The sequence below is a fragment of the Meles meles genome, chromosome 8 (genome assembly GCF_922984935.1).
Source record: "Meles meles chromosome 8, mMelMel3.1 paternal haplotype, whole genome shotgun sequence".
Lineage (NCBI taxonomy): Eukaryota > Metazoa > Chordata > Mammalia > Carnivora > Mustelidae > Meles > Meles meles.
Window position 1 is genome coordinate 14,090,303 of NC_060073.1, and position 72,089 is coordinate 14,162,391.

Consider the following 72,089-nt stretch of genomic DNA (forward strand, 5'->3'; position numbering starts at 1 on the left):
AACTGACTATTTTTTAAGAGTGAGGAGTAGAAGTACTGATACTTACTCTGGGATAATAGGCAAAAACAAAATTGTCTTGCACAAGAGGGACAACTGGCCACAGTTAGATTATTCTTCTTCATTCTTACTGCAACCCTGTGAAGGAGGTATAATTGGTACCATTTTGCAGTTGAGAAGAGGGGAGTCCAGCAATTTACAGAAGTGATGATTGATTTGTGACATAAAACAGTGTTTTCTAGGTGTGTTAGTGTACTTTGAAGTATAGGACTGGCATTAGCAAAGGTATACAAGGGGAGAGATTTCATGATATCCTTCATTTCAATATGACTTGAACTTCTGGGAGGTGGGATGTGGAAGGAGATGGCTGGGATGAGGCTGAAAATGTAGAATTTCAGATGTCATGTGTGGATGCCATTTATAGTGTGCATGTTATCATGGACTTCTCCTCTAGTGTCCTATTCTCATTAACACTCAGTCAGAGTTAAACACACAGATCTCAATACAGCAACTTCCAGAGCCCTCAAATGGCTGCACGTTTTTGCAGTGCATGTAGCTGCAAGGAGCATTCAAACAAATAGTTCATCTCACACCTTTCTTTTCATAAGCTTCTGAAGAGTGGGGTTTATTAGTAGTCCAGGAGCTCAGAGAGAGAGCATTTCAAGGAGTGGTATTTGAGTTGGTCCTTGAAAGAAGAGAGAAATTTGGATGGTCTGAGATGTGGAGCTGTGACTATTAAGGAAGCACAGAGTGGAGAGGAGAAGGCATTTAGAAGGATACAGAAGGAGAAAAATGGGAGTGCCACTCAAGAAATAGTTTTTCAGGAGAATCTCTTGAACAAAGAGAACAGGAAGAAATAATTCCAGAGAGGTGATTTAAGGGAGAGGGCCCAGAATGCCAAACAAAGGACTCTGGCAATGTTATAGCTCCTGAGTTAAGGAAGAGGGATAACTATGGGCTAGATAAGGGATCTCAGACCCCAGTTACTCCAGGCATTCTCACTAAGGCAGAGAATGAAGGCAGGCACTTCATTTTGGGTTCCTCTCCTAGGAGATAGAAAGCTAAATATGAGATTTATCCAAGCTCCATTGAGAAGAGCACACCATCTTAGGTCAGTAAACCTGCCTGAAGTTGTCAGAAGCTACTTGAATTTACCAGCCTAAAGTCTATGTGGTTATATTCGTTTCCCCAAAGGTTGCTCTGGGAATGAATAAGGGAAAAAATTTCAAGGAACGAAGAGGAAACTTCTCTTGAATCCACAAGTGATAAACTCCCTACTCCCCAAGCAATAAATTCCCATTTCCTAAATTAGTGTCTGATCTTGACCTATATTCCAGCTTCACCACCAAATCCTTCCAAGGACACCCAGGCAAAATGACCCAGGAAAATGTCCCCTGGCTCCCAATCCCTTTGCCTTTGTTCACTATGTTTTTTCCTTCTGCCAGTTGCTTCCTTCTTTAATTTCTAGGCTCTGCTTCCCAAAATAACTCAAAATCTCCCTTCTCCATAGAAATTCCCTGATATCCCAAGAGGGAATGTTGCCTGTGTGTCTCCACAGCCCATTGTCTGCAATTCTCTTTTGGCAGTTTTTTCCCCAGTAGTACAAGACATTTGCATTTATTTTATCTCCCTATGGATATCAAATCCATGAAGCCAGGATATATATGTAATATATATATATATATATGTGTGTGTGTGTGTGTGTGTGTGTATGCTTAAGACTTGGTACACTATCTAGTGTACCAAGTCTTAAGCATAGATTGTTTAAAAAAAAACCAGCTGAGATCACATAACTTGAAAGTGGAGGGAGAAGAATTTATTGTTATTATTCATTATTTTTTTAAATTATTTTATTTATTTATTTGACAGAGAGAGACAGTGAGAGAGGGAACACAAGCAGGGGAAGCAGGAATGGGAGAAGCCCTCTCTGAAAGGTGCCCCAGAAAGGAAAGAATTTAGTCTCAGCTTTATCTCATTCTGATAGCTCTCCTCTTAATACACTTCTGCATCAATTTTTGCTTTACAAAGCTCCCAGATGAATGAGTAGGAAGTTTTTTTAGTTATAGAAGATGTAATTTTTGGGACACCTGGGTGGCTCAGTTGGTTAAACGTCTGTCTTCTGTTCAGGTCATGATCTCTGGGTTCTGGGATTAAGCCCCGCATCAGTCTTTCTGCTCAGCAGAGAGTCTGCTTCTGTCTCTCTTCCTCTGCCCCTTCCTATCAGTCATTTTTTTTTCTCTCTCTCAAATAAATAAATAAAATTTAAAAAAAGGAAAATGTGATAAGAGACTATGGACTCTGAAAAACAACCTGAGGGTTTTGAAGGGGCGGGGGGTGGGAGGTTGGGGGAACCAGGTGGTGGATAATAGGGAGGGCACGTATTGCATGGAGCACTGGGTGTTGTGCAAAAACAATGAGTACTGTTACGCTGAAAAATAAATAAATAAAAATTAAAAAAAAGGAAAATGTAATATTTGCAGTCTAGTCTAGAGGAATAATATTCACTTATTTGGGCAAACTAATAGGATTGATAAGTTGATACTAGTGCTTTCTTTATTGATGAAGACACTCAGGTTCAGAGACATTAGGGTATTTATCTCATATAATTATCAATGGGAGTGGGATGAAGACTAAGGTGACCCAACTTCTACCCATCTTTTTCTTGCCATTATAAATTTGATATGCAGACCTCCATTACCAGTTACTTGGGAAAAATGAGTTTCCTCACTATATCGCATCACATCAACTGCAGAATCATAAATATTTAAGATATAAGTGAAGCAAAAATAGAAACAACTAATGTTTATTATCTTTTACGTGACATATTCTTTACAGAGATGACATCACATCCTTTGAAAAATGTTAGAAAGTAAGCATTATTCTCATTTAATAGATGAAGAAACTTAGTCTGATAGAGATTCAGCAACTTGCCTATGGGCACAGAACAAGAAAATAGCAGAACCTACATGAGGGCTTCTTTCTAAATAGTCTAAATCCTGAATACTTACCATTATTAGTCAGAGTGGCAAGGGTAGCCCTAGGGCCAGTTTTTAGATTTTATCATTAACTTTGGATACAGCAATTGATTAAGAAAAAAAGATGTCCTCCAGCAGGAGGGTCACTGACTAGAGTTGCAGAAATGGGATACAAAGGTTTTCCTGATTCTAAATCAACTACTCTTTCAATTATAATGTATACTTGGTTTACATTATAGTTGCTAATGTAGTTAATGAGATAGGAAAGCTCTATTTTTAAATTTTTCACACATCATGTAGATTTGCACATTAGATTATTAAAAAAAAAAGACACCAAAGCCTGAATCTCTGAACTATTTCTGGACCATCAGCTCTACATCTGTCCGTTAGTTGCTGTACTTTCTTCATAACGTGACACCAGAAATATGTTTTTAGAAATTCATATTTCTAAATATGAATATTTACATAGGGCTGTACAATTTTGCACCAGATAAATTTCATCACATGTATAATGATATCTATTAGAAAGCCTGGGTCTTTTATCCCTAAAACTCTTTTGTACCTTTCACAATGAATGGGGACACTATATGCTTTAGGATAGTTCTTATGTTTCCTTGACCTTTGACTATATTGCACTGGGAGAAGGAGACAGATAGGAACATTATTGCTCGGAAGTATTTGTAACTGATAGTGTGATGGAATTTTAGCATATCTGAGAAAAACTTAGCTTTCTTCCATCTCAGTCTGCCCACTTTACCTTTTGCTGATCCCTGACACTCTTGTTTTTTAAGTCAAGATTTGTAGCCTTGAGAACATGTAGAGAGGAGTTTGTCTCCTCTGTTGGTCATTGATACCTCAGGGTTAATGAAACTATTCTTGGATAAGGGCCTGGAAATAATGGTGGAAAGCATGAAGAGTCCTGGTGCCCTAGGAAAAAGCTAGGGTTTAACTCTTATTAGAAAAGAGGGAGAGGGGGCACTTGGGTGGTTCAGTCGGTTAAGCATCTGCCTTCCCTCAGGTCATGATCTTAGGGTCCTGGGATCCAGTCCTGTGTCAGGTTCCCTGATCAGTGGGGAGTCTGCTTCTTCCTCTCTCTTAGCCAGTCCTCCTGCTTGTGCTCTCTCTCTCTTTAATAAATAAATAAAATCTTAAAAAATGTAGTATAGAAGTGAGGGTGGTAGGGCATAAGGGATTTAGGATGTGAGGAGTAGGACACTAATCCTACTAATCTTACAGACATTACAATCCAGCTGAAATTGACCTCATGTACTCATCCAAACTGTATCTTTCTTAAGATCCCAGAGTCCCTAGGCTTCCCTGAAGGTTAAAATGATGTCAATATGCAAAGTTAACAAAACCCAGATGCCCATCTCTTTTGGATATTAGGCAAGGGAGACCAAGGAGATCCAGTCATTATTAGGTGAAACCAACCACTAGACAGAAGGGAAAACTGAGGACAGGCAGTGAACAGCAGAACCTAAGTCTGCACCTCTTATTCTTGGCTTTGCACAGCTCATGATTTGGTCATTGGTGGCAGCCATTTCAGAGAGCACAGTAACCGGAAGAACAATGAACTCCTCATTGGCAAATGCATGTCTTAGGTTTGTATCCTCCAGAACCTGGCCCATATTTAGCACTTAGAAGTTTTTGTTGAATATAGGAATATAAATAGCTCAGCTCCTGGGCTAGCTTAGGTCATCTCTCATACAAGTTCCATTCCCTACATATTTAACTATATTTTCTCTGACTTGTTTTTAGAGTAGAGAAACTTTCAACATTTGGATCTGTCATACCTCATGACTCTGAAAAACTATAATTTAGAGTGGCCATTTATTTCCCCTTTCAAGTTTTGTCTCAGTTTCTAAGCAATAGGTGAGCCAAAGTCAAGTAAAATACAAATGCATCTAGCTCAGCATGCTTTTCAAAAACATTCATTCATATTTCTTTCATATCAGAGTGTTAAGGTTATAGAAAACCCTATAGAATTTAAGATTGACATTGCAAGTAGATGGTAGCTGAGTAGTGTTTCTTAGAATGCTACCTGCATTTTCAATCTCCTACCACTGCCCTTTGACCATTACCATTTTTATCGGTGGTCATAAGAAATTTTCATATTTTGTTACTCTTGACATTTTTTTCCAATTAGTTTTTTGAAAGCAGCTTTCACATCCTTGTTCCGTAAACTGTAGATCAAGGGATTCAGCATGGGGATGATAATAGTGTAGAACACAGAGGCCCACTTGTCTTGGTCCAGGGAGTAGCTGGATGTTGGCCTCAGGTACATAAACATGACTGTGCCATAAAAAAGGGTGACACCAGTAAGGTGAGACCCACAGGTGGAGAAAGCCTTGAGGCGGCCTTTGGTGGAGCGCATTCTGATGATTGCGATGAGGATGAAAGCGTAGGAGATGAAGATGATGAGGATGGTGCTGAATTCAATGAAGCCACACAGGCTGAACAGCAAGATCTCGCTGATGTAGGTGTCTGAGCAAGAGAGGGCTAAGAGAGGTGGGATTTCACAGAAGAAGTGGTTGATGATATTGGAACCACAGTAACTCAAACTGAAGGTAAGGGAAGTGTGGGCCACTAAACTCACCAGGCCAGCCAGGTAAGAGCCCAGCATGAGAGCCAAGCAGACTCGCTTGGACATGAGCGTGCTGTAGTGGAGCGGTCGGCAGATGGCCACGAAACGGTCATAGGCCATGGCAGCCAGGACATAGCACTCAGCATCCACAAAACCTACAAAGAAAGCAAACTGGGTGGCACAGCTAGAGAAGGAGATGACTTTGTGCTCTGTTAAGAAGTCAGCCAGCATCCTGGGGGCAATGGCTGAGGAGTAGCCCAGGTCAACAAAAGAGAGGTTGCAGAGGAAGAAGTACATGGGTGTGTGAAGCTGAGAGTCTGTTATGATCAGGATAATCATACCAATGTTCCCTACTACATTGATCAGGTAGACCAAGAGGAAGACTATGAAGAAGATGATCTGTAGCTGAGAGTCTTGAGTGATGCCCATAAAGATGAACTCCGTCACCACTGAGTGGTTTTCTTTATCCATCTTTTCAATTTGTGTGTGCCTGGATTTGATTTGTTGTCTGAAATGATTTTTAAAAATCTTCCCAGAAATCAGATTCTGTGACCCATAGGGTAACTCAAATGACTTTAGTGAAAGTGATGAGAGTGTCCTCTCTAGGTGCCCAGTCAAAATAGAAGACGTTAGGATTGTGGGGATGGCAAATTCTGCTTCTCCATAGACCTTGATTTTCTGAGGCAATTTATCACATGCTACCAAGTGTTTGATGTTATCTGTGCAATTACCTGCCTTATTAATTAGTAAAGAACTGTTTTGAGCATTCCTTCCTTCTTTCTAAAACAAAGCAAATATGGACACAAATCATGAATAAACATTAATTCTCTTTGCAGGTAGGCAAAAAATGAAAACGGAAAATCCCTCAAATCTCAAATTATAGCATATGACACACACACATATGCACACAAACATACACACACATGGAGAAATTAAAATACTTGGAGCAAAAGGTGAGCAATATTGGAAAAGGTAGTGGGTAATAATAATTAAAAAAACAAAACAAAACAAAACAGGATTTACTGAGTGTTAACTCTTTGCCAGACCTTTGCTTCTACACTTTACGTAATTTCATCCTCACAACTCCGTGAAATAGGTACCACACTTGTCTCTATCTTATACCTGAAAAGAATAAGGCTAGACATTAAGAAATGTCAACAACATCAAGAGCCAGTAAGCAGCAGAGCTAGGTCTGTCTGAACTCTAGGGCTCACTTCACTTTATTGTCTTCTGTGTATATGTGGTTTAATGAAGGTTATACCTCTTTATTTTTGCACCTGCATTTTGTATTCCTGTCTTGTCTATCAGGCATGGACACAGAATTAGTCCTTTCATTTCCCTAATACTTAGAAGCATCCAGGGATTTGGTGTGGGGCATAATCAGGATGAAAAAACAGCTGCGTCTTTGGACAATTCTATGGCTTAGCCAACAGGTTGTTCCATAGCTTAGTTCGGAGTTAAGATTCAGGATTCCTCACTCAGAGGGGATAGAGAAAGCATTATCCAACTCTGTGGTCAGACAGCAGCATATATTAGCTTTTTCCTTTGTGGTTGGATGAATATCCAGTCCACTGAAGAGTTGTAACAAGAAAGTGGGCAAAACTACACTGCACCAAACCAAATCAGGCCAGAACATGCAGTACTTTAGAAATAAGTAGCATTCTCTATTAAATGAGGGAGAAGTCAGCTGTATCTCCTCTATCTGGTTTACTGCTTAAGAAAGACAGGAAATCAGAGTAGTCTAATGTGTCTTTCAGGGGGGTGTGGACATTTATAACAGACTATCTGAAATCCTAGCATGGATGAAAGTAGTGCTCCCATCTTTCAGTTTCTGCATAGAATATAATCAACTGCAACGAAGAAGAGGTCTAATAGTGGATAATCAATGCCATGTATTTGCCTGAGAGTGTATATAGTTTATAAAATACTTTCAGACTCATTCTTAATATATTGTGAATGTATGCATCATTTCAAACATCAGGTCAATTAGGAAAGAGAATAAAAAGAGAAATCTTGGAGAAATTATCTGAAAAATACATTTCTCATAATGAATTTGTACCTATACTATGGAAGGAACTTTAAAACTCATTAATGAGAAAACAAACAACCCAAAAGGAATGGGCCAGACTTGGACAGATGCTTCACCAAAGAAGATATATGGATAGCAAATAAATGCATGAAAAATGCTCAACTCTTTTGTATCAGGGACACATGAATTAAAACCACAGTGGGATATTACTACACATTTATTAGAATGGTTAAAATTTAAAAAGATGAACCATACCAAGTGTTGACCCGGGAGTGGAGGAACTGGAAATTGCATCACTGTTGATAGGAATATGAAATACTGCAACCACTTTGGAAAACATCGTGGGAGTACATCATCTAAACACACACATATCTACTATATGATCCAGCCATTTCCCCCACAAAACACCAAACCTGGGAACAACCCAAAGGACTATCCATAAGTAATAAGATAAATTTTAGTATGTCCATAAAATAGAATACTACACAACAATTAAATGAAAAAAAGAACGATTGATACATGCAATATGATGGACGAATCTCAAAATAACTAGGTTGAGAGAAGAGAGCTAGATAAGAGAGTAGACCTCATGTTATCCCATTTCTAAAAATCTAGCAACTGCAAGCTAGATAGTGACAGTCAATCAGCGATTGCCTGGGTGGAGGTGTGTGTGGGAGGAACAGTGTATTTCAGCTATAGCTCAACAAAACTGTTAAAACAAAACAAAACAAAACAAAAACAGCAGCAAAGTACTTGCCCCTACTTCAGGTCCTCTTGTTGTCACTCTACGTGGATGGGTATATCACTTCACATGTTATATTAATGAGGAGACCTGTGAAATCACACAGTGAGTTGGGAGCAGAACTGGCAATTGAGTCTGGGACTAGAGATTTCATACACAGCACTGTGTTCATTTTTTCTCTCACTGCTTAACCTAGAAATAGGGAAATAACCCATCATGAGAAGGCTATAAGGGGTCTACCTCAGTCTTTCCACTTCTCAGCTTGTTCTTTCCATTCAGCAAAAGGGAAAATATTGCTATTATCGCAGTTGGGAGGACTCATTCTGTCTAACCTCAATTTTATAGAGGAGGAGACAGACCCAAGCATCCAGCTTGAAAGTGCAGGGGGATGCCAGGCTGCAGCCATTTTAGGAGTAAGAGACTCCTGGTTAGGACGCAGCACGGGGCTCAGGGCTGATCTGGAGGGGAGCATGTGCCTACTAATTCATTTCAGTCAATTGGAAAATGGGATCAGAAAGTCATTCTTTCCTCCCTTACAAATTCAAGTTCCAGTTTAAAGAAGACATGTATGAGCAGGGGTTTCACCAGTCAGAAAGCACCCTGCCCGTTCTTGTTTATAGCAGACAGACAAATTCAGGCTTTGCCACTTACTACTTTTGAATTCTAGCACACTACGTATCTATTTAGAGTCTCAGCTTTTCACCTATGGATGAGATTAATGTCTTACTTAGTAACTTTCTTCAAAAAAGTTGGTTAGAGTATGTATGTATATTCTATCATCTGTCTACCATCGATCAATCAGTCAATCAATAATCCATCAATCATCTGGTGGTAAATTCAGTGATTGTCATGTGCTAAATGCTTAATTCACTTGGTAGTTGTGTCAGTGCAACTGTAACTGTGTAAGATTTAACTCAGTAGATGATTGTGTGCTCACAGCTTCCAGGAAAAAAAAAAGTTCCCGTGCTTATTCCATACATGTGAGGTATCATGGATTGCTTTAGGCTTTAGCGAAGGTGTGATTTTAATTTCACAGCACTCTTATTAAATGACAAAACAAGTAGAGATGAGGCTATCAAATTCAAAATCAGAGTTAAAAGAAAATCTTTATATGTAGATTTTTAGTTTCGTGTAGCTAAACGTCAACAGGCCTGACTCTTGAAGAAATAGTAGAATAGTGAATAAATAAGTATATTCCAAAGTTGTTAAACTCTAACATTAAAAAAAAGACCGACAAAAGTATTGTCTTATAGAAGCAAATACAGGACATAGATATTTTAGATTTCTATGCATCACCTGCTTTTGCATGTTTCTATGCAAAGAATTCTGGAGTAAAAATCTGGTATCCTGGTTGTTGTCCTATTTTTCCACTGAGTAGTGTTTGAGCTGATGAATTGCTGCATGAGATGCAACTTACTTATCTGTGAAATGAATGGGGTGAAGAATTCAAACTCTGTGTAACTTTCCAATTCTAGCCTTTTCTGAGTTCATACTCATTATGAGGTACCTAAAAGCCAGACCCATAGTCCATGTCTCCTCTTGAAATTTTGGAACTGCATGGACCTGAAGTCAGGCAAAGCCATGCTCAGAGGAGCAGGGATAGGGTCATGCTCCAGTCCTAAGAGGTCATCTCTCTCTCTGTGTTCCAGTGCTGACCTGTGCTGTGACCTGTTTTCTACCTGATAGTGAGAGGTTGACGGTCTCCTCTTCACCTGATGAGTTACAGTGAACACATATTCTGAGAAGGATCCGAAGACAGTGACCCACTCAGGTAGCTGTGCCTGAGCTCCTTGCTCACCCACCTTTGCTCCTGTGTGCAGGAGCTTTATTGTTTCAGAGTCCCACGTTATTGCCAGAGGAAAAGAGATGACATGGTTTCTGCTGTCACGGGAGACTGGAAGAGCTGATGAATGGTTACCCCTGAGGAATTCACTCCCTGGGCCTTGAACCTTAATGTGAAAGAGGGAAACACAAAGGAATTCTTTCTCACTGCTCCAGGGAGCGGTGGTGATTGAGAAGAAGAGCAGCACAGCACTGTTTTTCTGGCCCCTAAAAGCATCCTTCTGGGTGTGATTTTGATGGTAATTTAGAAAGGCCTGTTGGTGATGCCTGAAAGTCCTTTCACAGAGGGTGATACCTCTCATGTTGTATGGAATAGCCATCTTTATTATTTATTTATTTATTTAAAAATCCCATTTATTTATTAAATGGGAGATGGATAATTAATTAATTAATTTGTCAGAGAGAGAGAGAGTATAAGCAGGGGGGAACAGAAGAGGCAGAGGGAGAAACAGACTCTCCACTTAGCAGGGAGCCCAATGTGGGACTTGAACCCAGGACCCTGTGATCATGACCTGTGCTGAAGGCAGAAGCTCAAATGACTGACCCACCCTGGTGCCCCTGGATTAGCCATGTTTAAAGCAGACTTTTCTCTGAGAGAATCTGGCATAAGGGTGGTATACTAGTACATGAAATGCATATGAGATGACACATGAATCGGTTTACCTTCCCATTACATGAAGAAAAAGGGAAATGAGCAGTGCTAAGATTCTACTGCCTACATGGTATTTTTTTTTAAAGGTGCTTTTTTGTTGTTTTGTTTTTATAAAGATTTTATTTATTTATTTGACAGACAGAGATCACAAGTATGCAGAGAGGCAGGTAGAGAGAGAGGAAGGGAAGCAGGCTCCCTGCTGAGCAGAGAGCCAGATGCGATGCGGGGTTCCATCCCAGGACCCTGGGATCATGACCTGAACCAAAGGCAGAGGCTTCAACCCACCGAGCCACCCAGGCGCCCCTAAAAATAGGTGCTTAATTTGGAAATGCTATTTGACTTGTGATAAAATTTCATCCTAAAAGAAGAGATTCAAGAATAAAATAAAAAAATGCTAAATAAAAAAAAAAACCTTTTGTGATATGTTTTCCTATTCTTTCACTTTTCAATCCTTAATCCTGAGGTGAGCTCTTATAGGGAGAAGATGGTGGATCTTGTTTTTTTCATCTGACTTTTTAATCTGTATTCTTAAATCTTATTTTAGGATGAAAAGTTAATGCCTAATACCATTGACATATTCACTTATAATATTTATTGTCAAGTCAGACTTTTTTCCAACTGCATAATAATCTAATGTGTGGAGGTACCATTGTCTATCAAGTATCCTGTTGATAGACATTTGAGTTGGTTCTAATTTTTTGCTATAAGAAGAAAAAAATGCAGGGACACCTAGATGACTCAGCCGGTTAAGTGTCTGCCTTCAGCTCAGGTCATGATCTCAGGGTCCTGGGATCCAGACTCTTGTGGGGCTCCCTGCTCAGTGGGGAGTCTGCTTCTTCCTCTCCCTCTGCCCCTCCCCCTGCTCATGCTCTCTTTCTCTCTCTGGAGCACCTATGTGCTTTCTCTCTCGGTCTTTCAAATAAATAAATAAATAAATAAATAAATAAATAAATAAAATCTTAAAAAAATGCAGCAATAAATAACATTGGCCTTACCCAGCTGTCAATGATCATTTCCCTACTGTTTTGAATTGAATTTTCATTTCATTTCACATTGTCTATATATGTATTGTTCTATTCTGTTCCCTTGTTCTTTCACCATTTCACACAATTCATTCATCAATAATTTTTTCAATTATAAGTGCCCTTAAACATCGGTATAATCTAGTCCTCATCTCCATTTGTTCTCTTTTGTTTTATTCCAGGGCTTTCATGGCTATAATGGAATATTGTTTTTAATCTTTTTTTAAAAAGATTTTTATTTATTTATTTGACAGATAGAGATCACAAGTAGGCAGAGAGGCAGGTAGAAAGAGAGGGGAAGGGAAGCAGGCTCCCCGCTGAGAGAGATACAGGGCTCTGTCCCAGGACCCTGGGATCCTGACCTGAGCTGAAGGCAGAGGCTTTAACCCACTGAGTCATCCAGGCGTCCCTGTTTTTAATCTTTTATGTAAACTTTATAGTCAACTTATTCGGGAAACAAATCTGAGGATATTATTATTGGGACTACATTACACTTATAAATTAACTGAGGGAGAATTACCACACTTATGCCATCAGGTCTTGCTGTCAGATAGCGTGCATGTCTTCGTACTGTTCAAGTCTACTTCTCTATCTTTTACTCCTTTTCTTCACAGAAGTTTTGACTATTTCTTACTTGGTTTACACTTAGATCTTTTATGTTTGGCAATCAAAAATGAGGATCTTCTCTTCCACATACATTTTTCTAACTGGAGATTTGTTTGTCTATATGAAGTTATTAGGTTAATTTTACATTTTATTAATTCAGTAAATTTTCCCTTTTTTAATATTCATAGTGCAGTAGTAGTCGAAGTAGCATGTTTATGTATGGTGTGTTATAAGGTAGTTGCATCTTCTGTCCAAATAAATCTTTAGTTAAAATGAAATGAGCCTCCAAAGCTTAACAAGAGAATTCTCATCTCAGTTTTGCCAGATTATGTAAAATCTGTTTGGATGAAACTCTTGGTGGCTAGTGAATGGGTATGTAACTATTCCCTGGGACAGTGGACATGTATTCTTTCAGAAATGAAATGACAGTTTTATAGCAAATAGTTTATGCTGTTCCTCTATGTCCCTGAAATGGCATTCATAGATGGTTTACCTGCACACATAATTTAAAGAGGAGAAATAAACAGAAAATAATTTATAATACAATACTTTAGTATTGATTGATTGATTGATTTTTTGTTTTATACTTGAGATATACTTGCATTCTGTGGGGCACGAAGAGTTCTTTGTTGTTAGGGAATGTACTGCACTCTTGCCCGTTACCCACCAGATTCTATAGTGTAGCCCCTTCACTGTGATGACCATCAATTTCCATAATGTCCTCTGGAGGAAAAACACCACCTCCACGGAGATTTTTTTGAAACACTAGGCATCTGTTATTAAATAGTAGTTCTCAATTAAGGAGTGTTATAGTTTACTAAGTTAGACATCTAGCTGTCCCACCTTTCCACTCTTAATATCTCTACTAATATTTAGATGCATTCTTTTCTTATCAACCAGCACCACCAAGATTTCTATATTAGTCAGAATTCCCCAGAGAAGCAGACCCAGTGGGAGACGGATATGCAGATCTGGATAGGCCCTCAAAGGAGTGGATCATGCCCACCCACACTGATGAGGGCGATCTTTACTTTGCTGATGCACATGCTAATGTCTTCCTGGGGCACTCTCACAGACACATACAAAAACAGTGTTTTATTAGCTCTCTGGGCATCCCTTAGCTCAGTCAAGTTCGCATGTAAAATTACCCATCACGAGTACCATAGATATTCCTCCCAATTAATCAGTCTTGTCCAGAGGACATCAGAGAAATCATTAGTCATTATTGTGGTTGATGTGTTCTTTGTATTTAACAGAGGGATGTTTTTCACAAACTCTTTGGTATTTTTGGACTGCGGTAACACAAAATGGTCAGCAGTGCTCATTCTGGAGTGAGAAAAAAATCATGTTCGAGTCCCAGGTCGAGTGTATTAGCTATTTGGACAAGTGACTTCTCAAGGCCCTAGTTTACTTATCTTTGGTGAAGGTGCTTAATAGCAATCTGAAAATGCATGTGTTTAGGAGGACATGCAGCAAATAGTACACACTCAGTTAATCTATTAGTTGCTATTATTGCTTAGCCCTACTCTCTTCTAATTATGACCTGGGAGATGACCAGCTGGTTGTAATTCATATTAATTAATATACAAGCTCTTCTAAAGGGAGGTCCCATCTTTACAAGTTAGTGTGGTATCTATTAGTTGATCGTTAATGCTTGTTGCCTGTCTCCTTGGGCTTTATAGTCCCATGGTTCTTTTTTTTTTTTTAAGATTTCTTTCTTTATTTATTTGACACAGAGAGAGAGAGATCACAAGTAGGCAGAGAGGCAGGCAGAGAGAGGGAGAAGCAGGCTCCCCGCTGAGCAGAGAGCCCGATGTAGGGCTTGATCCCAGGACCCTGGGATCATGACCTGAGCCACCCAGGCAGCCCCTAGAGTCCCATAGTTCTTCACAAAAGTTCATTGCAAACTGTCAGTGAGTTATCTTTTATGACACCAAGTTTATATTCCAGTATCTGGTGTGAATTCTCAGTGCTCCATGAAGATCACATGGCACCCCAATTTCTGATGGTCCCCATCTTGGTGGCAGGGAGATAGAGCATCATCGGGTACCTCCTTCAATGACACTCAAGCTAGGATTTGAAATGAGTTCTCTTCTTATTCTGAAGACAGTTGAGATTTCCCTCTCTATAGCTACCTCTGTGCATTTCTTCCAATCAGACCCCCCACCATGATCCAGGAAGCATAATTTCTTAGGTGTATACAAAGTCCTTCCAGAAGGTGGAGATAGAGCTAACTTGCTATTTTGTGGATTCTTTCAATGCTCTTAAGGGAATCAGACCACCAGCTATTAGGGGAAACCTAAGAGGGATGTTTAGTGAGGGCTAGAAATATGGAACTGGAAATTCATTTTCCACCGGTGTCCCTAGGGCAAAGGAGAGAAATGTGAAGAGGATGTAAGATTTCCTTAGGTTCAGGAGGAAAAACAAGTAGATTAAAATGAGATGACATGAGGGATGCAGTCCCCAGACACTAACGAACAAGAAATATATCCTATTTAAGACACTTCAGAATGCTTACTCCAGAGTCTGATCCAGAGACTCTACAATCGGAAATAATTGCAAACAATATTGCAGCTGCACTGTGGTGATGTATTCCATATTTTAAAATGTATTATACTCTGGTATAACAAATTAGGACTTTTATTTTCAAGGAGAAGTAAGAAAGAAGGCAAAGTCATTCTCTTTTGACAGGGAAGGTGTAAAATGTTTTAGGTGTCTTATCTCTGAAACGCGGGATGCCTTAAATCCATTCCAGTATCTACTTCTTGATGTGGGAGAATTGATGAATGCCTTCTCTGAGAAGAAAGTTTGATTTGTGTGCTTTGTTTTGTTTTCTGGTGAGTTTAAGCATTGGACAGAAACGAGCAAAAGTACCAAAAAGAAGTCAAGCAGTCAAGAAAGGTTCTGCCCAAGTAACTTGACCTGAAGAAAAATCCACAAGGCTGCACCTTTCTCCAACTACCTACATACCCAAAGCACCAAGAGCACTGAGAGGCTAAGAAGGTATGTTAAATAAGTTCTATTTTTCTTGCAATAATATTTGTAAGTCATTAAGAGAAATATAAGCAGCAATAAATAATATGTTTTGAAGGCCTTTTTAAATGCTATAAGTTCTCAGATCTCACTATTGTTTTCAGAAACTCCTAGGAATTGAAAACCTTTGTTAATAATCTCTGGACTAATGACCGCAAAAAATCTCAGCAAGGGGGTTATGGGGAGGGTATATTTTCCAGGGGAGAGTAGAGATGGTAGCATGCAATTCGTAGCAGCAGGTGCAAAACAAGTTGTATTTTGCTAATAATGCAAATATTGAATGCAAGTTCTAAGAAAGACAATTGTCAGCTAATGCAACTAAATTTTCTCTCTAGGAGATATACAGTTTTTTTTTCTTTCTGTAACTAAATGTATTCTACTATATTAATGAAGCCCTAATAATTATAATAGCAATTATTCTATGTATTAGTGCTCACATTTGTTATTGATGGGGCCATTCTTAATAATCTTGAATGCTAAGAGAATGAGAATTGCATTAGTTGGGTATAAATTAGATTCCATTAGGTTAATTCTGTAACCCTGGGAGAGTCACAGATCTTTTGTAGCTCCAATTTCTCATGTGCAAAATGAGGATTAAAATACTGCCTGGCTCACAGGATTTAAATAAAATATTGCAGGAAAACTTCTTAACACAGTGCCTGTATAGCACAGGGAATGCGCAACATACTTTAGTACTTAATTCATCATTACCTTTCTTTGTGTCTCTAGCACGCATGCACACACGCGCGCACACAATGTGTACTGTATTTCATTTATTTATTTTTCACTATTGCTGATAGAATAGCCCTCTCTCAGGGAAAGTTTCTGATTGAAGATGAGAGAAAAAGATCCATTCCTTCTTTTTATTTCCTTCTGGAGATGCTCTTCTTTGAAATTCAGACAACAAGGTTATACCAAGGCTGTACATCTGTCCTATGAAACAGGGAGAGGAGCAATGCAGTGTTGAGGAACCACCATAATTTGGCATCAAACCCAGGATTGTTCTAGTCCCAAATTCACCATTCTTGACTAATAGAAATAGCCGTGAAAACCCTACTCTTTACTGACCTCATCTAACAAAAGATCATCTTATTAACATTTTTAGGGTAATAGCTGCTTATCTCCTGCACTAATTTGCCGTGCAGCCTAGGGTAAGATAATGGGTGCACTGATAATTTGAAAGCATTACAGTACTGTATAACAATGGCGGGTCTGATCATTCGTGAGGATATTGAGTCCCTATCCCAGTGGAAATCAGCTGGAGCAGAGCATGGATAGGCACTTCTGAGAATGGCAGTGTCTATGAGAATGGAATGAATCAGTTCCTTACCGCTCTTCTCCCCAACTGGGCTCAAGAGATCCATGATCTCCAGAGTTAGCACAGAGTAACATCGGGTTACTTTGCTTCCATGTTTTAATTTTAGACAGTTTTAAATAACTTCCTGTTTTGAATGTTAAAGGATTTAACACTTTGAGCTACGACTGGACAGCTAACCTAGGACAGTATTATCTACTGTTCAATAATCTGAGGTTGTGGAGGGGGTAGGGGATTGGGTTTGAAGTGGGGAAGAATTCCACTGGAGCTGTTGCCTAAACTTTTACTTGGAAGCTCTATGCTGGGTTTTCTTTTTTCCTTCCCCTCCCTCTCCCTCCCTCCCTTCCTTCCTTTCTTATTTTTGTCCTGTATTTGGCTTTTTTACACTTTGCGTGGGGTGACTCTAATTTTCACCTGGCAGTGCGTTATTTCCCCAGTTCAGCCTCATGACTGGTATATGCCATGTGCTTCTGCTGCCGTTTTCTGGGTCTGATGTGATCCTGTGAATCTGAGTGTTAAGTAGAGGCTCTCATTGCTGTGGCTTATTCTATTCCTTTCACCTCATTCCTGCAATCACATTCTCTAAATATTGGAGGGAATTATTCAACGTTCTCAATATTTAACCAACAATTTTTCCCTTCCTGTAGATGCTGATACTGGGAAATTCCAACAAGGTTGCAATTGAGCTAGTTGCATGCGAATTTCCTCTGTTTCTTTCCTTGGAATATCAATTTTTAAAGATCCCCCCATCCCCAGAAGATTCAACTCTTTTCTTCTTGTTTGGTACTTTTGACTAATTTTACTAACTTTTGCTATTTTTTATTTATTCCATTAATACTGTGAAGGAACAGGCAGAGGTTTGAATTCATTTGCCATCTATCTCCAGAATATATATATATATATATATATATATATATATATATATACACACACACACACATACATACATACCCACCCCCAGAGGGTATATATTAATATATCAACTAATATGCTAATATATATATCAACTAATTTATTTGTCATAAATGGTGAAGTGAGATACATCTTAAAGATAAGTTCCTGTAATTATCCAATAAATGATTAATGCTAGAAGTGCTCTTACTTAATGGATATATGAAGTCACTTATCTCAAGGTTATTAGTTAGTGGACAGTACACCTAGAACTTAGCACAGTCTTTTGATGTCTTTTAACTTGACATCTTGTCCAAAATGCTTGGAGAATTTCTACGTATATATGTCAATAAAAGGTGTTTATGGCTCTATCATGTATTAATCTGACCAAATTGCCATGTTCCCCCTTCTTTCTTATTGCAGCTGAAATGATAAGATACACGAAGGAGGTCCAAGGCAAAAATCAAACAGAAGTGACAGAATTTATCCTCTTAGGACTCTCGGACAATTCAGATCTACAAATTGTCCTCTTCGGATTGTTTCTGTTAATCTATATGGCGACTATGGTGGGTAATTTGGGGATGATTGTGTTAATTAAGATTGATCCCTGTCTCCACACCCCCATGTACTTCTTTCTCAGCAGCCTGTCTTTTGTTGATGCCTCTTACTCTTCTTCCGTCACTCCTAAGATGCTGGTGAACCTTTTGGCTGAGAATAAAGCCATTTCTTTTAATGGATGTGCTGCCCAGTTCTACTTCTTCGGCTCCTTCTTGGGGACTGAATGCTTTCTGTTGGCCATGATGGCATACGACCGTTATGCAGCCATTTGGAACCCTCTGCTATATTCGGTTCTCATGTCTGGGAAAATTTGCGTTTTGCTAGTAGCTACCTCTTTCCTAGCAGGCTTTGGGAATGCAGCCATACACACAGGAATGACTTTCAGATTGTCCTTTTGTGGCTCTAACAGGATCAACCATTTCTACTGTGACACCCCACCCCTGCTCAAACTCTCTTGCTCTGACACTCGCCTCAATGGCATTGTGATCATGGCTTTCTCCAGTTTTAATGTCATCAGTTGTGTTATGATTGTTCTCATTTCCTACCTGTGTATCCTCATTGCCATTTTGAGGATGCCCTCTTTAGAAGGCAGGCACAAAGCCTTCTCCACCTGTGCCTCCCACCTCACTGCTGTCACCATATTCTTTGGGACAATACTCTTCATGTATTTGCGCCCTACATCTAGCTATTCAATGGAACAGGACAAGATTGTATCTGTCTTTTATACAGTGGTGATCCCTATGCTAAACCCCCTCATCTACAGTTTGAAAAATAAGGATGTGCAAGGTGCCTTAAAGAAGATCTTACAGAAACACATACTGTAAAGCCATGCTACATATCATCCTGTTATGCAGAAGAAAATATGCTTTCATATTAATTTTATTGTCTGGTTGCTTAAGCTGTGTGTGTGTGTGTGTGTGTGTGTGTGTGTGTGTGTGTGTGTGTTATGTATGTATGTTAAAGTAGATTGCTTAAAATGGGGTATACTTCTAAATCTTCTGGTGTCTTAAATGTGTATCCATGGGCCTACATGATGAATAAACATAATGGGGAGGTTGGTGGTTGGTGAAGTATCAAAATTCTTGGTTTTGGCTGACCTGGTTTAAGTTCTAATTTCAATATTTAGCTTTTCTTGAACAAAATATATAGTCTTTGGGATCTGAGCAAACAGATTCTGAGACAGATATCTGTATGCATGCAGGAAATGTAGTGGAGAACATTCCTAGGAATAATACCTAGAAGGCTAGAAGGGAATGAGGGAAGCAGGGCTGAGTTGATAGATATTGAACAGTGATGAAGTTGCAATTGAGTAGTCATCCAATTCCATTTGGAGCTCTGTGGCCAAGATGATCCTTCAGAGATACCCCAAATTGTGGGAAAAAATATAAGGTGTTTGACCAGTTTTGGAAGTGGCTCACTCCCTTGGGCATGGTAATTTCTTTCAGCAAAAGCAATTCCCAGAGTGGAACTCAACTGTGAAAGGTCAGTTGCCATTGCACTCGGAAGTTGAGAAAATAAATGTTTCAATCCTGAAAGGCAAATCTGGGTGGTATGCCACAGCATCCATCATAAATAATAACACTACTCACATGGATGCCAAGAATACCAAACAAGATACAAGAAGGAGCCTTATCAGGGGCTTTAATATGGGTACCACAGCAATAATGTGTGTTTTACTGATTTTGTAAATTAACTGGAATATTATGAGGGTAGTGGTCAATGTACTTTAAGTTTTAATCTTTCACATAATTTTCAGAGTTTCACATAATTTTCAATAAACATTTACTGAAAATATATTATCTATCTATTGCTCGCTGTAGTGGGACAGGGAGTTGTCAATGTGGGAGGAATGGGGAAACCATGTTCTTCAGTGAGATGGCATGTCAAAGGAGGTCTGATGATTTGGAATCAGGTAAGTGTCTACTCCCTCTATTCTTTCCATCCCTCTATCCACTACAGACCTTGAGGAAGAATACCAGTGCTTCTCGTGCTCCATATAAGAACACCTCTTCCCCCCACCAAATTGGTTAGAGACCACAAAGGATGTCTTAACTCATATTTTCCGCTTTGAATATTTCCATCACCTTATAACTTCCACTTTCAACTGTTTTCTTTTTTAAGATTTTTCTTAAATATTATTTATTTATTTGAGAGAGATAGAGGTCAGGGGAGAGCAGAGAAGGAGTGTGAGAGGGAGGAGCAAACACTCCCCTGAGCAGAGAGCCAGACCTGGGGCTCAATCCCAGGACCCTGTGATCATGACCTGAGTCAGAAACACATGCTTAACTAACTGAACCACGCAGGCGCTGCTCCACTTTCGACTGTTAGTCAAGGTTCCCCTCAAAGACATTCAAAATTGTATCATGCTTGGTATCTTTCTTCATGTTCCTTTTTATTCTAACTCATAGGCTATAGTATCTGTCCTTTTGCTGCTTCTTATTCACAAACCCAAGAAAGGTGGTAGTTGATCAATATTCATCACTAACTCATTGCCCAGCTAAAATTCCGTGATCCATCAAATAATGACTCATTCTAAATCGCCCGCAATTCTATGGTTCTACTTTCTCTCCATTCTGCTCATCTGATTAAATTCCAACTTAGGGAAACTTAATTGTTTCTTTGTTCTGTCCTACACTGAAGCTGCTTAGTACAATTAGAGAAAAGCTCTCAGCATGCCACTATCTGTTGCTGATCTTGTGTCACACTTCTTCCTCCAAAATAAAAACAATTAAATAAGATTATCCCCATCTTACCATCTATAGTCTTCATACACATGCTTTTGTTCCCATTTATCAAATGGATAATGTGTCCCTTGCTTCTTTCATACCTCTGGAGCTCTCCACGAATTTTAGTTCTGAAATCATATCTCTACTCTCCCCAAGCACCAGTTTCTCAAACTTTACTGCAGTATTCTCATTTGTAAATAAACTTCATCTAATATCACCCTTCTTAATAATTTCTTTGGCTAAAAGTCCCATCCAGTCATTGACTTATTTCTCTGCTCTATTTACAATGAATCTTTCAAAAGAACTACCTCTGATCTTGGTCCTTATTTCCTCAAATCCCATTACATGTTCCAGTTGTATTTTGGTGCCACTTCTCCATTGAACCCAATCTTGTCATGGACACATGAGAGCTTAACATTATTGTCTCTAAAGATTGCTCTTCTAGGGCCGCTTGGGTGGCTCAGTGGGTTAAAGCCTCTGCCTTCGGCTCGGGTCATGATCTCAGGGTCCTGGGATCGAGCCCCACATCGGGCTCCCTGCTCCGCAGGGAGCCTGCTTCCTCCTTTCTCTCTGCCTGCCTCTCTGCCTACTTGTGATTTCTCTCTGTCAAATAAATAAAATATTAAAAAAAAAAAAGATTGCTCTTCTATCATACTTGTACTTGGTATCTCAAGAGGATTTCCCATCATTAATTTCTTCAACTACCCCCCAAAACACACATTTTAAGATTTCTATGTCACTTCAGTCTTCTGATTTTCCTTCTCCTTCGGCTGCCACTTTTCCCAGTAACTGTGATAGCTTTTCCTCCTCCTCCTCCTCCTCAGGCTATTCTCCAAATCTTGGAGCCAAAGGCTTAATCCTATATATTAGTTCATGGTACTTTGGTTCTCCATCTGTACCCACTCTTAGATGATCTGAGAGGTCTGCAATGATCCCAAAATCCACATGTCTAACCTGACTTCTTCCTTGGGTTCCAGATTCATACATTGAATTGACAACCTGGTATCTAGGGACTCTGAACACATGAAAGATTACAAAATTAGCTTCTTCCACTTAGTTATCACACTCAGACATCTATAGAATGATCACACCATTTGTACTATGAGGACAGTCTGTATCCTAGCATCTCACCTATGTGTTATTGACCTTAAAATATCACCTTGTGTTATAAATTGTATCTTTTGCCATATACCCCAGTTCGTGTTACAATAAGAAAATAGACACCCTTTATATCTTTACTCATCATCCATTCAAAGATTATTCATACATTTAATGTCTATAATTGTTGCATTTGGACATACAAATACTTCAATAAAACTGGTGAACTATTAATGGAAAAACTAGCATATAATCTGTACTGGAGATTTAGCAGGTAGAAAATTAAAATTTCTGATCTCCTGAAACTTCTTCCCATCTCCTTATAGTTGAGTGAAGACTTTATCATCTATACCAAATATGCTTGTGTGTGTATAGAGCTGTTAGATGTGTGTGTGTGTGTGTGTGTGTGTGTGTGTGTTTGTGTGTGTGTTTGGCATGGGAAAGAGTGGTGTTTTGAAGAATGGAAAAACAGGCAATAGAATACGGAATGGTGGCATCAGACACAGGCTTTCTGTGGAAATGACCTTTGAGAAGGACTAACTAAAGATAATATAATCTGAATGTCTGTGGAAGTGCTTTCCAAGTATAGTCATAGTAAATATAAAGGCCCTGAGGTAAGGTCTTCCCTGGTTTGTTAAAAGAATAGTAAGGAGACAACATATATGTGGGTTGACATGTACAAATGAAAGAAGGAAAGGAATTGCAATCAAGGTGTTTGGGAAGGAGTGACTAATCAAATAAGTCTGGTAGTTCATGAATAGGCTTTGGACTTTACTTTTCCCTATCATCCTGCAACAGCCATCCAACCACAACTCCAGAATGCAAACTGCATGAAGTAATAAACAAGATCAAATATTTTGGCTACTCGACCAGTACCAAGGATAGTTGTATGCTCCATAACACAAGTCTAGTAAATCATTTGTTGAATTAATCGGTTAATGCACCGAGAGCCATATTCTAGTAGAAATGAATAGGGATCATATTTTAATGGAATTCTGAAGTTTGGAAGCAGGATCTCATCAATCTCATACATTTAATTCAATGTTATGCTCAATGGAGTCTCAAGACCATGAAATAGTTTTTGTACTTCCCGAAATGCCTGTTACTCTCCAGGGTAAAAGTGGTTCACTAGGGAGAAAATAGTTCAATTACCTCAGTGGAAAATAAATGCATGTTTTAATTTTGGATTAACACATTTCAAGTTTTAGATTTTTAGTGTTTTGCAGAGACAAAATCTCAGGAGGATCATCACAGACTTAATAAGGCTGACTGCTTCAGATTCAGAAGCAGCATTTGCTACTCTTTGTTGAATTAATTAACCATGTCTTAATTCTGTCATAGTTGGATCTCTTCTACCACTTCCATTTTCGTTGCATTGTAAGACAGAAATCTTGTGTTCTTCCAAAAGCAATAAAACAAAACTAAACTAAATAACCACTACAGGTGAATATTAAGAACAAAGGTAAGAAGATTTAATTGATCTCAAAGTGCTCATATATAGAAAGTTTCCAAGAGGTCTAAAAAAGTATAAAGTAACTAAAGATCTCCATTAGGATATGTCTGAAACACTAAATGTAAGGTTCCCAACTAAACTAATTAGGATTTTTGCCTTTATATGACAGGGATTTAGGATCACTAATAACAAATGAGAATTTTATAGAATATTCAGCATATACAGACACATACCTACATGAATGTATATATACACATGTATATCTATGTGTGTATATATGTGTATACATACACACATATACATATACACATATGTGTCTGTGTGCAAAACAGGGAAATTTAGTGAACTTTTTGTAGCAAGAATGCCATATATAATACAAGTACGTTTGTATATATATGCATAAAGTAGAGCTCTACAAAATTTTAAAATTGGTTATTTTATAGGGTAAGGTTTTAGCTAATTTTGAAGATAGATCCATTAAAAGACTATTGCGGTAATCTAGGTGAAAGATAATGTTGGCTTGATTTTTGGTAGGAGTGGAGGTGGTAGGACATGGTTGATACAGATATTTTGAAGGTAGAGCCAACATAATTATCTGATAGACTGGTTATATAGTGTATGAGAAAGAGAAGAGATCAAATTCTTCAATATTTATCTATTTAATTTCATCTGGGCAAATGAAAGTATGAAGTTGTAATTAACTTGAGATAAAGAATGCTATGTTTGGTGCAAATTAGGGTCGTGCATGAGGAATTCAGCTTTGGGTCATGCTGAACTGTTGTTTGGTATTAATATGAAGATGTGAGTAAGGGGTTGAATTTTAAGTCTGGAATTTGTAAAAAAAGGTCAGGGTGGGAGATATAAATTTAGGAGTTTCAGGTATATAAATGGTAATTCAATTTACAAAATCAAATAATCACTAAGATAGAGTGTAAAGAGGAAAAGGAGAAAGATTAAGGACTGAGCTACTCTAACTTTAATAGAGAGAAGAGGAGGAGTAAGCAGAGACTGAGAAGGAGGGACCTACATGGTAGGAGGAAAACTCAGAGTCTGGTTTCCTGGAAGATAAGAAAATCTTTCAAGGAAGAGTAAGAAATCAACTCTGTCAATTGTTACTGATAGATAAAAAGATGAGGCATGAGAACAAACCCCGGGATTTGGCAATGTTAAGATTCCTGATGCCTTAGACGAGAGACATTTTGTGGAATGACATGTTGCAAACCTGATCAGAGTGGCCTTGAGAGAAAACAGACAGAGCAGAACTGCACACAGCAAGGATATTCAACTCTATTGTATGTTTAATTGCCAAGAAGAGTGCGAGGAATTGGATTGTAGGAAGTGAAGGCAGTAGGACAAAGGGAGGAGGAGAGAAAAGTTGGGAGGTCAGATAAGATATAGACAAATAGGGTCAATCATCAAAGATTTCACACCCATATACACACACATATATTAATTTTAAATAAAATGGGTTACTGAGTTTGCTTAAGGAATTTCTTTCCACCACCATAAGAAAATAAAGAGCTTTAATACACACATTCTCAAGGCATTCATAGAGCTAATCTTACTTAGAGCAGAGAATAAACTATCTTACTTTCCTGGTATTTTTTTCTTTGTCCAATTTATTCCTTTGGTTTCTTTCTTATCCTAGCAAAAGAATCATCCATTCTGAGACAAAGATATGAACAACCATACAACAGTGACTGAATTTATTCTTGTGGGATTTGGGGATCATCCAGAACTACAGTGCCTTCTTTTTATGGTGTTTCTAGTCATCTATGTGATCACCGTGTTTGGAAATCTTGGCATGATCTTATTAATCAAGATCGACACACGCCTCCACACTCCAATGTACTTTTTCCTCAGTAACTTGTCCCTTGTTGACTTCTGTTATTCTTCTGTCATTACCCCTAATATGCTAGTGAATTTCTGGATGGAGAACCCAGTCATTTCATTTAACAGATGTGCCACTCAATTCTTCTTTTTTGGTTCCTTTGCTGGCATTGAGGGCTTCCTGTTGGCTGTGATGGCCTATGACCGTTATGTGGCCATCTGCAAGCCTCTTCTTTACACAGTTACTATGTCCCCTCATCTTAATGTCCTTCTGGTGTTGTTCACATATCTTGCAGGCTTTCTGAATGCTGCCATTCACACTGGCTTCACCTTTCAGTTGTCTTTCTGCCACTCAAATGTCATCAACCACTTTTTCTGTGACACTCCACCCCTCCTGAAACTCTCTTGTTCCAATACACATGTTAATGAAGTAGTAATTTTTGCTTTTGCCAGTTTTAATGAACTGAGTTGCCTCCTGATTATTCTCATTTCTTATCTGTACATTCTTGTTGCCATCTTGAGGATCCATTCTGCTGAAGGAAGGCACAAAGCCTTCTCTACCTGCGCTTCACACCTGATGGTGGTCACTATCTTCTTTGGCACAATTCTGTTTATGTATCTGCGCCCCAGCACCAGCTATGCAATGGATCAAGACAAAGTGGTGTCCGTGTTTTATACAGTGATTATCCCCATGTTAAATCCTCTCATCTATAGTCTGAGAAACAAGGAGGTCAAAACTTCCTTAGGTAAAATTTTTAAAACAACCTCTTTTTACTTCTGTGCTTAGAATTAGGAAAGAATGGGATTTTAGGACTCTGGGGGAAACATAGAAATGACCAAACCCACCTCCATTCACCCTGGGTCTATTTCACTGTGTCATGAGTTTTGTTATTGTTGTTTTTGATAGTGGAGATGGACCAAGCATCTTGGCATCGTGAGGAATGTGGTGACTCTGTATAAATCCCACTAATTCCACAGCACATATATGCTTGAAAATAATCGAAGATCGCATTTCAACTCCCTGTTCAGAGGCATAAGACACAGTATAAAAAGTGGATGAGATAGAGAAAGACTGAATACAGGAGGGATGACTCCATCTTTTTCTCCATTTGATGGCTCCATGATTGAATGGTGGTGTATGAAAACTGCTAGAGGACAGGTGATAAGGAGTAGGCTGACCCAGAACTTGTCCAGAGGACCCAAATAGGGCTTAGAGATGGCTTCTTATCCTCAGTGAACCAGAAAAAAAATCAGAACTTAATCCTGACAGAGGTGCTGAAGTTAAGCATTTTTCTTTCTTTCTTTTAAAAGATTTATTTATTTATTTTTAAAGAGTGAGATAGATAGAGAAAGAGAGAGCATGAGCAGGAGGGACAGAGGGAGAAGAGAGAATCTCAAGCAGACTCCATGCTGAGCATAGAGCCAACATGGGGCTCAATTTCATGACCCTAAGATCATGACCTGAGTTGAAACCAAGAGTGGGACACTTAACTGACTGCACCATCTAGGTGCCCCCATGTTAACCATATGAAGCATTTCTAACCTGGAAAAGTAATCTGGATCCCTGAGGGATCATAGAACGAGAACACCAAGGATCTGTATAGCAGAGGTTTCTGAACTTAGAAAGGTGGTATTCCTTATAAATCCTATAGGTAAAATGTCATGCTGTTTGATTTTTGAGTGGGTAAGCAGTTTAATCTTAAAGAGCTTGAGAAAGATAGACTTTGCCTAGTGCCTTAGCAAATGATCATACATATCTGTTTTAACACAGGCAGCAATTTCTTTGGGATATATTTAAAGCTTTATGTTGGTTTGACTGGTATTTTCTTCCTTGGGATATCTCCACAGTAGGACTGGATTTTCTTTATAGTTATGACTGACATGTAAGCAGGAAGTATTTCAAACTGTTTGGAACTGGGTAAAATATACTAAGTGTGACCCTGTTGTATCAATTTGCCATGGAAAGACTGTTATCATAAGAGAAAAACAGGCACTTAAGACGAAAAAATAATTTTTGCTTTCAATATAGCATAGGGTTTTGTTAAGAAACTGAATCCAAATCTTATCCTTTTATCTTCCTTTATTCTTTATTTCAGACATTGAATAACAAAAACACATTTTCTATCTCATCATTCTTTTTCTGGAGAGCTCTTCATAGTTCAAGACATAGCACCAATATTACCTCCTTTACGATTGCCCTGACCCTTCGTCATCCTTCCCAAGGTAGACACTTACCATGCCCATTCTTGTGATTCTGTAGATCTTGCAGCTCTAATCAAGTTCTTGGTTAGAGAAACAAATTGCAAAAATACAGTGTAATATATAGAGACTAGGGGCACCTGGGTGACTCAGTAGGCTAAGTGTCTGACTCCTGGTTTTAGCTCAACTTGTGATCTTAGGACTGTGAGATTGAGCCAGATATCAGGCTCCATGCTCATTGGAGAGTCTGCTTAAAGATTCTCTCTCTCTCTCTCTCTCTCTCTCTCTCTGTCTGGCTCTCCCTTTGTCCCTGTTCTCACTCACTCTCACTCTCAAATAAATAAATAAATCTTAAAAAAAGACACATAGACTAAGAGGTCCTTAAGAAGCAAAAGCTCTTTATATCAACCTACATATCTCCATGCCTTCATAAGCAAGCCATCAGGAAAAGTTTAAAAAATTAAGAAAGAGATAATTCCAACTGAAGACACAGGGTGATGGAAGACAAAATGTCTTCTGGCATCTGGAACTAAAAGTCATCTAGAACCACCACTTTAGAAAGTCAGTGTTAGAAAAGTTCCCTGGTAGCTGGTTGGATGAAGTATTGGGTATCGTTTCATTCTTTTTGAAACAAATTGTCTTGTCTTCTTTAAATTTAATAATTTTAATAAGCATTTTAATAAACATGATATTTCAGCATCCTATATCTTTCATATTATGTAAAATAAATGTGATTTCAGTACAGCAATAGAACATTCAGGACTTTTTCAATGGAGGAACACAAAGCTAATTCAAACTAACCCAGGCCTAGAGTTCTCAGTGCTATGAGGTCTCTGTGTTTTTTTCTATCTCTCCTTCTGTCTTTCTGTCTGTTGTTTCCTCTCTCTTACTAGGAATTCACTCATTGTCTTGCACAGACTTTTCACATGGTGGTCTCCGTTTTACATACTTTCAGGACAATTGCACTACAGGCAAGGCTGTGTCTCTTTAGAAAGGATAGCATTGCCCGAAATGGCCAGATATTCGTCATGTGCATACAAGTTGGGTATGTACATATTTGTGTATGTGTGTGTACGTTGGCAGTAAGGGTAGAATTATGAAATACCAGAAGAAATCTTGCTTTATAATAGCTACTGCAGTCCACTGTACATTTGCTCAGTATAATTAAATTCCTTGCCTTCTTACTGCTCATTTACGGACTCCTAATTTAGGAAATGACACTTTATGTTGCTTACACGTCAACAGGAATGTTAAAACTAGTGTTAAATTTAATAGTAGATGGGTCAGATATTTTCCCATGTGATGCCATTTGTGGATTCCTGCATATTTTCTACTGTGCCTATCACAACACATAGAAATCTGCTTGTAGAAAAATACAAGTATGTGCAGTGTTTTTAAAAGTACACTGGGTTGCAATGATGAGTAATATTATTATACTGAAAATGATTGATTTGAGCTTACTTTTCACATAATGAAATGATCAGGGTCCTCTCAACTAAGAGTATTAAAGTTTACTACATTCTGGCTTACTTAGCCTGCTGAATGCTACTTATTCTAATATATTTAACAACAAGTCAGACGCTTCTTAGTATGTTTGTGATAGTTACACACGAATGTTTGGATTAGACTAGCAGCCAGGCTCTCCTTATGGGGTACAGGATCAGGGGAAAAAAAATCAGGCCACAAGGCAGTACAGAAACAGGACCTTTAGGGCAAAACTTGTAAAATGCAGCTTTTGCTGCATTTGGTTTTTCTATAGTTTCTAGATTTGAGAATTTTATGTGCTTTCCCTTTCCTGCTTTTGTCAGATTGTCTAACATATAAACATCATCCTTTACTATACTGATCATTCAGTGTACTTGATTCTCTAAGAATATGCAATTTGTGATGATGGGATTTCAAAAAGTAAATGGTCCCAGCAGGCTGGGTAGAAACTCTTTTGGCTCCTGTTGCATAGAGAAAGCGCAAAAGTGGTCACCTTGACAACGCTTATTCACTACTAAGAATTCTTCATTTAACCACTTCTCTTCCTTCTGTCTTTTTCTTTCCCCACACTGCTTTTCCTCCCAGGCTTCAGTGACAATAGAAACAAAGACAAGAGAAGAACTAATACATAAGCCAGATAGCTTTCTGGGTTCCATGTTGATATAACTGTTTAAAAAATTTCTACTAAAGAATGAGTTTGAGGATAACCTTAGCTCTCAGTGCTTAAACTTTTGCTCTGCATGTTAATCTATGGCATATAATTTCAGTATAAAATAACTCTTATAACATTGTACCCCAGAATTAACAGTAAATAATTTGAGCTGCTGGACTCTGAAGAAGGCATAATTTAAAATGTAGAAATTTTAAATGTAAAGCCCAGTGCAGTCTGACCCACATGTACAGCCAGGGAGTCCTAATTCCAGTTTTCAAGGCTCCTATAAAACTGGGGAAAGTGTGTGGGAATAGAGCAAGTAGAAACTGCCACAAACCTCACCCTCACAAACAGGATTCTCTGCCATTTTCCTGGGATTGCTGCAAGCCTTTGGTTAATTCCCAGAGTTCTGAAAAAGTTGACTTTTGCCAGTGTTCTTTTTTCTTTTATGGAGGAGATTTACTCTAACATCCAGAAAGTTGATCCCACACCCCCTCAGACCCCTATCTAAAATGTTTCTGAGATTCATTTACATGTATGAGTAGTATGTTCATTTTTATTTCTGTGCAGTGTTCCACTATATGGACATATATATCTCTGCATCTGCCAATACACATTTGAGCTTCTTTGAGGGCGTATGTTCTCTTTTGTCTTGGATACATAGTTGAGAGTGGAATTGCTGGGTCATAGTTTTGTAAGAAGGTATAACTTTCTAAGAAATTTTATAAGAAATAACCAGTTTTCTAAAGTAGTTAAAATTATGTTACATTCCATCAAGTGGTATATTATTGAGTAAGGAAAGGATTAAGGTATAGACAGGGAGAGGTAGAGGGCCCCTGACCAGGCTCTGAAACCCTGGCAGGCAAAAGAGCTAAGCCAGAGTGAACAAGAGATAAGGGAATGGACCAGACCACTTGGCCCCGGATGTTAGGGATTATACCACGGTGTAATCACAGGAATGACCAGACCTGAAAGAAGTAAGTCATTAAGGGTGTTGTCAATAGTCCTTGCTCAAACCAAGATGGCAGAAGAATCTCAAGGCCACAAGTTCTCTGGTCTTGTTTTTAATAAAGGACCTGCCCTGGAAACCCTCAGTGGCAACCCATTCAGGGACCCCTCTCACTCTAGAGAGCGTTATCTGTCCTTTCTGCTCTCACTTTCACTGAATAAACTTTCATTTCACGTCACCCTTTTGTGTCCCCAAGATTCATTCTTTGAAACCATGAGACAAGAACCATGTAATCCTATAACATTATGAGAGTTCTAGTTGCTGCTGCTGCTGCTGCTTCTTCTTTTTTTTTTTTTTTGTTTTTTTGTTTTACAATTGGTTCAATTCTTGCTGTGGAGGTTGGATGTGAAGTGTTACATGTTGTAGTTATGGTTTACCCATCTTTGACAATTACAGGTACTGAAATTATTTTCATATGGTTTTTGACCATTCATGTATTCCTTTATGAAGTATCTGTTACCTTTTGTTGTTGCATTTTGATCAGTGAGCTTTGGAGGATCTTCATCTATTCTGAATATAAGTCTTTGTCAGAATAACCCCATATGAATTTTTTTTTCTACTCTGTGGCTCACCTTTTCATTATCTTAACATTATTTTTGAAAAGCGCATGTTTTGAAATTGATGACATAAAATTTATGTCTTTGTTTCACAATGAATGATTTTTCTGTCCTTTCTAGGAAACCTTTGGTTACTTTAAAGTCATGAAGACATTCTTTTATTTTTGTCCCTAGAGGACTCGTAGATTTTGTGTTTATATTTATTCCTGTGATCCCAACACATTAATATTGGAGTTTTGGAGCATGATGTTGTAGAGAGCAAAATGGAGTCTCTCATGTCAAGCAGAAGCCTGTGTCTGACGATGACACAAGCAGCTAAATGTACTGGCTCTAGGAGATATCACCGGGACCAGCATCAGCAGACACCCCAGAACTGATAAGGAGCAGAACCAGAGGAGGTCTGTGCAGACCTGAAGCCAATTAAATTCCTTTAAAAAGGGGAAGAATTTGGCAGCAACTGTCAGACTCTTCAGACATGACCCCTCTATGTCTGAACACTTAAAAAAGGTAGCCGCTGCCAAAGGTTCTGCCTAACTGATCTCTGAGCAGAACTGAGATCCTCCACTGCTTCCTCTAAAATGGAGTTGGGAGGTTTCCACAGGGAGAGATCTCATGTCCTAATTCTCTAGTTGGTTGCAGACCCAACAAGAAGGGATGGACTTCACCATGGGCTTGACCTAGCACATGGACACTACTCTACTACTATAGCCTGAGGAAGAGACACTGTCCTCTTCAGCAGCTCCTTTTATACCTACCCCAGCAAAAGCCCCATTAATGAAGAGCCATACACTCTACTCCAACTTTCCTCCAATGGACTTTTAGTTCTAACACTCTTTCCAACGTACCTCTTTTCTCCTTAAGATGTGCTCTTCTCCTTTGTTCCTTGGATTTGCCCAAAATTTTACCTGTTTGTCCTGGATTGTAATTCTCTTTTATTCCCAAATAAACTCTTTTGTTTTCCTTGCTGGTAAAATAACTAGCAGTGTCCATTTTTAAGGTTTACACCACCATTTAGAGATCTAACAAAATCAGATGGCTCTCTTGTCTGGGACAGCCTACATTTTGATTCCTTGGATTGTATTGACCTGGAACTATCCATGCCCTAGAAGATACAGACCAGAGAATATATTTCTAGATTATTTTATTCTCTACCAAGTGCAGTGCCAATGTTCGAACATTTTTTATTCTACTTTCAACCCTCCTTTTAAATCACCAGTATTATGAATGAGCCATTTTATGAATGATCATGTCTTCTATTCTCATATTCGATTTTTAGCATGTTGATGAAGTTAACCAATGGGGCAGATTGGTTCCAGTATAAATAATGGTGTCAGCTCTTTAAAGGGTCCTCACACCTGACCTACTTCTTGTTCCTTTACTTTCTTACATTCATTGGTTACTTTACTTACTTTCATTGGTTGCATTGCTCTTCTGCTTTCTACATTCTTTCTGCTCCTCAAATCTCTCACTCCACCTTTCTTCATTAGATAACCTAACCTTAGTATCTACAGAGAAACACTGAAGCCTTTCTGATGAGAATTCTCTCACCTTTACTACACAAAATATAAAAACAACTTATATATTCATATTTTTCTTCTTCCATGGTAATTAAAGGTGATGGCTAATTATACTATCTGTGCTTAGGATCTCATGCATTTGGTACCAAGCATGTACTTAGATATTAGATGGAGATTTTGGCCTCAAAGGAGAATCGAGGATCTCAAGGCACCAAATTAAGTTTGTACCCTTGAGGAACAAAGACTATTTTGATTAGTCATTCAGAAATTTTTCTAAAATACTCTAGAGAATGTTCCTGAGAAATACATTATAAATGTTTTCACCATGTTTTTACAAAATATGGTAAGTCAACTTTTACAGGTAGGTCATTTTCTATATTTCTTCACTAAGAATAGGTTTGTTCTTTTGTATGAAGATGAATATCCCACCAATGTGGACAAAATTAATTTCATCAACTGTACTTGATTTTTCTATTCATATGTTAATAATTTATAGCATCTCTAAAAATCAATTATGTCCAAGCCCTTCTGATGTATATGTGAAAACTAAATAAAAATAGCTTTAGGCACAGCTTTTGAGGCACGTTGTTTTCCAGTCATACTTATTTTCATGAAGCATCGAGAGAGTGGCTCCAGCTGAAAGCTAAGACCACATTTAAACATCATCTGTGCTTTTCAAAACAAATATGTTCATATATGTGTTAGTTGCTTAGAAAATGGGAAAAAATCTCCATATTCTTCTCCAGATACTTAGATTATGTATTTATGGTTTAAGTGATACTTTCTTGGAAGAGTCTTCTCTGAATGTTTACCTGAAAGCATCCTACCTTCATTTTTCTTCATAGTGCTTGCTTCTGGCATCACATTCTATAGCTTTGTCTATGTGGGAATATCTGTTACTTCTCCTACAACATACAATTCATGAGGATGGGGAATTTGTTCAAAGCTATAAACCCAGACTTACAACAGAAACAAATATTTTCAGCAAACACTTACATGTGTATGTAAATGAGTGAGTAGATTCACAAAGCACAGAGAATAATTCTTCATTCAGTACCTTCTTAGTCATGTATCAAGAGATAAATTTACTAATTCAATGCCTTCTGAATAAAATTAAGAAAGACCACTATGGGTTTCAGGTGAAAATTCTGTAAAAATTATTTCTTTCATTTTGTTTTGCTGTTGTTGTTGTTTTTTAAGATTTTAGTTATTTATTTGAGATAGAGAGTGCAAGGGAAAGCATGAGCCGGGGTGGGGGGCCCGGGGAAGGAGAGGGAGGAGCAGACTCTGCATTCAGCAGGGAGCACAAAGAGGGGTTCCATACCAGGACCCTGAGATTATGGCCTGAGCTGAAGGCAGACACTTGACCAATGAACCACCCAGGTGCCCCTATTTCTTCTACTTTGTATCTGAAATACAGGGTATCAGATCTAAAGAGACCCTGGAAATCTAACCACCTTTATCTTCCCATTTGAATGATACCAATAACCCCCTGATTTTCATACCTGTTTTTAATTCCTATACTTTTCTTTTTATGAAATTTGAAAAAAAAAACACATATGGAGTTCTCTAAGAAGGCAAGTATAAATGTGATTTTGTATACACACACATGCACACACAAGTGAAAGCAAGAGCAAGAACAAGAGAGAGAGATAAAGAGAAAGAGGTAACAGAGACACAGGACAAAAATACCTATATAGACATTCTGAAGTATTTCATAAAACAGAAGAGAAATTTCCTAGTAATTCATTGATGAATAAATGATAAAATGGATGGAATAAATGAATAATCCTCACTTTCTCTGCTACTCTCTGTTTTCAAGGAATAAGAAAATGTCTTCTCATAACCATACTACAGTGACAGAATTCATTCTCTTGGGACTCACAGATGACCCAGTATTAGAGAAGATCCTGTTTGCAGTGTTTCTGGTGATCTACCTAGTCACACTGGCAGGGAATCTGTGTATGATTGTGTTGATCAGGGCCAACTCCCACCTCCAGACACCCATGTATTTCTTCCTGAGCCACCTCTCCTTTGTAGACATTTGCTATTCCTCCAATATCACTCCCAATATGCTGCACGATTTCCTCTCAGACCAGAAAACCATCTCCTATGCCGGATGCTTCACACAGTGTCTTCTCTTCATTGCCCTGGTGATCACTGAGTTTTACATCCTTGCTTCAATGGCATTGGATCGCTATGTGGCCATCTGTAGCCCTTTGCATTACAGCACCAGAATGTCTAAGAACATCTGCATCTGTCTAGTCACGGTCTCTTATACTTGTGGTTACCTTAACGGACTCTCCCAGACTCTGCTGACTTTTCACTTGTCCTTCTGTGGCTCCCTTGAAATCAACCATTTCTACTGTGCAGATCCTCCTCTTCTACTGTTGGCCTGCTCTGACACCTATGTCAAGAAGATGGCGATGCTGGTAGTTGCCGGTTTGACTCTGTCAAGCTCTCTCTTCATCATTGTGCTATCGTACCTGTTCATTATTGCAGCCATCTTGAGGATCCGTTCGGCTGAAGGCAGGCGCAAAGCCTTTTCTACTTGTGGCTCCCACTTGACAACAGTCACCCTATTTTATGGAACCCTCTTCTGCATGTACTTAAGGAGTCCATCTGAGAAGTCTGTAGAGGAGTCCAAAATATTTGCAGTCTTTTATGCTTTTTTGAGCCCAATGTTGAACCCACTGATTTATAGTCTAAGGAACAGGGATGTGATCCATGCTCTGCAGAGAGTGATTAAGGAAAATATCTTTTATAAAATTGAAATTTGAATCTTTGTTCATTTAAAATGACAAATTGCCTATGATAATACGGTGATTAGAAATAAATAACAGAGAGGTGCTACCTGTTATATAGTTTATGTTCCAATTTATTTTTGAGAATTTTCATCATTTAGTTCATTCCCTTAACTTATAATAAACTTTCTTTCTTTTTGCTAAGCAAGGAGTTGCATTCCCATTTTAGCAATCAAAATGTGCTAATATTCAGATTTAGAAATGTAACTGAAAAATGTATTTGATAATCATTATACAAGTGCTTTATATTTTGTCTAAATAATCATATGCTTCCTTTTATTTTTTAATTCCGAGAACCACTGTGGCTTTCAAGAACCAATCTTTAAACTTAATCTTGACAAGTCTTTTAAACCAAGTGGTTGACCTCTTTGTAGTCTTTCTTTATATTCTATTTATTTACTTCTATTTGTGATCTAATTTTTTCCATTGTATAACTCTTTGGATCAAGGTCACCTCAGAATCTTTAGAGATATGATACAACAAAAGTCGATGTGCACAAAAATAAACATGTCACTCTATAGTGAATGCTCACTTTTATATAACTGCTTATTATTTATTTATTTATTTTTTTATTTCTAGAGAGAGAGAGCATGAACAGAAGGGAAAAGCAGAGAGAGAGGCAGAGAGAGACTCTTAAGGCTCCATACTCACCATGAAGCCCAATGTGTGGCTAAGTCCCACGACCCTGAGATCATGACCTGAGCCAAAATCAGGAGTCAGGCACTTAACAAAGAACCCCTGCATGCCCCATCATTATTTATTTTGACCCTCAAAATTATTATCTCTATTTATAACATTTGGAGTCTTAGGCACAGAGGGATCAAATGACTTTCTACAGTCATTCAGCTACTAAATATCAAGAAGGCAAATCTTTTGTTTCCAAATTCTCTCTTTCCAATTTACTATGGCTAAATTCAGCATGCTGCAGTGCTGAGGGGATGGGGATAATGAAGGGATGAGGTTACTGCTCCACATGAAATCTTGGTTCTTGTGATGAGGGTGTAATAGCGACTGTGTAATTCCTCTGACATTTCAGGTAAACATGATAGTTTGTGTGCAAAGTAGAACTATCTTACTGTTTCATGTAAAGCAAATAATTTTGATATATGATAGATATATTTAGACTGTGTTTTATGAATATGTTTTCCAGATTATAAAAGCACAAATATTCACTAGAAACAACTAGAAAATACAGACAGATATGAAGGAATAACTTGTATCAGTAATGTCTTAACCAATGGACAATCTACATTTATATTTTTCCATATTTCTTCTCAGTGATTTTATATGCATGTATATTATGATTGTTCATAAAACAAAACTATCATCATATGCCAAATACAAATATGAATATTGATTTTCACCTAATAATGTAATGTTCACACTCAATACAGACTAAATACTTTTAGTGAACACAATTTTTAATGGGCCGTAATAGTTTATATTAAATTATCCTTGAACTTAATTATGAAAATAAGATGTTGATTGTAGAAAAGCAAGTTGAAAAATTCTTAAGTATCTGGGGTGCCTGGGTGGCACAGTTGGTTAAGTGTCTAACTCTTCGTTTAGGCTCAGGCCATGACCTCAGGGTTGTGAGACTGAGCCCTATGTTAGGCTCCAGGCTCAATGAGGAGTCTGCTTGAGATTCTTTTTCTCCCTCTCTTTCTGTGTCTCCTGCCCATGCTCATTCTCCATCCCTTTGTCTAAAATAAATAAGTAAATAAATACATAAACAAGCTGAAATGTCTATAAAAGCAAAATTTACCTCTGCAATCTTATCTAAAGTCAGCTGGTTTCAACATTTTGGTGTATTTTCTTTCATTTGGTTTATCTTACAAACCATTATATTATCTTATCTATGCATCCTATTATTTTTAAGATTGACCCATATCTTTATGTACATATTTTTCTGATTGTTTCTTTAGGATCAGTCTTAAAAGTGCAATTGTTAAATTAAATGTTTTGAACATTTTGAAAGCTCTTGCTAAATTGTTTTATGGATAATTTTTTTTTCTCCAGAAAGCATCAGCCATTTACATGTATGACTAGTCATGTTTGAGAGTAAGCATTTCACTATATTGTTATTAAGATTAGGAAATACCCTTTAAGATAAGGAAATATCCTCCTCGGGGCCAGAGACTGGGAGGCCGCCATTTTCATTCCCATCCTCTGGAACTCTACGGAAAGCATTCAGGGAACAGAAGCTCCCAAAAGCGAACCAGAGCGGATTACGTAGTCTGGCCCCTGGTAAGGGCAGTGCAATTCCGCCTTGGGCAAGAGTTGTAGTGACCCTCAAGTCACTACAACAGGCCCCTCCCCCAGAAGATCAACAAAATATCCAGCCAGAATGAAGTTCATCTATCAAGGAAAGCAGGTTCAATACCTAGGACAGCAGCGGAATTCCAGAGGAGGAGAAAGCAAAGCACGGAACTCATGGCTTTCTCCCCATGATTCTTTAGTCTTGCCATTAATTCAATTTTTTTTTCAATTTTTTTTCTTTCTTTTTTCTTCTTCTGCTAAATTTTTTATAACTTTTACCCTTTTCTTTTTTAACATTTTTCGACTAGTTTATCTAAAATATATATTTTTCTTTCTTTTTTATATTTTTTCTTTATTTGTTTTATTTTTAATTTTTTTCTTTTTTTTTTCGGAACCTCTTTTTATCCCCTTTCTCCCCCCCTCCCCCACAATTTGGGGTCTCTTCTGATTTGGTTACAGCACATTTTTCTGGGGTCTTTGCCACCCTTTTAGTATATTATTTGATCCTTCATATCCTCTTATCTGGACAAAATGACAAGGCGGAAAAAATCACCACAAACAAAAGAACAAGAGGAAGTACCGAAGGCTAGGGACCTAATCAACACAGACATTGGTAATATGTCAGATCAAGAGTTCAGAATGATGATTCTGAAGGTTCTAGCCAGGCTCAAAAAAGGCATGGAAGATATTAGATAAACCCTCTCTGGAGATATAAAAGCCCTTTCTGGAGAAATTAAAGAACTAAAATCTAACCAAGTTGAAATCAAAAAAGCTATTAATGAGGTGCAATCAAAAATGGAGGCTCTCACTGCTAGGATAAATGAGGCAGAAGAAAGAATTAGTGATATAGAAGACCAAATGACAGAAAATAAAGAAGCTGAGCAAAAGAGGGACAAACAGCTACTGGACCACGAGGGGAAAATTTGAGAGATAAGTGACACCATAAGATGAAACAACATTAGAATAATTGGGATTCCAGAAAAAGAAGAAAGAGAGAGGGGAGCAGAAGGTCTATTGGAGAGAATTATTGGAGAGAATTTCCCTAATATGGCAAAGGGAACAAGCATCAAAATCCAGGAGGTGCAGAGAACCCCCCTCAAAATCAACAAGAATAGGTCCACACCCCGTCAACTAATAGTAAAATTTACAAGTCTTAGTGACAAAGAGAAAATCCTGAAAGCAGCCCGGGAAAAGAAGTCTTTAACATACAATGGTAAAAATATTAGATTGACAGCAGACTTATCCACAGAGACCTGGCAGGCCAAAAAGAGCTGGCATGATAGATCCAGAGCACTAAATGAGAAAAACGTGCAGACAAGAATACTATACCAGCTAGGCTATCATTGAAAATACAAGGAGAGATAAAAAGCTTCCAGGACAAACAAAAAGTGAAAGAATTTGCAAACACCAAACCAGCTCTACAGGAAATATTGAAAGGGGTCCTCTAAGCAAAGAGAGAGCCTAAAAGTAGTAGATCAGAAAGGTACAGAGACAATATACAGTAACAGTCACCTTACAGGCTAATAATGGCACTAAATTCATATCTCTCAATAGTTACCCTGAATGTTAATGGGCTAAATGCCCCAATCAAAAGACACAGGGTATCAGAATGGATAAAAAAAAATAAAACCCATCAATATGTTGCCTACAAGAAACTCATTTTAGACGCGAAGACACCTCCGGATTTAAAGTAAGGGGGTGGAAAACAATTTACCATGCTAATGGACATCAGAAGAAAGCTAGGGTAGCAATCCTTATATCAGATCAATTAGATTTTAAGCCAAAGACTACAATAAGAGATGAGGAAGGACACTATATCCTACTCAAAGGGTCTGTCCAACAAGAAGATCTAACAATTTTAAATATCTATGCCCCTAATGTGGGAGCAGCCAACTATATCAACCAATTAATAACAAAATCAAAGAAACACATCAATAATAACTTTAACTTTAACTTTAACACTAACAAATTAACTTTAACTTTAACACTCCCCTCACTGAAATGGACAGATCGTCCAAGCAAAAGATCAACAAAGAAATAAAGGCCTTAAGTGAAACACTGGACCAGATGGACATCACAGATATATTCAGAACATTTCATCCCAAAGCAACAGAATACACATTCTTCTCTAGTGCACATGGAACATTCTCCAGAACAGATCACACCGTGAGTCCTAAATCAGGTCTCAACTGGTATCAAAAGATTAGGATCATTCCCTGCATATTTTCAGACCACAATGCTCTGAAGCTAGAACTCAATCACAAGAGGAAAGCTGGAAAGAACCCAAATACATGGAGACTAAACAGCATCCTTCTAAAGAATGAATGGGTCAACCAGGAAATTAAAGAAGAATTGAAAAAATTCATGGAAACAAATGATAATGAAAACACAAGGGTACAAAATCTGTGGGACACAGCAAAGGCAGTCCTGAGAGGAAAATATATAGTGGTACAAGCTTTTCTCAAGAAACAAAAAAAGGTCTCAAGTACACAACCTAACCCTACACGTAAAGGAGCTGGAGAAAGAACAAGAAAGAAACCCTAAACCCAGCAGGAGAAGAGAAATCATAAAGATCAGAGCAGAATGAATGAAATAGACACCAAAAAAACAATAGAACAAATCAGTGAAACTAGGAGCTGGTTCTTTGAAAGAATCAATAAGATTGATAAACCGCTGGCCAGACTTATCGAAAAGAAAAGAGAAAGGACCCAAATAAATAAAATCATGAATAAAAGAGGAGAGATCACAACTAACACCAAAGCAATGCAGACAATTATAAGAACACACTATGAGCAACACCACACCAAAAAATTTGACAATCTGGAAGAAATGGATGCATTCCTAGAGACATATAAACTACCACAACTGAACCAGGAAGAAATAGAAAACCTGAACAGACCCATAACCAGTAAGGAGATTGAAACAGTCATCAAATATCTCCAAACAAACAAAAGCCCAGGGCCAGACTGCTTCCCAGGGGAATTCTACCAAACATTTAAAGAAGAACTAATTCCTATTCTCCTGAAACTGTTCCAAAAAATAGAAATGGAAGGAAAACTTCCAAACTCATTTTATGAGGCCAGCATCACCTTGATCCCAAAACCAGACAAGGATCCCACCAAAAAAGAGAACTAAAGACCAATATCCTTGATGAACACAGATGCAAAAATTCTCACCAAAACACTAGCCAATAGGATTCAACAGTACATTCAAAGGATTATTCACCATGACCAAGTGGGATTTATTCCAGGGCTGCAGGGTTGGTTCAACATCCTCAAATCAATCCATGTGATACAACACATTAATAAAAGGAAGAACAAGAACCATATGATACTCTCAATAGATGCTGAAAAAGCATTTGACAAAGTACAGCATCCCTTCCTGATCAAAACTCTTCAAAGTGTAGGGATAGAGGGCACATACCTCAATATTATCAAAGTCATCTATGAAAAACCCACCACAAATATCATTCTCAATGCAGAAAAACTGAAAGCTTTTCTGTTAAGGTCAGGAACATGGCAGGGATGTCCACTATCACCACTGCTATTCAACATAGTACTAGAAGTCCTAGCCTGAGCAATCAGACAACAAAAAGAAATTAAAGGCATCCAAATCGGCAAAGTAGAAGTCAAACTATCACTCTTCGCAGATGATATGATACTGTATGTGGAAAACCCAAAAGACTCCACTCCAAAACTGCTAGAACTTCTACAGGAATTCAGTAAAGTGTCAGGATATAAAATCAATGCACAGAAATCAGTTGCATTTCTGTACACTAACAACAAGACTGAAGAAAGAGAAATTAAGGAGTCAATCCCATTTACAATTGCACCCAACACTATAAGATACCTAGGAATAAACCTAACCAAAGGGGCTAAGAATCTACATGCAGAAAACTATAAAGTACTCATAAAAGAAATTGAGGAAGACACAAAGAAATGGAAAAATGTTCCATGCTCCTGGATTGGAAGAATAAATATTGTGAAAATGTCTATGCTACCTAAAGCAATCTACACATTTAATGCAATCCCTATCAAAATACCATCCATTTTTTTCAAAGAAATGGAACAAATATTCCTAAAGTTTATATGGAACCAGAAAAGACCTCAAATTGACAAAGGAATATTGAAAAAGAAAGCCAAAGTAGGTGGCATCACAATTTCGGACTTCAAGCTCTATTACAAAGCTGTCATCACCAAGACAGCATGGTACTGGCACAAAAACAGACACATAGATCAATGGAACAGAAGAGAGAGCCCAGAAATAGACCCTCAGCTCTGGTCAACTAATCTTCGACAAAGCAGGAAAGAATGTCCATGGAAAAAAGAGAGCCTCTTCAATAAATGGTGCTGGGAAAATTGGATAGCCACATGCAGGAAAATGAAATTGGAACACTTCCTTACACCACACATGAAAATAGACTCAAAATAGATGAAGGACCTCAATGTGAGAAAGGAATCCATCAAAATCCTTGAGGAGAATGCAGGCAGCAACCTCTTCGACCTCAGCCACAGCGACATCTTCCTAGGAACATCAACAAAGGCAACAGAAGCAAGGGCAAAAATGAACTACTGGGATTTCACCAAGATCAAAAGCTTTTGCACAGCAAAGGAAACAGTTAACAAAACCAAAAGACAACTGACAGAATGGGAGAAGATATTTGCAAATGACATATCAGATAAAGGGCTAGTGTCCACAATCTATAAGGAACTTAGCAAACTCAACACCCAAAGAACAAAAAACCTAATCAAGAAATGGGCAGAGGACATGAACAGACATTTCTGCAAAGAAGACATCCAGATGGCCAATAGACACATGAGAAAGTGCTCCACATCACTCAGCATCAGGGAAATACAAATCAAAACCACAATGAGATATCACCTCACACTAGTCAGAATGGCTAAAATTAACAAGTCAGGAAATGAGAGATGCTGGAGAGTATGCAGAGATAGGAGAACCCTCCTACACTGTTGGTGGGAATGCAAGATGGTGCAACCACTCTGGAAAACAGCATGGAGGTTCCTCAAAATGTTGAAAATAGAACTACCGTACAACCCAACAATTGCTCTACTGGGTATTTACCCTAAAGATACAAACACAGTGATCTGAAGGGGCACGTGTACCCAAATGTTTATAGCAGCAATGTCTACAATAGCCAAACTATGGAAAGAACCTAGATGTCCATCAATAGATGAATGGATAAAGAAGATGGGGTATATATGCACAATGGAATACTATGCAGCCATCAAAAGAAATGAAATCTTGCCATTTGCGACGACGTGGATGGAACTAGAGGGTATCATGCTTAGTGAAATAAGTCAATCGGAGAAAGACAACTATCATATGATCTCCTTGAAATGAGGACGTGGAGATGCAACATGGGGGGTTAGGGGGATAGGAGAAGAATAAATGAAACACGATGGGATTGGGAGGGATACAAGCCATAAGTGACTCTTAATCTCACAAAACAAACTGTGGGTTGCTGGGGGGAGGTGGGTTTGGGAGAGGGGGAGTGGGGTATGGACATTGAGGAGAGTATGTGCTATGGTGAGTGCTGTGAAGTGTGTAAACCTGGCGATTCACAGACCTGTACCCCTGGGGGTAAAAATACATTATATCTTTATAGAAAAAAATAAGAAATAAATAAAAAATTTAAATAGGAAAAAAAAAGATATGATTCAAAGCATTAAAACACCATGAATATTTAGGTTATGTGTAGAAAATTGAAAGAAGTATTTTATCAATAAGAAGATTGATAAAAGTATAAATACATCAGGGCACCTGTGTGGCTCAGTTGGTTAAGCCTCTACCTTCAGCTCAGGTCCCAGGGTCCTGGGATCAAGCCCCACATTGGGATCTCTGCTCAGCAGGGAGCCTGCTTCTCTGTTTCTCCCCCGCCTCTCTGCCTACTTGTGAACTCTCTCTATCAAATAAATAAAATTAAATCTTAAAAAAAGGAATGATATGTAAAAAAAACTACAAATATGCTAAAATTAATGAGTAAAAATAGTAATAACTAAAAATATGAAATAAATGCTCCAGTTGCCAACTTGACAACTTCATACCTGAAATGCAATAATATGTTAAGATACTGGAACTGGGCTTTATCTTTTTCATAGGAACTCCCTCTCCAGCATTCAAATAACGTGGTAATTAGAGAATTTACCAGTTTAGTTTAGATAGGGTTTTCTTTAAGGATGAATTTCAGCTGACTCCATTGAGCCAATTCTTAAATATTCAGGTTTGCAAGCCAGTTGTTAAAGGGATTGTCTTGAAATTGGCCAGTGTGGCAGTATTTATAACAATGAAAATGGAAAATGCTACCCATCAGGGCTCCTTCTAGGTTACTATTATGCCACTGGTTTATCCTTCCAGTAATTATCAGACTAATCTTGAGTAGTGTGTAATTCAAGGGATCTTGGTCCTAAGTGTCCATAAATAAACCTAAGGCAAAAAACAATCACCACTAAGTAAATAGAGATAATTTCAACAAACAAACAAACAAAAAAACCACCTTTGAAATTAGAGACTTTTGTGTATTTATATTTGAGTTCCAAAAGACTGGTACATTCTACATCATGGATGTCAAGAAAACAATAATATATAGTTTTTCTGGAAATCAATTTAACAGGATGTTTTCAGGAGTCTTAAAAATGTTTTTATAACTTTAATCAGCTCTTCCAATTTTAAGAATGTGCCAAAGCATAATAAAACATGTGGGTGAAGATTTTTCATTGTGATCTTTGTTTTATAATTGAGAAAAAAGAAATGAATGATCTATGATGTACAGGCTGCCCTCAATTTGCATGGTACTGTGTTAACTGAAACTTATGCTGAATTCCAGTGTGTCTGCTTTGCCTGAATCTGTTATGGCTGCTGCCTGCCTTTTGTAGCAGACACAAGCAGATGCTCCTAGGAACCAGAGCCGGAGCTAACAGAGCCTCTGCAAGGGAGTGTTGGCTTAGGTCAAAAAGAAGAGTGAGTGTGAATATCATGGAACTGATTTTTTAAATTAGAATTTCTGCCGATATTAAAATGAAGAAGTTACCAGTTAAGGACAGGGCAAATGATTTTGTATAGACTTTTATGAAAAAAGAAGGATGCATTGATACATACATTATGATAATTGTATTGTGGTGGGATTAAGGAAAAGTAAATCTTGTTCTTTGTATCTATGTATCAGTTTTCCATAATGAACAGTTATCTCTTTTATAAACAAGAAAACAAGCAAACAAAAAACCTGCATATTTCCAGTGTAATTAAGATCCCAAGATGTAAAATTAAGGGATTGGGTTTATTAATAGTTAGAATGTAGAAGTAAAAGTAGGAAAAGGCAGGGGTCAAACTGTTATATGTCATTGAACTGGATGGTCATCTAGGTTCCTTCTAATTCAAGTCTTATTATTTTTCCCCTTAAAAATGTTGTGCTTCTGAATATATTGAGATTCTGCAGTGGCAAATAGAACAATGCTTATTTGTTTGTTAGGAGGGGGGTTGTAGCAAGTCAATATCAGTATCGACAATGTTTTAATATGGAAACAGAAGTTTTATTTCCTTCTGATGTTTACTTCTTAAAAGACAGTTCCTTTAAATAAAGGATTTTTTTTCTTCTTCTTGTGCTGTAACATCATCATACTGTGACATTGAGATGAAATGAAACAAATTTCAGTTCCAAAAAAATCATATCTGATCATTCAATATTTTTAATGATACCTTTATATCTACTTTATTCGCACATACACAATTAAATGAACACTCCTAGTGCCATTGGGGATGAAGGAAAACTTGGTTATCCATTCACTGATGGCTACCGTACACATTAGTACACCCAACAGGCAAGAAATTTTAAAAAGTAGGAATAAAATTGTGAAATTCTATATTAATAACTGGTCAGAAGCTGTAACTTAAAAGATTTTCTTCAAGATAAAAAATAAAAACCAAAAAAATATTAGAAAGGAAGAGATGTTTTGTGGAAAGGGAGGTGGGTGGGGGGATGGGGTAACTCAGTAATGGACAATAAGGAGGACATGTGATATGAACACTCGTGTTATACACAAATATTGAATCCTTGAACACTACATCAAAAACTACAGAGGTACTATATGTTGGTTAATTGAATTTAAATAAAAAAAAGAAAAAAGGGAAAAGATATATTAAATATGTCGTACCAATATCTAGCTACATTATGCACCTAAGTAAAGACCAATTTCACAAAGTATCAAGCAATCTGGAATAATCCTATGCTACAATTTAGTTGTAAAATATTAAAACCAAATTTTCATGATTATTAGCTATTATTTTAAAATAGATTGTAGAAAGACAAGACCTGAAAGGTAAAAATGTAGAATTATAGAACAAATTATGGTCAACATCATAGGGACAGAATGATAAAAATCTCTTATGTAAGCAACAAAAATTCTAAATCTGGAAATGAGTATTGTTTCCATTAGAACCCACTTAGTCTATTTCAGCTACTTCATTATTAGTATATAGAAATGCAATTGATATCTGTGTATTGATTTTTATTCTGTGGCCTTACTGAATTTGCCTATCAGTTCTACTGGCTTTTTGGTGGAGTCTTTATTGTTTTCTATATATAGTGTCATGTTATCTGCAAATAGTGAAAGTTCTTCCTTACCAATTTGGATGTCTTTTATTTCTTATTCTTGTCTGATTGTTGTGGCTAGGATTTCCAGTACTATGTTGAATAAAAGTGGTGAGAATGGACATCCTTGTCTTTTTCCTGATCTCAGGGGAAAATCTCTCAGTTTTTCAGAATTAAAAAGGATGTTAGGGGACGCCTGGGTGGCTCAGTTGGTTAAGCAGCTGCCTTCGGCTCAGGTCATGACCCCAGCGTCCTGGGATTGAGTCCCACATCAGGCTCCTTGCTTGGCAGGGAGCCTGCTTTCCCCTCTGCCTCTGCCTGCCACTCTGCCTGTGCTCACTCGCTCTCTCCCTCTCTCTCTCTGACAAATAAATAAATAAAATCTTAAAAAGGATGTTAGGGTGGGGTTTTCATATATGACCTTTATTATGCTGAGAGTGTGTTCCCTCCAAACCTTCTTTATTCAGGGTTTTTATTATGAATGGATGTTGTACTTTGTCAAATAATTTTTCTGCATCTATTGAAATGATTATATGGTTTTTATCCTTTCTCTTGCTGATGTGATTTATTACATTGATTGATTTGCAAGAATTGACCTACCCTTGCACTCAGGAATAAATCCCACTTGATCAAGGTGAATGATGTTTTTTAAATGTATTGTTGGATTTAGTTTGCTAATATTTTGTTGCGGATTTTTGCATTTATGTTTATCAGAGATATTGTCCTGCAGTTCTCTTTTTTTGTAGTGTGTTTATCAGGTTTTGGTATCAGGGTAATGCTGACCTCATAGAATGAATCTGGAAACTTTCCTTCCTCTCTTTTTTTGTGGGGGGGTAGTTTGAGGAGACTAGGTATTAACTCTTTTTATATGTTTGGTAGAATTCACCTGTAAAAGCATCTGCTCCTGGACTTCAGTTTGTTGAAAGTTTATGGTTACTCATTCAACTTAATTGCTGGTAATTGGTCTTTTCAAATTTTCTATCTCTTCCTGATTCAGTTTGGGGAGGTTACATGTTTCTAGGAATTTATCTATTTCTTCTGGGTTGTCCATTTTGCTGGTATATAATTTTTCATAACTGGCAGCATCACGTTACCTGATTTCAAGCTTTACTACAAAGCTGTGATCACCAAGACAGTGTGGTACTGGCATAAAAACAGACACATAGATCAGTGGAACAGAGTAGAGAGCCCACATATGGACCCTCAGCTCTATGGTCAAATAATCTTCAAAAAACAGGAAAAAATGTACAATGGAAAAAAGACAGTCTCTTCAATAAATGGTGCTGGGAAAACTGGACAGCTATATGTAGAAGAATGAAACTCGACCATTCTCTTACACCGTCCACAAAGATAAACTCGAAATGGATAAAAGACCTCGACGTGAGACAGGAATCCATCAGAATCCTAGAGGAGAACATAGGCAGTAACCTCTTCAATATCAGCCACAGCAACTTCTTTCAAGATATGTCTCCATAGGCAAAGGAAACAAAAGCGAAAATGAACTTTTGGGACTTCATCAAGATCAAAAGTTTCTGCACAGCAAAGGAAACAGTCAACAAAACAAAGAGGCAACCCATGGAATGGGAGAAGATATTTGCAAATGACAGTACAGACAAAAGGTTGATATCCAGGATCTATAAAGAACTCCTCAAACTCAACACACACAAAACAGATAATCATATCAAAAAATGGGCAGAAGATATGAACAGACACTTCTCCAATGAAGACATACAAATGGCTATCAGACACATGAAAAAATGTTCATCATCACTAGCCATCAGGGAGATTCAAATTAAAACCACATTGAGATATCACCTTACACCAGTTAGAATGGCCAAAATTAGCAAGACAGAAAACAACGTGTGTTGGAGAGGATGTGGAGGAAGGGGAACCCTCTTACACTCTTGGTGGGAATGCAAGTTAGTGCAGCCACTTTGGAGAACAGTGTGGAGATTCCTCAAGAAATTAAAAATAGAGCTTCCCTATGACCCTGAAATTGCACTACTGGGTATTTACCCCAAAGATACAGATGTGGTGAAAAGAAGAGCCATCTGTACCCCAATGTTTATAGCAGCAATGGCCACGGTCGCCAAACTGTGGTAAGAACCAAGATGCCCTTCAATGGACGAATGGATAAGGAAGATGTGGTCCATATAAATGATGGAGTATTATGCCTCCATCAGAAAGGATGAATATCCTTTGTATTTCTATGGTGTCATTATTTCTCCTCTTTCATTTCTGATTTTATTTGAGTTCTCTCTCTCTCTTTGGATGAGTCTGGCTAAAGGTTTGTTCGTTTTGTTGATCTTTCCAAAGAACCCTCTCATGGTTTCATTGATCTGTTCTATTTTTTTTTTTTTTTTTGAGTTTCTATATAATTTATTTCTGCTTTGATCTTTACTATTTCCTTTCTACTACTGGCTTTGGGTTTTGTTTGTTCTTCTTTTTCTAGTTCCTTTAGATACAAGATTAAGTCATTTATTTGAGATTTTTCTTGCTTCTTGAGATAGGCCTGTATTGCTATAAATTTCCTTCGGGACAGCATTTGCTGCATCTCAGAGATTTTGGACTGTTGTGTTTTCATTTTCATTTGTCTCCATGTATTTTTTGATTTCCCTCTGATTTCTTGGTTGACCCGTTCACCATGTAGTAGCATGTTGGCTAGTTTCATCGTGTTCTTACCAGATTTTTTTCTTGTGGTTGATTCCTAGTTTCATAAAGTTGTGGTCAGAAAAGACACATGATAGGACTAAAGTGTTCTACTATTATTGTATTACTATTGATTCCTTCCTTTATGTTTGTTACTAGTTGCTTTATGTACTTGGGTAGCACCAAACTGTGGAGCATTTTCCATGTTGTCCATGTCCCTCTATCCTGTGTCCAGTCCAACAGGTCTATTTGGCTCTGGACTGCATTTTCCACCCCTCCTACCCTCTCCAGTGTGGTCTCTTCTCCACATTTAGCTGTGGAGAGTCTATTCTGGCAGTCTTTGGATCATTTTCTGGGTTATTTACACTGATGAGGTTGTTTTCTAGGTGTGTCCATGGGCTGAGGAGATCCTAGGACCCTCCTATGTATCATCTTCCTTGAAAGTCACTGCTGGTCTTTTAATTCCTGGCACTGAGGTGGTGTGAAGTGGTATCCAGCTGTAGTCATAATTTGCATTTTCTTGACAATTATAGATGTTGACATTCTTTTCCTGTCTTTATTAACTGCTCATCTATCTTTTATGAAGTGTCTGTTCAATTCCTATTTCTTTGTTAATTGAACTGCTTATATTTTCATCCCTGAGTTGGGGAGGATGTGCACATATTCTAAATACCCAGGTCCTTTGTCAGAATTACTTGATGTGAATATTTTTTCCTGGTCTGTGGTGTGTTTTGTCTTTGTCCTCTTCAGATCTCTCATGTACTCTACTTTCCTCTTCTGGACCATCATGACATGATGCCCCCTTAGTGTTTACAAGGAAAAACAGGCTTTCTAATTGGAATTCCCACTTTACTGTATCAAAAAAGCAAAACTTATCTACCTTTATTTTACTCCTTCCATAGTATTAAAACAGATGGCTAAATTTTTTAATCATGCTAAAGCTTTCACAGACACAACTAAGTCGTGAATGTGTAGGTTAGGTAGGGATACTGGGATCACAGGAGAATCCAGTTCCCAGAGCATCAAATTAAGGTTATGCCCATGAGGAGCAAAGACTCTTTTAATTGTTTTCTTAGAATTATTTTTTAAATACTCTATGGAATATACTTAAGAATACATTATAAATCTTCCCACTTTGTTTTTACAAAACATGGTAAATCAGCTATTTACAGGTAGGTCACTTTCTACATTTGTTCACCAAAATATGTTATGTTCTTTTGTGTGGACATTAGTATCCCAACAATATGGGAAAAAATGCATCTAAATGCAACCCCTCTTCATTTTTTCTTCATAGCACTTGTTTCTAACCACATAATGATATATTTTTTTGTCTATGTGTTTAAATATGTTCCTTCTCCTACTCTGTATGCTCCATGAGGCTGGTAGTTGCCATAACCACAGACACTAGAACAGAAGAAAAATCAGTTTTTACAGTGTAAATGAATAAATGAATGTGTGAATTGACAAAACGGAAAGAATTCTTTATTTTGTAATCTCTTAGTTAAATATCGAGATAAATTATTATTTATTTAAATTATTTCACTAAATAAATGTTTCTGAATGAATTTAATCCAGATAGCTAGAGTTTTTTCAAGTAAAATGCTGTATTGAAGATTTATCTACTACAAAATTTCTGAAACAACAGTGTATCATAGTTGGTGGGACCCTAGATACACAAATTCCCTTTTTGCCCACTTGAATGATGGCAATTACTAGTGGGTTTCATATCTGAATTTTGTTCCCTTGGTTTTTATTTCTCAAGGGTGAAAAAAACCCATTAAATATGGACTTCCTCAAGAAGACAGGTATAAATGTGTGAATATGTATACACATAAAATATGCACTACTATTACATTATTACACTTAATATAAGGTGTGTATATATATGAATATATTTACACAAAAATGTGAATATGTTTGCGTATTTGTGTATTTGAGATACAAAAGAAAGAGATAATATAAGAGAATAAAAATATGTAGATATTCTGATTTTTTAAAAGATATTATCTATTTATTTGACAGAGAGAGAGAGATCATAAGCAGCAGAAAGGCAGGCAGAGGGGGGAGGGGAAGCAGGCCCTCTGCTGAGCAGAGAGTCTGATGCGGGGCTTGATCCCAGGACCCTGAGATCATGACCTGAGCTGAAGGCAGAGGCTTAACCCATTGAGCCACCCAGGCGCCCCACTGATAAGTTTTTTGAATAGGGAAATATCCCAGTGGCTGAGTATATCATTAAGTAAACGATAAAATGGATGGAATAAATGCAGAATCTCAATCAGACAGGATTCCTCATTTCTCTGCCACTCTCCGTTTTCAAGGAATAAGAAAATGTCTTCTCATAACCATACTACAGTGACGGAATTCATTCTCTTGGGACTCACAGATGACCCAGTATTAGAGAAGATCCTGTTTGCAGTGTTTCTGGTGATCTACCTAGTCACACTGGCAGGGAATCTGTGTATGATTGTGTTGATCAGGGCCAACTCCCACCTCCAGACACCCATGTATTTCTTCCTGAGTCACCTCTCCTTTGTAGACATTTGCTATTCCTCCAATATCACTCCCAATATGCTGCACGATTTCCTCTCAGACCAGAAAACCATCTCCTATGCCGGATGCTTCACACAGTGTCTTCTCTTCATTGCCCTGGTGATCACTGAGTTTTACATCCTTGCTTCAATGGCATTGGATCGCTATGTGGCCATCTGTAGCCCTTTGCATTACAGCACCAGAATGTCTAAGAACATCTGCATCTGTCTAGTCACGGTCTCTTATACTTGTGGTTACCTTAACGGACTCTCCCAGACTCTGCTGACTTTTCACTTGTCCTTCTGTGGCTCCCTTGAAATCAACCAATTCTACTGTGCAGATCCTCCTCTTCTACTGTTGGCCTGCTCTGACACCTATGTCAAGAAGATGGCGATGCTGGTAGTTGCCGGTTTGACTCTGTCAAGCTCTCTCTTCATCATTGTGCTATCGTACCTGTTCATTATTGCAGCCATCTTGAGGATCCGTTCGGCTGAAGGCACGCGCAAAGCCTTTTCTACTTGTGGCTCCCACTTGACAACAGTCACCCTATTCTATGGAACCCTCTTCTGCATGTACTTAAGGAGTCCATCTGAGAAGTCTGTAGAGGAGGCCAAAATATTTGCAGTCTTTTATACTTTTTTGAGCCCAATGTTGAACCCACTGATTTATAGTCTAAGGAATAGGGATGTGATCCATGCTGTGCAGCAAATCATTAAGGGAAATCTCTTTTATAAAACTGTAGTGTAGGCATCTGTTCATTGTAATTACAAAATGTTTGTAATAACGTAATAAATCTCTTCACAGAGCAAACACACCACTCTATGGTCATGATATAGTCTCTTCATAAACTCATGAAAATAGCAAATTCCTCTCTAAATTAATAGCTCCAAGACAAATTGTTTTATTAAAAACTGTCTCACTGAAGTTAAACAATATTTTATTTGGAAAAAAAAATCTCAGAATATAAATTAGTGGTGTCCAATGATTTCATAAGACACTTTAGTGTCTTTACTTACTTGGGAGTAAGTATTAGAATTAATTCAGTCAATAAGAACACCAGAAATCCATTTTTCTGAATATGTGGTCTACAGAGTTATAGTGAGTTTCAAAATAGGGTGAACAAGATGGGATTGGGAGGGAGACGAACCATAAATGACTCTTAATCTCACAAAACAAACTGGGGGTTGCTGGGGGGAGGTGGGATTGGGAGAGGGGGAGCGGGCTATGGACATTGGGGAGGGGAGGCGAACCATAAGAGACTGTGGACTCTGAGAAACAACCTGAGGGTTTAGGAGGATCAGGGGTGGGAGGTTGGGGGAACAGGTGGTGGGTAATGGGGAGGGCACGTTTTGCATGGAGCACTGGGTGTTGTGCAAAAAGAATGAATACTGTTACGCTGAAAAAATAAATAAAATGGAAAAAAAATAGGGTGATCAATTTTATACTTTAAAATATTATGAAATAACCTATTCTCCAATGAATAATACAGAATGATGGTTCTGGTGCCTGAGTAATCACTGAAATCATGTTAGGGAAATTTGAATATATAGAACCGTCCTAGGTTTAGGCACTCAGTAAATTTTTCCCAACCAATATTGCAGACATCCTGAGAGAGCTTTTGTCTTATTGTAAACATTATTTATGTTCTTCGATTTTAAAAATAAACTGTCAACACCTGCTTATAAATTTAGTGTAATAGCAATCTAGGTATATTTTTCAGGTACTAGTTCTGACTTAGATCTAATTTATTCAGAGTTAATAGAGTCTATCAATTCGCTCTGTAGACCTAAGAATGCACTGAAATGGTATACAAATAAGAGTAGCTTCTGTATCTTTCTGGAGGAAAACATCCAATATTTACTTTGGTTCATAAAAGTGTGACTCATTATTTTGCAGATAAGACTGTTACAGTAGTTCTCAAATTTCTATTGTGTAAATTATAGTAAATAAGATTATATGAAGAGATGCGTAATTCATCCACATTAACCTATCTATGTGTTGTTAGTCAAGTAGATAGCTGCATATTGAAATATATACTAAATTTGTTTAAGTTGCCTTAAATGTTTTGTATTCTAATATTGTGTATATTTTTAAAAGATTTTATTTATTTCTTGGAGAGAGAGAGAGACAGAGATAGTGAGAGAGAGCAGGAGCAGGGAGAAGAGAAAGAAGCAGTCTCTCCTCTGAGCAGGGGCCCTGACAGGAACTTGATCCCAGGAACCTGTGGTCATGACCTCAGTTGAAGACACATGCTTAAGGTTAACCAACTGAGCCACCCAGGTGTCCCTAATATTGTGTGCTCTACTAAACACCGATGAACAGAGAGCCCAGTGTGGGACTTGATGCCAGGACCCTGGGATCATGACCTGAGCTCAAAACAGAGGCTTAACTCACTGAGCCACCCAGGTGCTCCTAGGCTCCATTCTTATATCTCAGTCAATTGAATAAGGCTGATTCTGTCAAACATGTTCACTACACATACATAAAAATATAAACGTACTGCATGGAGCACTGGGTGTGATGCCAAAACAATGAACACTGTTATGCTGTAAACAAACAAACAAAAAAAAATAAACAGAAGTGAGGGAGTGACATTGGTGATATGTTCTAAACCAATGGGCAACTGCTGTTCATATTTTGTTATATTTTACTCAATTGATATGTATGCATATTCTTATAACTCATGAAACAAAATGGGAATCATTTGCCATTTATAAGTTTAAACATTGATATCCACTTGATCGTAAAATGTTTCTATGTTCACACAGACTATTTTTAATGAACATCACTTTTAAAGTAGTATTATACACAAAATTAAGTCATACTTGAACTTAGTTACAAAAATATTACATATCAGTTGTAGAAAACCAAATTGAAATACACTAAAGAGTGTTTCAGTTTTGGAATAAGAACAAAAGTTACTTGTAACCTTTTATTAAAAATGCATTTGGTGCACTTTATTTTTACATACTTTGTCTTGCAAGCCATCATTCTGTCATATCTTTGTATCCATTATTGTTATGATTGACTCATATTTCTATCAACATATCTAATTGTTTCTTTAGGATGGAGAATTGCTGAATTAAATGCTCTGAACAATTTTAAAGCTTTGGTTAACTTTTTCTAGGGGTAAAGTTTCTCCAGGAAGTAGCAGCCATTTGCACTTAGGGCTGGTTGTGTTTGAAAGTAACCATTGCACTGTACCTTTATTCATATTAGAACATATCATTTAAGATCGTTTGCTTCTTTGTGGTATCAACTGAGAGTCTTAGGAAAGGAATATGCTTTATTTATTTTTTAAATTAACTTATTTATTTGAGAGAGAATGTGAGCGGGAGGGAGTAGGGAACAGGGAGAGAGAGAATCTTAAACAGTCTCCATGCTGAGCACAGAGCCCAATACAGGACTTGATCTCATGACCCTGAGATCATGATATGAGCTGAAATGAAGAGTCAGACACTTAACTGACAGAGCCACCCAGTCACCCCTAGAGAAGCTCTTATTTTAAAATAGTTTGTGGGTAGACAAAAATTGAATGGTAATATGTAGAAGTATAGAGCAAATAATTGTCAATATCGTGGGAACAAAATAATAAAAACCCCGTATGTAAGCAATGAAAATTCTATATCCAGAATGGGTATCTCCCTCTTACATAGGTATCTGTTTTGATTAGGGGAAACTAATGAAACAAATCATTTGGGTAATTAAAGTGTAAAAAATTTGGTTGTTTTTGAAAATAATAAGACACAGATGGTTTTCAATTTAGGCTCAGTCTACATAACAATGCACCAAAAGTGTACTGAGAACAAACATCTGAAATTAGAACTTTAAGCTTTTTTTGAGATGATATTCAGCTTTCATTTAAAGGAAACTATGTAATATATCATATGGATGTAAATCATTTTCATATTCAGAAAACCTATTGCAAAGCACCTCACCTTGCTAATAAGAATAGCTCAGTGATGGTCAATATTGTTGATGTATGAACTGAAAGGAAGAACTTCTCTGCCTACAGATCAAGTGTAAGTGAGTTCTTGAGTGAGACTGAACATAGGTCCTGCTTAATTGTAAACAGCTGATTTCTGGTGATGTGTTTCCCAACAGTCACTCTATCCATACAATATTCCCATTTATTGTTTCCATTAGGATTATCATTTGGTTCCAAGCTATGTGTACATAAAAAAAAGTTACTGTTACTCCAAAGAACTGCATTTGAATATAACAAACATGGGTTGCTTCAATTGTTTTTGAGATTTTTTTTTCATTGGGAGATTGTCAAAATAGACCTTTTCTCCGCTGTACAAAGGTTTCTCATAAACAGTGCTCTCAAAGCCTGTTTCACATCTTTGTTCCTCAGGCTGTAGATAAATGGATTCAACATGGGATTCACAAAGATACAAACCACGGCCACTATTTTCCCTTGTTCTACAGACTGCTCATTTGTTGGTCTCAGATACATGCAGAATAGGGACCCATAGAACATGGTGACAGCGGTCAGGTGAGAGCCACAGGTGGAGAAGGCTTTGCACTGCCCTTCACTGGAACGGATCCTCATGATGGCGATGAAAATGAAAACATAAGAGATGAGGATGATGAGTAGCGAACCAGTGAGGTTAATCCCCGCAGACACAAACAGGGCAGTCTGCTTTATGTAAGTGTCAGAACATGTCAGCATGAGGAGGGGTGGGTCAGCACAGTAGAAATGGTTGATGATGTTGGGTCCACAAAAAGACAAGCGAGAGGTCAATATTACCTGCATTGTGCCCACCAGAGAACCCCAGAGGTAGGGAAAAGTGACAAGGCAGATGCAAAGTGGCCTGGACATTCTGCTCTTGTAATGTAGGGGATGGCAGATAGCCATGTACCTGTCATAAGCCATGGCACCGAGCATGTAATACTCAGTAAGGAGTAGAGTCACAAAAACAAAACACTGGGCCAGACACCCCGTGTAGGAAATGGTTTTCTTCTCAGAGAGGAAATTAACAAGCATCTGAGGAGAGACATTAGTAGAATAAAAAATATCCACGCATGCTAAGTGGGTGAGGAAAAAGTACATGGGTGTTTGCAGCCGGGGAGTGAGTCTGATTAATGCAATCAAGCCGAAGTTCCCTGTCAGGGTGATGAGGTAAATCAGGAAAAACACCACAAAAAGGACAGGCTGCACCTCTCGTTGGCTGGTCAGTCCCAGCAGGATGAACTCAGTTGCCTCAGTGCCATTGTGCGGGGGAAGTAAGGCCATCTTCATATTCTCTGATAAGGGAACAATTTTTTTTGGGTATAAAAACAGAAATATAAATTGTAGGCATTTCAAGAATAGACAAAGTAAATTGTCACTAACACAAACCGGTTTTGAAAGGATTTGTTTAAATAGGTTGTTACTTCCTCCAGAGATGGAAGGGTTTCAGTAGCTGCCGTCAGGAGGTTGGTGGTGCTGGTGAAGTGGACGATATATTTGAAGTCCATACCTGCTGTGCTAGCTGCTTTGCTGCTCTCACTTTCCCTCACCTTGAACATATAGAATTTGACTTAGCTCTTTGGTGTCAATAATTAGGCTATAGGATCAGAACCTTTGACACTCAAATGTGACTACTGCCATAGTCTGATAGTGACATAAACGCTTCCTCAGGGAATGGGAAGAAGGGGTGGTGCTCTGTAGACCGATTGTATTGTTGTCTGCAAGGGCCAACCTTTTGTAACTGGAGTAGCCTATACTCTTGAGAGCCTGTTGTACACTTACTGATGTTCGGTTTCTTCCTAATTTCTTCCTCAATCTCCTATAGCAATATAAGTCTCCTGACTCTTTGGTGATCTGTCCCTTTTATCTCCTTTGTTCCAAACAAGTCACTTAAAGTCTCAGATGTTTTTCACCTAATATCATCTTCAATCTCATGGTCTCTTTATCTCACAGTATCCAATTTATTTCATATTATATATCTCATATTCATATTTTATTTTATCTCCTGCCCTTGACTTCACTTCTGATATCTAAACTATCAGGAAGTCTTGTCTGCTTGTACCTTCAAAAGATTGCACATTGTATCATGAGTGCTGTGAACGTGTAAACCTGGTGATTCACAGACCCGTACCCCTGGGGATAAAAATACATTATATGTTTATAAAAAAATATTGGAAGGGGTGGCGAACCATAAGAGACTATGGACTCTGAAAAACAACCTGAGGGTTTTGAAGGGTCGGTAGTGGGAGGTTGGGGGAACAGGTGGTGGGCATTAGGGAGGGCACGTATTGCATGGAGCACTGGGTGTTTTGCAAAAACAATGAATATTGTTATGCTGAAAAAATAAATAAATTAAAAAAAAAAGATTGCACATTGACTCTTAGAACAGCTTGTCAGCAGTTCCTCTGCTACCAGTTAGATCTAAGATAAAAGTCTCCCTCCAGTCCTTTTTCTCATGCCACATTGTCCTTCTGGCATTTTTGAACATGTTGAACACAATCCTACCTCAGGACCTTTGCATATATTGATCTCTGATTTGAAAGTTCTACCAGGACTTTGACTTAACTTCATCACTTCATTTAGATGTCTCAAGTTAAGCTCCATACCAAATAGCTCTTAGTCGTGGCCCATGATCTATTTTTGTTCATTTACCACTTCTGAAAATATTATTTATTTACATAAATAGTTTTTATTTACATATATTTTTTGCTTATCCTCCATTAAACTGTTAATCACAGGAGGGCAAGAACTTTATGTGTGCCCTATCCCTAGAACCTGGGCCAGTGCCTGAATCAGTGGATACACAATAACCATTACTTAAACAAGTGGATGAATCAAAGAGGTAATGGTAACTTTGCCAACTCACATCAGCTGATTTTTTTCATGATGTGTAGATGTCTTACCTCTCTGATATTCCAGTGGAGACTGAGTTACTACAAAGATTATAGCTGCCAAGTAAACAATTATGTTTTACAAAGCACAATTATGGGTTTTCTTTTATAAAATGAGCTAATAATAATGGTACTACTGACCTAAAATCTTGGAAACTGGAAATGAAAATTTGGAGGGTGGACTGTTGGAAACAGATGGAAGTTGACTCGGGACTGAATAAAATGAGTTACCTTTAATTTTGTAAGGCCAGGAGGATATGAAAAGTCCATACCTTTTAAAGAATAACTCTACTGCTTATTAAAATAATACATTCACAAATATCACACTTAGATCAGTGGTTATCTATCAACTCTGGCTTCAAACTGGGTTCCAATATAGAAGTATTGAGAGCACCAATATTTGGGTCACAGGTGTACTCAGGTGGGGTACACATATTGGCATATTTTTGAACAAAATTTTTATATGAGTTTACTGCACAGTCAGCATTGAAGCACTGAAAGAGACAGTTTAAATAAAAGAGGTTTATCACACGGTTTTATGCTCTGAGAGTTTGCACCTTCCCTTTGCAGAGGATCTTGAGTTATTACCAGAGAATTTACTTACATATAAAACTTGCCATCATCAACGCACACAAAATATTTCCCCATTAGCATGAAGAAGGAAATACTCCATCCTCTGACTGTAACCTTGACAACATTCTGTTGAGTTTTGGAAGCTTTAAAAAAGAGAATCTTTCCAAGACCCTAACTTAGGTTTTCTTGCACTCACAAATAGAAGGAAAAAGAAGTAAACTTTCTTATTAATGATTACACCATTATATTATTTACTACACATAACCCAGGGTTTCCTTTCTGGGGTACACATGGAGAAACATTTCTTGCAGAAATAAATTTGTTATCATTATATTTCAAATTATGAGATGAAGTGAAGGAGTGGGCGAGAACAACTCATGTGTTCTTATTCTCACTGAACTGTTCAGTGTTTCAAAAATGCCAGCGCAGGTCATGTTGAATGGCATCAAAATTTTTTTTAGTCACACATCACACATCAGAGTCTGCCATGCCATGGGACCTCCACCAGCTAGATGCATTCCAAGTTGTTAGGAGACCTCCACACATCGTCATTCACTGTTTTTCTTATGCCAAGAGAAAGATTAGTGAGAAAATGAGAGGAATGAGGATAATCCAAAAGAAGATAATGATTAAATGTATAAAGTTCAAATGTATACAGTTCAAATAACAGAATTACTGAAAGGAATCACAATTATGCTTAGTGTAGGTAGGAATCAAAGGTCCATGAGCAATGCAGGGGAAAGAAAACAACAATGTTTAAAAAAAAGGGGGGGGAATACACTTTTCTTTACTGTTTCTTTTTTTTAATATACATATATATGTTTTTACATACACACACATATATACATATATATGTATGTATATATATATATAAAGATTTTATTTATTTATTTGACACACAGAGATCACAAGTAGGCAGACAGGCAGGCAGAGAGAGAGGGGGAAACAGGCTCCTTGCTGAGGAGGGAGCCCGACGCAGGGCTCGATCCCAGGACCTTGGGATCATGACCTGAGCCAAAGGCAGAGGCTTTAACCCACTGAGCCACCCAGGCGCCCCTGTATTCCCCTTTAATAAACAATGTAAACCTGTTTTGATTATCCTGGTTATAGCAATGCCATCATATTTAGTGCAGATTTGAATTGGAAAAGTCTATGAGAAGCTCCTTCAAATGAGGAAAGGGAGAAGTTCACATTGTTTTTTTCTTTCTCACCTTTAATCTACACTTATTTACCAAAATCCCTTTAAATATTTCTTTTTTAAAATTATGTTACGTTAGACACCATAAAGACATCATTAGTTTTTGATGTAGTGTTTCATAATTCACTGTGTATAACACCCAGAGCTGCATACAATCCCTGCCCTCCTTAATACCCATTACCCTGCTAACTCCCCAAACACCCTCTCCTCTAAAACCCTCAGTTTGTTTCTTGCAGTCCACAGTTCCTCATGGTTCATCTCCCCCTCTGATTCTCCCTCTTTCATGTTCCCTTCCTTCTCTTAATGTCCTCCATGCTATTCCTTATGTTCCACAAATAAGTGAAACCATATGATAATTGTCATTCTCTGCTTGGCTTATTTCACCTAGCATAATCTCCTCTAGTTCCATCCATGTTGATCCTTTCTGATGGCTAAGTAATATTCCATTGTAGATATGGACCACATCTTCTTTATTCATTCTTCGTTAAAGAGCATCTCAGCTCTTTAAACAGTTTGGCTATTGTGGACATCGCTGCTATGAACATTGGGGTGCATGTGGTTCTTCTTTTTACTATATCTGTATCTTTGGGGTAAATACCCAGTAGTGCAATTGATGGGTCATAGGTTAGTTCTATTTTTAGCTTTTTGAGGTAGTTTCACATTGTTTTCTAAAGTGGCTGTACCAACTTGCATTCCCACCAACAGTGTGAGAGGGTTCCCCTTTCTCCACAACGTCTGCAACATTTGTTGTTTCTTACCTTGTCAATTTTTGCCATTCTAACATGTGTAAAGTGGTATCTCAATGTGGTTTTGATTTGAATTTCCCTGATGGCTAATAATGTTGAACATTTTTCCATGTGTCTGTTAGCCATTCATATGTCTTCTTTCGAGAGGTATCTATTCATGTCTTCTGCACATTTTTTGACTGGAATATTTGTTTTTTGGGTACTGAATTTGATAATTTATTTATAGATCTTAGGTACCAGCTCTTTATCTGTAGTGCTGTTTGCAAACAATGTAACTGTAGAAAGAGAAATTAGGGAATCAGTTCCACTTACAATAGCACCAAAAACATAAGATACCTTGGAGTAAACCAAAGAGTTAAAGGATCTATACTCTAGAAACTACAGAATACTTGTGAAAGAAATTGAAGAAGACACAAGAAGATAAGTGTTTCTCTTAATAGAAAGTGTATGAAATCAATAAAGGTGTATGGAATGGGAGTATATTTTTCTGTGCCAAATTCTAAGACTTTTGGTTTGGAGGTGGAAGAATTAAAAGGGAGGTTAGATGTATGGACTTCTTGAAATCCAGGGACTGGCTAAAGCTAACATTTAAGTTTATTCTAAATCTTAGCTGAGTTTTGAAATGTATCTGTAACTAAGTTCGGGATGGTTGCAAGGGTTGATCTTCTAATGCATTACCAGTCATCTGCTTTCTTTGTTTGCCTGCCTATTGTTTTGTCTTAATGTGATAATTATAATCACTATGAATTCCATTTTATGTTCAACAGAGAAGATAGTAGGAAATCAAAAAACATTAATTAGAAATTCTTGACTTTCAGAATTGTCAGACTTACCTGTGATTTCCTAGGCTCCTGGAAGGTCCCCAAAGTAGAAGGTTTTATACCTGAATGATTAATTCTGGATGAATCATCCCTGAAACATTCATCAGGAAATCACCAATGGGATATCTTTAGGACTCCCTCTGGTGATGTTTACAAAAGATTAAAGTCATTTCTTAGTGGATGGATCCTAATTTATGGGTTCATCTTTAGATGCAAGCAGTGTCTTATCAAATGCAAAAACACGGAGTACCAATTTTGATATTGAGATTCATTCTAGGGTACAAAAAATATTGTGTTCTTTACAATTAAGAGGTCTTTTCCATGACTCTGCTCATCATATCTTCAGCTGGAATAGTTTTTCCCCTTGTGAATAGTACTGGGGTTTTTCTCTGTCTCTATTGTGGTACTTTCTTCCTTTGTTCCCATTTCTTTTACAGAACAGTCAGTGCTCTGAGGACAGAATTAATGTCATTTCATTTGACATCTCCTGAGGAGATATGTACAACATTTTGGGTGCATAGTTGATGAGCAGTGAGGAGTTACTAATGAGTACCTGAACAGTGATGCTAAACAGAGGGTTGTGATTTGGTGGTCTTCCATGTCAACAGCACCTTATCTCATTTTCATTAGTAACCTAAGATCATTTCTCCTTGTGAATTAGATTGCAAGTTGCAGGGAGAAATTTTTAGATTCTCAGATCTCATTGAAAGTTTAGTTTGAATGAAACTGTTTCAAGTAAGCTTGTTAGCGTGGACTGCTTGCTTATACAATATGTTTAGTTCATGATCCTGATACACAATAACTCATATAATATTTCCTCTTTGGGTCTTATCTACATTAGAATTTGAAGTAAGAGTAAAGTCCTAGTAGTTCTGGACTAGGTTCTTCATAATACCATTATGACTATGAATAGCAAAAAAAAAATAGTATTGTATCTTTCTTTGAGCTGATTTTCCTCCTCTGAGGTCTACCATTAATGCTTACATAGAAAAATGTAGATTATGACAGAGAGAAAATAAAAAGCCAAAGCCTGGCCATTTGACATGGGCATATTAATGAGTGGATTAAAAAAAAAAAGAAAAAGAAAAAGAAGATTTAAGGCTTTCAGGGATCACTCTGAGACTGGCTTTCCTTGTCTCCTTACTGTGGGCTTTGTCCCTGAATCAACATGTCAGGTGGCCAAAGCAAAGAAAACTTTGGGTTCAGCTTACTTAAACACTTGCTCCTTGGATTTGACTTAATGTTTCCACAGTTTCTTTGGTTTCCATGGGGCATGGGCAGCAATCAAATTTCAAAATTTTCTGCATCCTCTATTAGGGGAATATGAAAATATCTAAGATGTGAACCTGAAATGTGTTGCATCAGTGAAGCTGAGTACTACACTGCAGGATTCCTAGGCCATGTCTGAAAGAATCTAAAGTAGGGGAAGGCCTATAGTTTGCCCAAGAGCCAAGGTGCAGCTGGGTCAGCAGGGAAGACTTAGCAGGCTGTGTTAGGCTGAGAGGGATTAATGATTGCATGATGCAGTTTTCCTGATGTGGGACAGCAGAGGAACCATGCAGATTGGAGGTCAAAAAAGGCCAAAGAGAAGCAGAAGCAAAATGGATGCAGATCAAAGCCTCTCTTCCCCAGTGATAAGGGGCCTTGTAAATCATAAAAGAAAAAAAAAAAAGAAAGAAAAAAATAAGGTTAAAATATGAAGGACTGGGCTTTTACCTAAAGAGAAAGATCAAAGGGTTTATTTAAATTCTGATGGCTCTAAGTCCAAAGCTGTTCTTTAAAAGAAAGTCATACTTCACAAGTCTATGTGATACGTAATTATGTCTCAACATAAGTCCCAAGTAATATGACAATTAAAGATATCTGTCATTAAATTTTCTTCTGAAAATATGAGAGAAACATGCAGAATATTTATATATCATTTGCCATGAACATGCAAAGAGTAAATAAAAAATCTTGTCAGATGGGCAAAAATCCCTAGTTAGGGGAGGGCACGTTTTGCATGGAGCACTGGGTGTTGTGCAAAAAGAATGAATACTGTTACGCTGAAAAAATAAATAAAAAGGGAAAAAAAATTAAAAAAAAATCCCTAGTTAAACAAATAAACAAACAATAAACAAATAAACAAAACCCCTATATATACTTTTTGTCATTCTGAAAATGCTTTTCTGTCTAGTTGGTTTGTTAAGATTTGTAGAAGCTCTAGTATAATATGATAATTACCCCTTATATTTTATAACACTTAGTCCTAAATCCATGCTACCATCAAATCCTTCATGAAATATGTTAGTAAAAAGAAATTATGTTTTTTTTGTTTTTTGTTTTTAAAGATTTTGTTTATTTGAGAGAGAGAGAAAGAGAACACAAATGGGGAGGGAGGAGGGCAGACGAGAGGGAGAAGCAGACTCCCTGCTGAGCAAGGAGCCCAATGAGGGGTTCCATCCCAGGACCAACCTTCAACAGAAGTTAGTTGATCTTCCAATGGCATGCATCCCAGACTCCAAAACTTTCTCTGTATACCAGGCACCATGCTACCTTACGTGTTGTAAACAGAAGAACCTATTATGCCCCCAGTGAAGAAATATTAAGATGAAATATTAAAATATTAAGAAAAACTATTCAAGCATAATTTAAAATAAATTATGAATCCCATTCCTTCATGATTCTTGGGAGATTTGATTCCCTGTTGGCATTGGGGAATGGGCCAAAATTGTCTTTGGTGAGCTTAGTTAGGATCTGCAAGAGAATAAGATAGTAGCTGTACATAGTCTGAATGATTTGATACTAGAAATAATTAAACCATAGGGATTTGGTCCCTATATGACAATTCTGTTATAAACTCTTCAGGTTTTTCTATCCATACTGTTATTAGGAAATCACACTACTTTCAAAGGTAGGATTTGATATTGTAAAAATACATTTGGGGATGTAGAAATAATTCTTTAATGAATAAAACTAAAATTACAGACTGATGAATTAGTAAATATCTTGATTTAAATTTTAATGATCTTAAAGTAGAAGTACTTATACATGTTCAATAGACCAGAAAGAACATTCATTCCACATATAATGATGGATTGTCTCCATTTGGGAAAGCAATGTTCTAGGTGACAGTGAGTCTGTAACTAATGATTAGATGAACTCTATTCCTTGAGACTAATACTTTGATGTTGAGTGTTACTTTATACCAGACCTGGATTTTTCACCCAGTATAATACAGGCTACAACTTATTGAATGCTTGCTACATGTCAGATTATTTGAGTTTTTACCTGAATTAAATCCCTCATATGAAGGAGTTGCTATAAGAACCAAATTCTAAGCATGAGAAAAATTAGTCGCAGAGAGATGAGTAACTTGGGCAAACTCCATAGCTAGGAATTAGATATGGGGGTTTTCTGGCAAGGAGGTCTCACTGAAGACTCCCAGTATCTGTTCACGTTGAGGACACTCAAAACCTAGCCATGTATACTGTCTCTTAATTCATGAAGAAAATTAGGGAGTGGTGTTAAATACTCTTTCTAGTTCCTTCCAAGTTAATATGCTACTCTTCTGACTATAAACATCCTATTGTATTGTATAACGCTCTATACTCCCTCATAGAAAATCAGCCACTCTTAGGTTTATGATCTACATTATTTATTTAAATTGAATTTAAATAAAAATAAAGTTAATTAAAAATGCATTTCATGCAGATGCCATCACTAAACGCTTTTCCATTTCAAACTGAATGATGAGCACCTATCAGGAGACATCAGCCTTCTTAAAATAAAGACCAACCTTCTAAATTCTTTGGGTGCTTGCATAGGGACAGCAAACATATACTTGAGAGAGTCTCAGGTATCCCCTCTCAAGAGTGCAGAGGCTCAAGTATCCCCAGAGTCACTTCTGTTTTCCTACAAATGTCTCTCTCTGAGTTTAATCATATAGAATATTGTGTTTTGCTTCTCTAAAGAAAAGTTATTGTCATAAAGTATTCAGTTAAATTATCTGAAATGTTCAAGCTTGCATTCCATACATCATAAACCCACAGTAACAGAGACATTAATTATCTTGACATATGATTTATGTGTCAATAAGTAGATATTTATTAAAAAATACCATCCCCAGCAAGACAGGAAACAACATGTGTTGGAGAGGATGTGGAGAAAGGGGAACCCTCTTACACTTTTGGTGGGAATGCAAGTTGGTGCAGCCACTTTGGAGAACAGTGTGGAGATTCCTCAAGAAATTAAAAATAGAGCTTCCCTATGACCCTGCAATTGCACTACTGGGTATTTACCCCAAAGATAAAGATGTAGTGAAAAGAAGGGCCATCTGTACTCCAATGTTTATAGCAGCAATGGCCACAGTCACCAAACTGTGGAAAGAACAAAGATGCCCTTCAACGGACGAATGGATAAGGAAGATGTGGTCCATATACACTATGGGGTATTATGCCTCTGTCAGAATAGATGATACCCAACTTTTGTAGAAACATGGATGGAACTGGAAGAGATTATGCTGAGTGAAATAAGGCAAGCAGAGAGAGTCAATTATCATATGGTTTCACTTATTTGTGGAGCATAACAAATAACATGGAGGACATGGGGAGATGGAGAGGAGAAGGGAGTTGAGGGAAATTGGAAGGGGAGGTGAACCATGAGAGACTATGGACTCTGAAAAACAACCTGAGGGTCTAGAAGGGGCGGGGGGTGGGAGGTTGGGGGAACAAGGTGGTGGGTATTAGGGAGGGCACGTGTTGCATGGAGCACTGGGTGTGGTGCAAAAACAATTAATACTGTTATGCTGAAAATAAATAAATAAAAAAAGATACCATCCCAACATCAAAGAGTACTTTTCTATTATGATAATTACTCTAATATTAAGAACTTAGAAACATACAAAATAATTATGGTTACATTGATTTAGGTGATTTGTCCTGCATTTCATTATCCCGATCAATAAGTTCTAAGTCCACATGTGTGATGGGATAGTGCAATGGACAAGAATGTCAGAGGCATTTACAAAGTGCCTTACAAAGTAATCCCTTTGTCTGTCCTTGGCCTTGTAGCTATTAGTAAGAGGCAGTGTGTGTTATTGAAGGACAGTGTAGGTTTCCCATGATGGTCTTTGTGGTACTTTTATCCTGCAAAATGGGAAGAGATGCAAGTGAGTGTATCTTATGTCTTGTTCAGTTGTATAATTAGTATGAATATTATTCCAGTAAGTTCATTTACATGTCCTGTAAAACTTAAATAGAATTTGTTATAGAATTTTTCTTAATTTTTACAAGCATTAAAAGGCGGCAGAGTTACAATAAGGTTATTATAAAATGAGAATATCTTTGTTAATCTTTTCTTTACTCTCTCCTTCCCTACACCAGGGAACATTTTAATATGTTTTCCCTAATCACTCCTCCAATGAATACTCGGTGTCACCAATATATATGTATGTGTATATCTTATATACGTATGTATATGTATATATACATACATGTGTATATCTTATGTATGTATGTATATGTATATATACATACATATGTATATTTATACTTATGTATATATGTATACTTATGTACTGTACATGTATCTTTTCTTACAACAAATATATAATTGATTTTTATGTACCATGAACCAATTTTTGGCCCTGATATTTGGCATTAATACACAAAGCAAAGGAGATCCTAGGCTGAGTCTTAAAAGTTAAGTAGGATTTGGTGATATGAGGGCTGTCTGAGTAGAGGAGACACAAAGAGAAAAGACATGTATTGCAGAGTTAGGGAACAAACAGCTTGACTTGGTCTTGAGTTCAGAGGGGCAGGAGGACACGTTCTACAGGGATGTGTGTCGTTCCATTCAGTTGTGCAAAATAGATGAGGATTTATATACAACATCAAAAATATACTGATTAACAAAGGACTGCAATGTTCAAAGCACAATAGCATTTAAGGAAATTGTAAGTGAACTCATGTAATAAATCATGCAGAGAAGATAAAGTCTTTTCAACATGAGGAGACTTGCAGAAAAACATTTAAAATATGACTGCCCCCCTAAAAGGAGCGCTATGCTATTTTAGAGGTTTAAAGTATCAATTGCACACTTCCTCAGCTATTTCTTTGTGTCACAAGTGTTCTTACAAGTTTTAGAGAAGACTGATCAGATGACATGATGGGGGTAAGGGACACGTGACAAAAGACATACGTTTTTTATTTCCTTTCTTTCAGCCCTCATTTGAAGCCAAGGGCACACAATGTTAAAGAAAAACCACACAGTGGTGACTGAGTTTATTCTCCTGGGACTGACAGATCGAGCTGAGTTGCAGCCTGTCCTTTTTGCAGTCTTCCTAGTCATCTACCTTGTCACGGTGATTGGCAATGTGAGCATGATTTTGCTGATCAGAAGTGACTCAAAACTTCACACTCCAATGTATTTCTTCCTCAGTCACCTCTCCTTTGTGGATCTCTGTTATGCCACCAGTGTTGCTCCGCAGATGCTGGTTCATTTCTTATCTAAGAGAAAATCCATTTCCTTTCTGGGTTGCATGATACAGTTCCACTTTTTCATTGCCCTGGTGATCACTGATTATTATATGCTCACAGTGATGGCCTACGACCGCTACATGGCCATCTGCAAACCCTTGTTGTATAGCAGCAAGATGTCCCGATGCCTCTGCTCCTCTCTCGTGGCTACCCCTTATGTTTATGGATTTGCAAATGGTCTGGCACAGACCGTCCTGATGCTTCGCCTCTCCTTCTGTGGACCCAATGAAATCAACCACTTTTACTGTGCAGACCCACCTCTCATAGTCCTTGCATGTTCAGATACTTATGTCAAAGAAACTGCCATGTTCGTGGTGGCTGGTTTTAATCTCACCTGTTCTCTGGCCATCATTCTCATCTCCTACATTTTCATTTTCTCGGCCATTTTGCGTATCCGCTCTGCTGAGGGAAGGCGGAAAGCCTTCTCTACCTGCGGGTCCCATTTGACGGCTGTCACCATCTTTTATGGGACGCTGTTCTGCATGCATCTGAGACCCCCTTCTGAGACATCTGTAGAACAGGGGAAAATTGTTGCAGTGTTTTATATCTTTGTGAGTCCTATGTTAAACCCTTTGATCTATAGCCTGCGGAACAAAGATGTTAAAAGTGCAATCAGGAAAGTTGTCAAAAAGAAGTTATTTCTTAAATAGACACTTTGGTCACAAGTGTATATATATATAGGATATTTTATTATTTGAGCAATTAATGAACATTTATAATTAGCAGATCACTTTCTGTTGTTACGTGTTTTTTGTATTACTTATTCACACATGGAAGTTGAGAAAAAAAGTGTCAAATTATTTGCTAATATTTATAGTTTCAGCTCAATAAATTAAAAATAACTCAGAAATTGAAAGAAAAAACCAGATGACATTCTTATTGTTCCATGAATTCAAGAAAGACGATTCCATTTATACACTCAAATTGGTACTAAATTATAAAATAATTACAAATGATGTTATGTCAATGACTGTCTCTCTGCTTTTATAGTTTTTAATATTGTCCAAACTAATTTCTGGAAACATTTCTACCATCGTCTGTAAGGATTTTTTCCCTTTTTCTTTTTATAGAAATCATATAACAATGATTACCTTTCTGAATCTCAGATTATTACTCTAGGCAATATGTAGAATTATGCTACTGGTTCAATGGTATCCTCATTCATAAGGATTTAGGTGGAATGGCAACTTCCCTTAAGTAGGTTGACTTTATATCAATCATTCCCATAATAAAACTAATTTAGCAGTTTCGGTTGTTAATTTTTTAATATGGACCGTTTCCAACACATATGAAAAAATAGAAAATAGTATAAAGACCACACGTACGAGCATGAGTGATCATCATTAAGTCTTCATCTTTGCCACTTTGCTTCTGAATTTTCACATACTCAGATCTTCTCAAACAGCCCTCCCTGCCTGATTCTGTTCCTCTCTCCATTGCCTGCATTCAACTGTCATTGAATTTAATGTTTTTATCCCCATGGAGAGTTCTAACATTTGCTGGTGTTTATGTATTCACAGAATTAAATAATGTTATTTAGCAAGATTTAAAGTTTGGTAAAAATGAATTATGCTCTCCTGCAAATTATTCTATTTTCGGTAAAATGTGGTTAGATTCTTCCCTGCTGGTTCACACAGTGTCAGTTTTCACTGAAATAGTATATATGAGTGTATACACATACCACACACTATCTATCCATTCTATTATTTTTTTTTAAATTTTATTTATTTATTTGACAGAAGGAGATCACAAGTAGGCAGAGAAGCAGGCAGAGAGAGAAGAGGAAGCAGGGTCCCCAATGAGCAGAGAGCTCGATGTGGGGCTCGATCTCGGGACCCTGAGACCATGACCTGAGCTAAGGGCGAAGGTTTTAACCCATTGAGCCACCCAGGTGCCCCTCTACCATTCTATTATTGATAAATGAATCTATTTTTCCTGTTCTGGATAATATGAAAATCTAGCAATGCATTTTCCTCTGGAATTCTGAGTGTGTACCAGTTCAAGAGATTCTCTCAGGTACACTTCCTGGAGGGTAATTTCTGTGTTATAAGAAAAGAACATCTTTAAATTTAGAGAAAAGGACCAAATTACTCTATCAATCTGCTCTTCTGCAAACAGTGTGCAAGATTGATCTTTGCTCCATATTCTTATCAATACTATATATTATCAGATGGGACTGGAAGAGATTATGCTGAGTGAAATAAGTCAAGCAGAAAGAGTCAAGTATCATATGGTTTCACTTATTTGTGGAACATAACAAATAACATGGAGGACATGGGGAGATGGAGAGGAGAAGGGAGTTGTGGGAAATTGGAAGGGGAGATGAACCATGAGAGACTATGGACTCTGAAAAACAACCTGAGCGTTTTGAAGGGGCGGGGGTGGGAGGTTGGGGAACCAGGTCGTGGGTAATACGGAGGGCACGTATTGCATGGAGCACTGGGTGTGGTACAAAAACAATGAATACTGTTACGCTGAAAATAAATAAATAAATTTAAAAAATAAAGAAATATTAAAAGTTTAAAAAAAAAGAAAAGAAAGAAAGGTTTCATGTTTGTGTGCTACCATATGATTGTATAACCAATCTGATTGTCTTATATAAAGCCAGAATCTATAGATCTATATAATATCTCCAAACTTAATTTCATTTTGTGTTAAATTGTTTCCTTATTTTCTCCAGGTATTACAGCTTGAAATATATCATTTAATTTCTTAATCGATTCCTGAGAGTACAACATACTTTAATAAATGGGTCAAGAATTAAAAAAAAATAAAAAATTCAAATAAGAAAAATTTTGAGATGAACATTTTTGGTTTGCCTTCCCCAGAGATCTTAGGGCAAACAGGAAATTTGAAAGGATGGAAAACAAGATCGAGACATTTGACTAGCTTTCTGATCCCAGAGTGTCCTAATTAATCTGCAGAGGCCTGATTCCCATGTAACATTCATTGATGTTATTCTCAAGATCTTCTGAGACTTGCTTGATGACCTGTCTGTACCTCCCACATCTGTATAAATGCAGCTGTTTAAATGCAGCTACATTTCATAGCTTAGAAAGGCCTCAGTGAACATCCTTAATCAGAGATGAGAAAATAGGTGCATTTCAGGACCAGAAGAACGTGTTTGTGTTTTTATGTTCTTTATTTTTAGTCAAGAGGAGATTGCAAAATGTCTCAAACTGAGGCACGGTAATTTGCACCTTGTTTGTGTGAAATATGCCCAAGCCATGTTTTCTGTTCTCAGTTCCTGAGTTTGAACCTCAACTAATTTTCCTAAAAACAGGCTTTTGAAATGTCCATTGATGTCCCTGGAGCGTGTGGGTGCAAAAGAACTAAGAAAGGCAAACAATAGTTCTACTACCATAATAAGATGCAAGGACATTTTCAAGCATGGGATTGAGCTTACCCTAACAGAAGAGTCCTTATAGTGAGAGCCAGGAGATCTACAAACCCCTTATAGTTTTTTTTTTGGTAGGATTGTGAGTGTATTCATTCAACTTGGTTTAGCATTCTTGGTTTCATTAGTTTTTTCACAGAATTCATATAAAAAATAAAGAAGCTGAAAGACCATGCTTACAATGAATACTTGCTAAAAGTCTTGTTAATTTTTCTTCCTTTATTTTGGAAATGAAGTCTTTAGTCATTTCGTTATAATTGAATGGACTATAAAATTCATCTAGACAGCTAGTGTTTTGAGCTGTTTTACCCTCTAGTACATTCTTACTGGAGCATAAGCATTGCATTGTGTTTCTTTCTCCTTCTCATTCTC

At 37.6% G+C, this 72,089-nt stretch overlaps 7 protein-coding genes across 7 annotated transcripts; 5 read left to right on the forward strand and 2 right to left on the reverse strand.

The window, feature by feature from the left end:
* Positions 1-5,091: 5,091 nt before the first annotated feature.
* On the reverse strand, positions 5,092-6,027 carry LOC123949062 (olfactory receptor 1019). Its single transcript, XM_046016358.1, has one exon. The coding sequence runs from the start codon at positions 6,025-6,027 to the stop codon at positions 5,092-5,094; it is 936 nt and encodes a 311-aa protein (XP_045872314.1).
* A 9,277-nt stretch (positions 6,028-15,304) lies between these two features.
* On the forward strand, positions 15,305-19,070 carry LOC123948963 (olfactory receptor 5AP2). Its single transcript, XM_046016192.1, has 2 exons — positions 15,305-15,452; positions 18,112-19,070. Exon 2 carries the CDS (start codon positions 18,117-18,119, stop codon positions 19,068-19,070), a length of 954 nt encoding a protein of 317 aa, XP_045872148.1. The 5' UTR covers positions 15,305-15,452; positions 18,112-18,116.
* A 6,131-nt stretch (positions 19,071-25,201) lies between these two features.
* Positions 25,202-27,364, forward strand: LOC123948583 (olfactory receptor 1020-like). The gene is made up of 2 exons (XM_046015790.1): positions 25,202-26,107; positions 27,233-27,364. The coding sequence occupies exons 1-2, from the start codon at positions 25,202-25,204 to the stop codon at positions 27,362-27,364; spliced, it is 1,038 nt and encodes a 345-aa protein (XP_045871746.1).
* A 7,240-nt stretch (positions 27,365-34,604) lies between these two features.
* LOC123949523 (olfactory receptor 5M10) lies at positions 34,605-35,552 on the forward strand. Its single transcript, XM_046017041.1, has one exon. It carries the CDS (start codon positions 34,605-34,607, stop codon positions 35,550-35,552), a length of 948 nt encoding a protein of 315 aa, XP_045872997.1.
* Positions 35,553-51,417: 15,865 nt separating this feature from the next.
* On the forward strand, positions 51,418-52,365 carry LOC123949090 (olfactory receptor 5M10-like). The gene has a single exon (XM_046016402.1). It carries the CDS (start codon positions 51,418-51,420, stop codon positions 52,363-52,365), a length of 948 nt encoding a protein of 315 aa, XP_045872358.1.
* A 3,514-nt stretch (positions 52,366-55,879) lies between these two features.
* On the reverse strand, positions 55,880-56,863 carry LOC123949089 (olfactory receptor 1030-like). Its single transcript, XM_046016400.1, has one exon. It carries the CDS (start codon positions 56,861-56,863, stop codon positions 55,880-55,882), a length of 984 nt encoding a protein of 327 aa, XP_045872356.1.
* An 11,168-nt stretch (positions 56,864-68,031) lies between these two features.
* Positions 68,032-68,970, forward strand: LOC123949375 (olfactory receptor 1030-like). The gene has a single exon (XM_046016792.1). The coding sequence runs from the start codon at positions 68,032-68,034 to the stop codon at positions 68,968-68,970; it is 939 nt and encodes a 312-aa protein (XP_045872748.1).
* The last annotated feature ends 3,119 nt before the right edge of the window (positions 68,971-72,089 follow it).

Coding starts and splice junctions, on each gene's coding strand:
- LOC123949062 (XM_046016358.1), bottom strand. CDS start 6,027: ATGGATAAAGAAAACCACTCAGTGGTGACGGAGTTCATCTTTATGGGC.
- LOC123948963 (XM_046016192.1), top strand. CDS start 18,117: ATGATAAGATACACGAAGGAGGTCCAAGGCAAAAATCAAACAGAAGTG.
- LOC123948583 (XM_046015790.1), top strand. CDS start 25,202: ATGAACAACCATACAACAGTGACTGAATTTATTCTTGTGGGATTTGGG. Junction 26,108..27,232: donor AAACTTCCTTAGGTAAAATT/TTTAAAACAACC, acceptor TAGTTATGACTG/ACATGTAAGCAGGAAGTATT.
- LOC123949523 (XM_046017041.1), top strand. CDS start 34,605: ATGTCTTCTCATAACCATACTACAGTGACAGAATTCATTCTCTTGGGA.
- LOC123949090 (XM_046016402.1), top strand. CDS start 51,418: ATGTCTTCTCATAACCATACTACAGTGACGGAATTCATTCTCTTGGGA.
- LOC123949089 (XM_046016400.1), bottom strand. CDS start 56,863: ATGAAGATGGCCTTACTTCCCCCGCACAATGGCACTGAGGCAACTGAG.
- LOC123949375 (XM_046016792.1), top strand. CDS start 68,032: ATGTTAAAGAAAAACCACACAGTGGTGACTGAGTTTATTCTCCTGGGA.